Genomic DNA, 67,163 nt, shown 5'->3' with positions numbered 1-67,163 from the left:
GTCCTCCCCCCCCCTCGGGGTTGTTCTCAGAGACCCGGCTCCTCTGGGCACAGTGCACCCGCAAGCTGCGAGCAGACATAGCCTGTCTGGGGTGAGGAGGGCTTAGTACCTTCTGCCCCAAAGGGTGCCCCCTCTGGGGAACCACGAGACCCCCAGCCTCCCCCTGCGGCTCCTGAGGCCCCTGCCCTGGCTCTGGGCCCCAGAGGTCCCACCTCCTCACCCGCAGGCCTGCATTGCTGAGCTCACGCCATGGCATGTGGACGCTGCGGTCCGCCAGCCTGTGCACAGTTCAAGTCCTTGGGGGAGGGCACCGTGGGGGTGGGCGAACCAGCGGGAAAGCCGGCACCCAGAGACCAGAAGGCCTCGCCGTCACATACGCCGCCTCCCACTTCCCAGCCGAGCAGAACTGGGGGAGCCGGCGCAGCTGCTGGAGGGGACAGGGTGGCCACGGGCTGCTGCTCTCGGGGCTGGATCTCAGGGCCTGGGGAGCACGCCCCAGGGGGGACCCCTGCCAGCGGGGGTCTCCCAGAAACCCCCTCGGGGCCAGAGACTCTGGGACGGCCCCCCCGGGCGGCTGAGCCAAAGGGCACGGACCAACGGGCCCTGCATCTCATGGCCCCAGGTCGGACCGTGTCCCAGCTCCGCACAGGGTCTGCGGGGTCCTGGGAGCCCAGCCCGCGGGCGGGTGGGTGAGGCCGGGTCCCGTGGGGGCTACAGGCAGCCTCCCACTGCCGTGTGCACCCAGGACCCCACGAGTGTGGCCGTCCCGGGCCCGCCGTGACAGACGACCACCATGGGCAGCTTCGGACCACACGGATTTATTCCGTCTCAGTTTGGAGTGTGGATGCAGCCGGGGCGGCAGCAGGCGCGGGGGCGCAGCTGGGGGGGGGCGCGGGAGGCCACGATGAGCCGGTGCGCGGCGCGTGCACCTCGGCGTCTCCTGAGGCAGGGGCAGCGCTCAGCCAGGTCCACACCCCCTTCGGCACGCTCGGCACAGGGGCAGTGGTCACTTCCTTATTGCCCCGAAAGCTGACCTTCTGGGGCCACGCAAGAAACGCCCCCGTCAGGGCGAGGGCAAGTCTAAGGGAAAGCGCACAGCAGAGGGGAGCAGAGACCCCCGGCCGCCCCATCTCCTCGGGAGCGCGCTCAGTGGCCTGGGCTCCGAGGGGCACGCGCGTATCTCTGGAGCCACGGGACCGCCGGCCAGTTCTGCGCCGGCCTCTGTCTCGGACCCCAGGGGCCAGGAGAGGCATCTCCGCAGCCGTTCTGCTCCAAGAAGGAGGTCCCTGCCTGCGGACACGGAGCCGGGGGCGCGGTCTCGCCTGGGTGGAGCCTGGCTCACAGCTGGGGAACGGAGGTTCCGCGTCCTGCGGCGGCGGCGTCGTCGGAGGCGTCGGAGCGAACGCGGTCCACGCCAGGCGCCGACGACCCGCTCCCCCGGCAGCGCTCCGCGTCCACCGCTGCCTTCCGCGGTCGCTGCCATCCTCAAGGCTGAGGGGCTGTCTGCAGGCCACAGGCGCCCGTTCATTGTGGGAAGAGCTTCCGGAACCTGCCGTAGGCGGAGCTGCTGATGATGGCCGTGACGTCGGCCACGCCGGCCTCGGGAAGCACACGCACGTCCTGCACCGTGGCCTCCTGGTGCAGCCAGCTGGGGGGAGGGGCGGCTTAGGTGGGCAGCGGGGCGCGAACGGCGAGCTCAGGGCGGCCTTACCCCGGCGGGTCCCCGGCCACCCCATGGGCGGTGACTGGCCTGGACGCAGCCGTCTCGGCCCCTCCCCCGCCCCTGTCCTGCCCGACCCACCTCAGCTGTGGGCCCGCCAGGCGGATGCGCAGGGTCACGACCCGTCTGCCCGTGGCTCGCAACACGGTGCCTTCCAGCTCAGCCTTCAGCTCCTCCAGCCCCAGCCCCAGGAGGGCGGACACGGCCAGGGCGTGTGGCTCCGGCGGCTGGTACCTGCGCGGGGACGGCCGGGGAGCAGGTTCAACGGGACCCTGGAGTGCGGGGCCCAGCTGGGACCAGCTCAGGCCGTCCCAGGAGGGGACACAGCCTGTCCAACGGGCCAATGCGGGGAGCACGGCCTGCAGCATAAGGGGCCCAGGGTGCGCGAGGCGCAGGCTCCGCACCTGCCCCAGGGGCCGCTGGCTGTTGCACACACTGGGCGGCTGGGCCGAGGGCCCCCTCCCCCTCCCTTCCCAAGCTGGCCTGGCCGCCACGCACGCGGCAGGGGTAGTGCACGCGCTGTCCCCCGCTGGGCGCTGAGCCCCCCGGGGCCCGGGGACGGGGCGGGCGGCTCACCCAGGCACCAGGTCCACCTTGTTGTGCACCTCCAGCATGGAGTCCAGCAGCGGGGCGGGCAGGCGCAGGCCGCGCAGGGCCGAGAGCACGCTGGCCTTCTGCAGGTCCGCCTCGGGGTGGCTCACGTCCCTCACGTGCACGATGACGTCCTGGGGACCAGATGGCCGCGCAGCAGGACAAACGAAAACCCCCGTCAGCCCCACATGAAGACCTGCCAGGGCCAGTATGGGGGGGGGTGCCCCACGCTGCCCCCGCGGGACCGCGTGCAAAGCTCTGGGCTTTCTCACGGCCTGGCTGCGACCCCCGCACGCACCGAGTGGGCCACGTCCTCCAGGGTGGCGGAGAAGGACTCGATGAGGCTGTGGGGCAGCTGGGACAGGAAGCCGATGGTGTCCATGTAGAGGACGGCCATGCGGGAGGGCAGCGACCCAGCGTGAGCCGTGACATCCAGCGTCGCGAACAGCTGGTCCCGCGGCTGCGCAGCAGCGTCTCCCGTGAGCGCCTTGATCAGCGTGGTCTTTCCTGCGCGTTGGGCACGGGACACGCGCTGCGTCACAATCCCTCCCGCGCCTCCCGCGCCCCGGCAGAGGGCCACCCATCCGTCTGACACGGCACCGTATCTGCGCTTCCTGGGAGGTGGGAATTTACACGTATCCACTTATGGCGCTTCTAGGCCTGGAGGCACCCCAGCCTGGCTGCAGGTGTGAGGGGGTGCCCGCCGCTGCTGGGCGCAGACAACAAGGTCCGGGAGGACAGAGAGCGGCCGCTGCTCCGAGAGGCCGCGCTTCCTGAGTGAATTGTGCCGCGGGGACTTCGCTGGTGCTCCTCCCCCGCCGGAGTGCCTGTGACCCGGCACCAGGGGCGCAACAGGAGACCCCGCCCAGACGCCCCACGAGCTCTTCACAGGGGCTGGGCTCCGCCCCTCACCCGCCCCTCACCCGGCCACCGCTCACCGCTGTTGGTGTAGCCCACCACGGAGACCACCGGGAACTCCCGCCGCCTCCGCTGCCTGCCCAGCAGCTGCCTCTTGCTGCGCAGCCTCTCCAGGGCCTTCCGAATCTTCGCCTCCTTCTCTCTCAGGAGGCGCTGCTGCAGCTGCATGAAGGACTCCCCTGGAAGCCCCACGGAGGCGCGTCAGGGAGCAGGCTCGGGAGGGCAGGGCGCGCGCCGGCTGCGCTGACGGCCTCGAGGGACGCCCGGCAGCCGCCACCCGGACGCCTCACGCTTGGACAGGCACCCCCGCCTCCAGCTTCTGTCGTGCAAGGACAGCTGGGCTGCCCTCCACTTGGCATGAGGTCAGAGCCTGGGAAGAAGCGCGCGCGATATCCCCAGTGGGCCGAGTGGCAGCGCCAAGATGTGGCACATTCTGACCACTAGACTCTGGGAACGGAACCTGACTGGGAAGCAGGGACCTCGCAGACGCGATGGCGGGAAGGGTCTGAGAGGAGGTCGTGCTGGGTCCGGGCGGCTCTACGTCCCGTGACAGTGTCCGTAGAAGAGACGGGCGACGCGGAGCCAGAGAAGCCCCGCGGAGTCACGGGCAGAGACGGGAGGGGCAGGAGCTGAGAGCGGTGGGAAGGGCCCTCCCCGGGCCTCAAATGCCTGGTCTGCGCAGCGGGGGCGGGGGAGATGTTTTTCTGGCTCATATTTTAAATGGCATTTTGTACCACAATCTTTTTTTTTTTCTTTACTTATTTTTTAGAGACACGGGAAGGGAGGGAGAAAGAGGGAAACATCCATGTGTGGCTGCCTCTCGCACGCCCCCTCCTGGGGACCTGGCCCCCAGCCCAGGCCTGTGCCCTGACCAGGAGTTGAACTGAGGACCCTTAGGTTCGCAGGCGGGCGCTCCGTCCACGGAGCCGCACCCTCCCGGGCTGGTTCCGTTGTGTTAACCCCGGGTGTGCGGTCCTCGCTGGAACTGCCCCCAGACCACCTGGATCCCTGGCTTGTGATGAGGCCACGGACCAGCGCTGTAGGCAGCTCCCGCCACGGCGGGGTTGGGTCGGGACGCGGGCCCCTCCCCAGAGGCGGCGGCCGTGACTCCCCCGCTTCCCAGCAGCGGGTGCGCGGACCCTGGACACGCTACCTGACCCCATGATGTAGCGAGAGCTCCCTCCACGTCCATCCGGGTGGGCGACGACGTCTTTCAGGTGGGACCTGTCGTGAAAACGGGGCGAGGAGGCGGACGGGAGGAGACGCACAGGCCCGTCCAGGGAGACGGGCGGGCGCCGCAGGCACGCGTGAGGGCCAGGATGCAGCGCTGGGCGCCGCCCCTGAGGGAGAGGGACAAGGCGCGGGGTCTCCCTCCTGCGCGGGAACTGCCTTGTGGGGGCCTTTGCTGTCCAGGGCACAGGGCCCCCCGCTGCGGGGCAATGCCCTGCGGAGGGACGCGCCCCAGCCGTGTCCCGCGGGTGCCATGGCCCAGGAGGGTGCGGCCGGCCACGCTCTGTCCGCTCTGCACCCGAGCGGCAGTCGCACGCGGGGAAACGAGGCGGCGGCTCTGCCGTCTCCGGGGACACCGGAGCCCGCACCTGAGGACGGGGAGCTCGGCCAGGGCCACCTGCAGCCGCGCCTCCTTGGTCCGGGCGTTGCAGCGGAAGATGTGCAGGACCACGGTGAACCGGTCAAACACCTGCACGCCCCAGGCGGCCTCCAGCTCTTTCTGGGAAAGGACCGCGTGTGAGGGGCCTGCACAGGGAGCCCGCCCGTCACTGCCCATCAGGTGCCCTGGGTCCCGAGTCCCTGCTGCGCGGCTTGACCCGGGGCCCCGTGCCGAGGGTGGACGGCCCACGGCAGGGCCCCGTACCTTGGCGGGCGCAGACAGGCGCTCCACGTTCAGGAAGACGGCGGTGACTTGTGGCAACCCTCGGATCTTCTCTGAGGAGAGAAGGCCGCGTCAGGGGTCCCTCCTGCCCATCTGCGCGCGGCAGGCCCTGCACGTCGGTGGGCCGCGTCCGCGGACCCTCTGAGCAAGGTGTGCAGCTGAGGCTCTGGGGCAGCGGAGGTGTGGACTGGGGTCGAGGGGACGCCTGGGTTCCGAGTCCCCATGGGAAGTGAATGACCTCAAGGCTCAGAGAGACAGGCAGTGCGCCCCCCTTCCAGCGCGCGGCTCTGGACCGCGAGCCCCGGACGGTGGGACAGGGTGGAGGGCGGCGAACTGTCAGCGTCCCAGGAGAGCGGGGTTCATAGGCAGGGCCCCCATCGGACACTGACGATGGGCAGCTGGAAGGAGGGAGGGAGGGCAGGGCTGGGGTCGCGCGCGCTCTGAACTGCCTGCCGCAGAGGCTCGCTCAACTTCCTTCGCCGCCGGAGGCTCTTTGACATCGGATGCGAGTCCAAGCGGCAGCCTGTGCTTGCTGTTCTGCTGGGAGGAAGGGAGAAGGGCAGGGACGCGCGCCCGGGGCCCACCTGTCAGATGCTCCAAGGTCCCTTTGCCGAAGATGAGCTTCCTGTCGGGCGTTTTCGTGGGCACGATCATCGTCTCCACCACCGACCACTGGTCCAGCGTGTGGACCAGCGCCCTCGCCTCCGCCACCTGCCACTCGGCTTCGGGAGAGACGCGTTCTTGGCGACGGCTGCTTGCAGCCAGTCAGGGCCGCTTGGGAGGGGTTCCCTTAGACCCCTAAGTCCAGCCGCCCCAAAGGCAGCCCCCTTCTCAGAAGCCCTGTCCTACGAGTTCCCGCCCTTGCAGTCCTTTCACCGTAGCAGCCTCGGCGCAGGCCGGACCGCCCCCCGCCCCCCGCCCCCGCCCCACAAGGTCCGGCCATGAAGCCCCGCCCCGGGCGTCCGGCCCTCGGCGCCCCGCCCGCGCCGGCTCACCTCGCGTCAGCTGCGGCTTCCCGGGTCCCCACTTGACCTCAGGGTGAACCACGCACACGCGCTGGGCCCCCGCCGGCAGCAAGGGCTCGCTCCGCAGCAGCTCCTCCTCCTCCTCCTCCGCCTCCGCATCTTCTGGCTCCTCCTCCTCGCCCGCCCGTCCGGCCCCGCCGCCCCGGCCATCTGCACAGGGATCCCGGCCACCGCCACGCCGCCCCTGCTGGCCCCTCGGACCTCCGGGACTGCGCGCCGCAACCGCGCGCTCAGGGCAGGCCGCCGCCGGCGGCGGCGCGACCCTGAGTACCGGGCGGCCGCGAACCACGCGCGAGAGCGCGGCCCCCGGGCGGACGGCGGCCCGCAGGGTCCACATCCCGCGGCCGCACGAACGCCACGGGGCGGGGACTCGGGGGCGAGCGTCCCTGCGGAAAGCCCATTGGACGTGCGTGTCACGTGTTCGCCGCCGCCTGTAGGACGTGAAGTCGCGGCCCGCAAGGAACGGGTCCGCGGGGCTGGCGCCCTAGTAGGAGGTGCGCCTCCGCGCGGGCGGCTCGCGAAGGACCCTGCGACTGGAAACACTGCGAGCCCCTCGGCGGGCTCTCCTGCCACCCGGCGGATTCCCGCGCCCCTCCCGGGCGTGGGCCCCTGGTCCCAGATCCTGCCCTGGGGTCACAGCGCGGCCCGGGTCCCAGATTTTGCCTGGGGGCTCCAGCCGGTCCCGTTGGCCCCAGGCGCGGCTCGCGGTCCCCGGGATGTTTGGGATGGGTTCCGGGGCCGCGCGGGGATTCGAAATGCAGCCGAGAGGGTCCCGGGTGCACGTTGGCAGCCCCAGCGTCCTTTTCCATCCCTGGGGTCCCCACGTTCTGCTTCGGCGGTCTCCAGGTGCGCCCGGGGGTCTGCAGCCCCGAGAAGGACTTGGGCGTGAGTTCACGGCTGGCTGTGTCGCGCCTTCCATGGTTGACAGCCTCAAGGGCCCCTAGAAATTGGACTTTTCTTGGGTCTGCGTGGACGGTCTGGCCCCGCCTGTCCCCAAATTCACTGTCCGCGAGAGTGTGTGTAATGCTCGTTCTCAGAGGGTCGGTGATCCTGCGAGTCTGGGCAGGGGTGCCCGATTCCAGCAGAGTGATTACGAGGTGCCGAAAGGAAGACAGCAGGAAATGAAAATTGCGCACCATGTGGCCACACAGAGATACCTGGAGATTTTGTGTGTGTTCTTCCAGTCCTTTATACCCACGCGCGCGCATGCAGTCATGCCCCTGCATCCACGGGGAGGGGTTCCAGGGCCCCCCTCGGACACCAAAATCCGCGGGCGCTCAAGTCCCTTATGTGAAATGGAATATTGGGGCACATGCCCACGCACATCCTCCCTGGTACACTTTAAAGTCGTGGCTACATTACTTACAACACCGGATAATGTTAATGCTGTGTAAGAGCATCACTATCGTTTCAGAGATAGTAACGAGAAACACGTCTGCCTCTGTTCAGTACAGATGCAACCACCTGAGACCTGCCAACACAGCAACAATGTAACATTCGCTCAGTCAGAAACACCCTGCCTTTCCCCCAACCTGAGTATTTTCCATCTCTGCTTGGGTGAGGCTGCCAATGCAGAACCCATAAATATGGAGGGCCCATGCGTATGTGTGAGTGTACACATATTTTAAATTTTCATCCAAAACAATTTCTATCATAAAGGATCGTATACAGGGAGGACCAAGAGGTTTACAGTTCATATGGAGAATAATACAATAATTAGTAAATGATACAAAACCAAGTTTTCACATACAACTATAGACTGACTTTTGCCCCACGCTGTATATTGTTTTGAACACTTCTTTAACTTAAAATGTATCCATCCCCTGTCTGGTGTGGTTCAGTGGATTGAGCGCTGGCCTGGGCACCAAAGAGTCTGGTTTGATTCCCAGTCAGGGCGCAGGCCTGGGTTGTGGGCCAGGTCCCCAGTAGGGGGCGCGCGAGAGGCAACCGCACAGGGATGTTTTCCTTTTTCTCCCCCCTCTTTAAAAATAAATAAAATCTTTTTAAAAATTGTATCCTGAATATACACTTTCAAAAAGTATGTAGCACTGTGTATTCGTTGCCTAGAATGTGATCTAATGGATATTTTATAATTAATACCTTATGTTAATTGGGCTTACACGTTAATTGGACACAGGGATTGACTGCAAAGTAGCGAGGTCACTATTTCGTGGGCAGGGCACATGCATTTGATAATGAACAGCAGCCCCTCTATAATTTGTGTTGTAATTGTACTGGACCAATCACTAAAAGCAGAGGAGTTGCTAATGTCGGTTTTTAACGTCAACAAGACCTGTTAAGTGACGCTGAGGGCGCGCACCAGGGGCGGGGCGGGGCGGTGGCGCAAAAACCCGTGGCGCGTGGCGTGGGGCGGGGCGGTGGTGTGAGCGCTGCGCGCTGATTCGGCGGGCGGGGCGGGAGAACTGGGCGCCCTCGATCAGGAGGGCCAGGTGCGGCGGGGTGCGCGCAGGCGACCTGTCCCACCGACACCCGCTGTGCGTCCTGGGACTGCGCTCTCCTGGACGCGCCGGCTGGATTCCCGCCTGGGTCCTGGGCCTCCTCCGTGCCTGCTCGACGTCCCTTGGGGTCTCGTGGTCTGGGGGGCGGTTGTCTCGAGGAGACTGCACGTGGGGCTGAGACCAATTCGCGCAGCAGGAACAGCGAGTCAGGCGCAGGTTGTGCTCATGAACTGATTGCTGGGCGTGTGCACAGGGGGCGGCGGGGGGTTCCGTGGGCGCGGTGATTCTCCCCTCCCGCCTGGGCTTTCATCGTGGGTCGACGGTAGACGCCTGCGCGGGGGTGGGGGCGAGTCCGGAGCTGTGCCCCCGCCGCCACGAGGCCGCAGTCTCAGGAACCAGTGCGCTTTCCAGAGCCTGGGTCGTTTTCACTTTATCAAGGGACCCACAAAATCACACCGCATCAGAGAGAAAATAACCAGGGAGTACCTGCCCTGAGCCCGAGAGGGGCCTGCCCTGCAGACTTCCTTCCAGGGCCCCCTGAGACCCCAAGGACACAGCTATCCCACCGAACACCGCCAGTGTCCTGGCCAGGGGGACGTGGTCCCAGGCGCGGGGTCTGGTCTGCAGCGACTCCACTTAGGCCTGACCGCGTCACATCCCCGGGCCGCTGGCCTCGGGCCTCAGCAGCTGCAGGTGGTCACGGGGCTGGAGCCGCACCAGCTGATGCGCATAGTGCTCAGAAATGTCTCATGTGTCCTTGGAGATGAGGTATTATTAGTGCGTTTTTTACTGGTCTCCCAGAGAGCACTGCGGTCTGCGCAGGATGGAGGCCGGGCCCCTCGCACACTGGGAGCTGCGGAGAGCCCGTCAGGGGGCTTGGGAGGGTTGGCGAGCGGAGCTCTGAGGTCTCCCTGTGAGGAGGACTTGCGTGCGCGAAGGGCGCGTGCACCCGAGTGTGGTTACCTGGCTTCTGCAGGGGGGCCAGAGCGTGAGCCGGGGCGCAGAACGCTGCACTCGGGTCAGAGGGTGGTGGTGTGGAGTGCGGCAAGGCGGCGTGGGGGCGGAGCAAGGCGCTGGCGGGGGTGCAGCTTCTGGGGGGGGGGGGGGGGGGGGGGGGGGGGGAGGGGGGGGGGAGGGGAGGGGGCAGGAGACAAACAGCAGGCGCTGTGCTGGGGCGCAGAGGGGCCAGAGGCACGGGGGCGCGGCGTGGGTATGCGGCAGGTGAGCAAGGGGCCAGAGCGTGCAGGGCGGTGCTGGGCACGGGATGGCAGGGGGCAAGGGCAACAAGCTGCCAGTGGGCGTGGGCGCCCCCTAAGCCGGGGACTGTCCCAGCCTGGGCAGACCTCCGGTTCCCACCTCAGTCCCCGGCGGGGCTCGCCTTCGGGGGACGGGGGTTGTCTCGTGGATGCTGTAGGTGAGGCTGCTGGGCAACTGTGAGCAATTCCTGCGGCCCGTTGTCCTGATGGACTAATCGCCGGCCCGGCCTGGAGTCTGCTCCGCTGAAGAGGCGAGTCAGGGGGTCGTGAGCTCCACCCCCACAGAGCCCGGGAGGCGGGGTCCCCTGGGGAGAGGGCCCTGTGGCCCTGTGGCCCTAGGGCCTGGAGCATGCGTCACGCCCGGGACAGACCCCCGATCTGCGGCCTGACGGGTCCAGAATGGGAGCGTGCGGCCTTGTCCTCGTGGTTCGGGAACCGGGGCCACTACGGGGGTGTGGCAGTCTGCTGTTACCCAAGGGCGCGGGACGGTCCCAAGGGTCCGTGCACCTCTGTGGCACAGGGGGGCCGCCATGGAAGCTCCATTCCTGAGCAAGACGGCGTTTCCGAGACGCCTGGGTCTGGGCTGTGGTGACCGGCCCGTGGCCTGCCGCCGCCTGCACCGGCCCAGGGCAGCGCGGCCTGGTGACCCAGACGCCACCCGCTGTGCAGCCCTGGCACCTGCGTGCCTGCGCTCCTGAAATTTGCGGTGGTTTCTCATGGAGCCGAGCGGGGACAGGATGGGGGAGGGGCGGTTTATGGCTCCGAACACGGAGGCGTTGTTGGCCGTGCCTTGCACTGTCTGGACCAGGGATGGAACCCGCCACCTTGGGCTCGGGGACAGTGCTCCGAGCCACGGACCAGCCCGGCCGGGCCACGTGTCTCTCTGCCTCTGCAGCTGCGGGGCCGGGGACGGGGCACCGAAGACCAGAGCCTGGAGCCCGCGGGGGGTCGTGGTCTCAGGCCCTGACCAGCACTCCCAGACGCCGAGGGCCGGGTGTCCCGTGGGCCGTGCGGAAGGCCTGGGGTGGTCCCTGGACCCCACGGCCAAGCCCTTCCCAGCGGATCTGGGCTGCACCGGCCCCCCGTCACCCCCGCTCTTTGCTCGGCGCGCACACGGGAACGCGATGTTCGCCCATCGGTCCTGGGAGCCTCCTTGGAGAGGGTGAGGACCAGGTCTGTGCGTCCACGGGGCGGCTGGGCCGGACGGCCGTCCCTGTGTCGTTGCCGGCACCTCGCGGGCACGGGACCCCCTGCTGCTGCCGCCGAGCACCGGGCGAGAAGGCCGAGGTGACTCCTAGCAACTTGTCCCGTCACCGCTCGGGGGGCGGGGGCGGAGCACAGCGGGCGGGGAGGGGAGGCAGGACCCCACCAACTGGCCCGCGAGGGGTCCCAGGGCTTGCAGTTCAGGGTTGTCCCAGAAGAGGGGGCGCCCCCGAGTGTGGCACACACACAGAGCCTTAGGAGGGACAGTGCGGGAGAAGCGGGCGGCTGCAGGCGTCTCCCGGGGACCAGTCGTCCCCCCCCCCCCCCCCCACACGCCCTGGACCCAGGGCGGAGGCGCCAGGCCGTGGGCGGGGCCCCGGGCGGCTGGCGCACGAGCACAGCCTGGGGGTGGAAACCCTTAAATATTTATTTGAAAATACAAATGTGATCTCGTAGAACGTTGTAGGGTCGCGCTACACAGCAAAGGAAAGTTCCAGTGACACGTGTTGTACATCCAGGAGGACACGTTCACAGGAGCACCACGCGGGGCACCCAGTGCCCGGCACGCGCGGGCGAACGGGGCGCCGGGCCAGGACGCTCGCAGCCCAAGACGCAGGCCGTCCGCGCAGGTGCGGGTTGCGCGGCGGGGCAGGTGCGCCCAGGACAGACCCTGGCTCCTGCGGCGTGAACCGTCCGCGGGGCCCCGTCCGCCCCCAAACACCTCCACTCGGAGCCCCACGGCGGCCCGAGGCCGGCCCCGCGACTGGGCGTCGCAACCGTCCCCGGGATCCGGGTCTGCTCTGGCCACCAGGCCGGGGGGCGGCCACCTGGCCACCAGCCTCGGCGCCGAGTGACTAAATAGACTTCTTCGTTCCGTACAAATGCACCTCGTTTTCTGTGAAGAGCTCAACTTCCAAAGCCTCCGCACGCAGGCCCCTGTTCCCACGCAGAAGCCGCTGCGTCAGCCGGCCGCGCCCACGGCCCCGGGGGCGGTCAGGAGGGCGGCAGGTCGTCGTCGCTCCCGTCCTCGTCCTCGTCCTCCTCGTCGTACAGGTTGGCGGCGCCCAGGGCCAACGGGGTCTCAAAGAAGGGCCTCTGGGCGAGCGGCGTCCGAAGGGCGCTCAACTTCTGCTCCACGGGGCTCAGCTCCGCCTCGTACCTGCGGGGGCCGTGTGAGGGCTCGGGGGACTGTTGCTCGACGGGCAGGGACCTGAGCGGGTGGCCCCGGGGCCCCGGACCTGGCCCGGGAGGGAGACTCCTCCGCCCAGACACCAGCGGGAGCGCACAACGCGGTCCCTGGATGCGAATTCTCTGCCGCAGTGAGTCGAGCCCCGCCCCCCCACGCCCCAGTCCCCGCGCTCCACCCCGGCCCCGCCCCCCCCCGCCCCCGCCCCGGGCCGCCCAGTCCCCGCCCCCGCCCCCGCGCTCCACCCGGCCCCGCCCCCGCCCGCCCCAGTCCCGCGCCCCGCCCAGCACTGCAGGCTGCTCACCCGTCCTCCCAGGGCTCGCCCGCAGCCTCCTCGGCCACCAGGATGTCGTATTCCTCGGCCGCGTACCTCTCCCAGTCCGACAGCTCAGGGCCTTCCGCCTCCGCCTCCTGCGAGGACACGCGTGTCACGCGGGTGGGTGGACAGACAGGCGTTGGGACGCAGGGCCCCCGGCCACACTCACCCTGAGCAGGGACACCTGCTCTTTCTGCTCGTGGTCCAGGTACTTCTCGACGTTGAAGAAGGTGTCGAAGAACACGTTGGCGAGCTTGCACCGCTTGAGGTCACGCAGCGTGATGCTCCCTGCGGGGACCGGGGCGCTCAGGCCTGGGAGCACGCTGAGGAGCGCGTGCACCGGCCCCGCATGTCCCCCATGGCTGTGCGACCGGAGCCGTGGACATGGGAGGGCCTCCCGAGCAAGGTCGGAGCAGGGACATGGGTTGAACGGAGGGTGCGGGGGGGGGGTAGGGGGGGGGTCGGATAGAGGTCAGAGCCCAGGGTCAGGCAGCCAGGAGGCAGCGAAGTGCACGGAAGACGTGAGCAGACAGCACGGCCACCACAGGGCACTGTGCACACGCGTGGTCGGCTGGGGACAAGGGACAGCAGGGTCCCAGGGTGATCCTGTTCAAATGCCCAAACTCAACAGCAGGCACACTGGAGGAGAGGGGCTGAGTCCCTGCGTGTCTGCCCCCAGGGGTCCCGCGTCCCTCCCAGAGCACTGCCGGCCGCCTGCTGGACGGGCGTTTGTGGTGGGGGGCGGGTGGAGCCCCGGCTGCCCTGAGGGTCCCTGCACCGGGCCGGGACCCCAGCTGCTCGGGGAGGGAGGGAGGGGAGGCAGAGCCCGGCACCGGGGGGCCCAGGCAGTGCCCCCAGCCAGTGTGACCGGAAAGCGAGGGCTCAGGCAGAGGCGTGGGCGAGCCGGCGGGGACAGCCAGCCTCCCGACGCTGCGCACACAGGACCTCGTCCCGGGGCAGGGCTGGGGGATGGGAAGGGCGGACCCAGCCTGATGTGGGTCGGAACGTAGGGACCAGCCACACCACCAGGCCCCCGACATCCCGCCGCTGCCCGGGCGCGCTCGCGGGAGCAGGGCCGGGGCCGGCGTCTCCACGTGGGCCCCCCACCAGGCGGGGCGCCCCCGCGCCCCCAGGCGCACCTGGGCAGGCGGGCTTCACCAGGTCCAGCATCTGGCACAGGCAGTCCTGGAAGGGCAGGGCCTCGATGCCCATGCAGTCCAGCCGGCGGCTCTGCTCCTCGTAGAAGTGCTCCAGCTCGAACATGGACAGCGCCCCGTCCCCGTCCAGGTCCATGCAGCGGAACCAGTACTCGATGCTGCCGGGCGGCTGCCGTCAGCCTGGCCCCCGGCCCGCCCCCCCCCCGCCCCCGGGACACACCCCCTGGGACAAGCACAAGTCCCCAGGCATGGCCCCACGCGTCCCCGGGCGCTCCCCCGGCGGGGCGGGGCGGGGGACCCCCCAGCCACCTGGTCGGGGTTTTCTTGTCCTCTTCGGAGATGAGAAACCAGACGAAGTCAGCATAGCTTATCTTTCCTTCCTTCTGCACTTTCCTGCCTCTGGGTTCCAGGAATCGAGAAACAGGACCATGTCCGGGAGCCGTGCCTGTGTGCGCCCCAGGAGGGCCCTCCGGGGGGGGGGCTCCCGGCCCAGGTTGGGGGCGCAGCTGCTGCAGCCTCCCCCCTGCACCTCACAGACTGGAGGCCCAGGGCCCCCCTTATGTGCCCCTTTTATGACCTCGTGGGACCATAGAGCAGACCCGCCCTTACTGATGACCTTGGGTGACATGACGTGACATGACAGGCTTGTCACGTGGCTGTCACTCGTGACCCAATGAGTCCTGTGTGCCGGAGCACGTGTCCCCTCCCGACCTCCGGTCCCAGCAGCGCCCACGGCCGGGCAGTGAGTGACCCGGAGCTGGACGTGCACCCAGGACCGCGGCCGCACCGTCAGCAGAACGCATGGCCCGGCTGACACACGTACCGCGTCACAGCTCCGGAGAAGATCCGCTCGATCATCCGCGTGGAGATGGCTGCAGGGAGACAGCTGTGAGCCCGGGGCAGCGTGGGGCGTGTGGGCGTGGCGTGGGGCGGGGCGGGGCGGGGCGTGCGCTGAACTGCCGGCCGGGCAGCGGACCCTGACCCAGAACGGCCCGCGCACGCCCGAGGGCCGGGCAGAGCCTGGCAGAGCCTGGCTCGGAGGCACAGGCGCCCCGGGGCCCCACAATGGAGTTGGGGGGGGAGCGAGGGGGGAAATAGGGACAGGCTTGTCGTCACACCTCAGGGCTCACGGCACCCTGACTGGGGTTAGACTGCACATGCGTCCCAGGGAAACGTGACGTCCGCAGACGTGAAAAGAGACCTGTCCTGGGGGCCGGAGGCTGAGCCCTGGGCGGGGGCAGGGCCGGCTCCCCCGAGGCTCCTCTCCTGGGCGCGGGGACGGCCGTCTTCCCCTGGGCCCTCCCACGGGCGTCCCTCTGGGTGGGTCTGTGTCCCCGTCTCCTCTTTGTGTAAGGCCCCCAAGTCCTTTTGGCTCAGGACCCGCCCTGGGGACCTCACCTCAGCTTAGCCGCCTGCCTTGGGACGGGTGCCCACACGCCACCCCGTCCTGAGGTCCTGCGGGCGAGGACTCAGTGGGGACGTGGTCAGAGACACGGCTCAGTCCACAGACAGCACTGGGCTCAGCACTCGGGACGAAGGCCATCCCTCCGCAGCCCCCGCCCGCCTGGCCTCAGCGCTGGTCACTGCACCGGGAGTGACCTGACAACATTCGAGGCTGGAATCCACGTTCCGAAAACGTATACATCCGCGTCCTGACCCTCAAAGCCTATAAACGACCTATTTGTAAAGAGTTCACAGGTGGAATCAGTGAAGGATGTAAAAGGTGGTCGCCCTGGGGCAGGGGGGCCCTGCATCCCAGGACAATGTCCTGAGAAGACACAGAAGAGGAGACGCAGACCCCGAGGAGAGGCCACCCGCCCACGGACGCCGGGGCCCCCAGAGCTGGGAGAGGTGGAAGGCCCCTCCCTGGAGCCTGGGGAGGGAGCGCGAGGACCTCAGAGGCCGGGTCCCCAGGACGGGGGAGGGTGAGGGCTACGCGCCAGGACACGGTCCTGTGCCCGCACGTTCTCCCCCACAGCCTCACGGGGGAGGATCGTTCAACCGCTTGCATTTGGAGGTCTGGCCTCCAGAAGAGAGAACAGTTTGCTGTTGCTTTGGTCCCCCATTTGCTGTGCCGCCCCCAGGAGGTAGGTCAACTAAGACCGCAGAGCAGGTAAGAAACCGCACCTGGGCCTCGCACGGGGGGCCCCTCCGAACGGCCGGCTGGGCCCGTCCCAGGACACCCCTTAGACGCTGCAGGAGGCAACAAGCAGAAGGGACACGTCCGGGCCCCCGCGCTCAGCCGGTGAGGACGCCCCTGGAAGCTCTGGCCTGAACCGACAGGCGGCGGGTCCTGATCCCCAGGGACACACCGAGGCGGCGGGATGCGGGGTGCAAAGCGCCCTAGAGGCTCTGGGGGAGCGACGCACTGGCCGAGGCCCCCTCCGCGGGCTTGGCCCCAGCGGGCTCACCGTGGTCGTTGTGCCGCGCCAGGTCCTGCTGGTCGATGAGCAGGTCGTGGTCCGTGTCCAGCTCCCAGAACTTACAGTAGATTACGTAGAAATGCTCGTAGGAGAAGAACTCCGTCAACTGATTGATGTCCGCCTCCTCCTCCAGCAGCGCCACGTTCTGCCGAGCAAGCCCAGGATGCCGCCGCGCTTCCCGGGCACCAGCCGCGGGGGGCGCAGGGCCGGCCCGAGGGTCAGAGCGCAGCGTCTGTGTTGGACCGCCCGCTGCCTCTCCCCGGGGCCCCATCCCACGGTCTCCAGGGCCGGGCCTCCTGCGCAGGCGGCAGGACGGACAGGCGGCCGAACACACGGGTGTAAGGACGCAAGGAGTGGGTGCCCCGCCACGACCGCCCACCTGCAGGAAGGTGCTCCTCCGCAGCTCGGCACAGGTGATCCTTCCGGACCAGGACCGGTTGACGGCGTAGAAGATCCTCTGGATGACCTGGGGGGGGGCGGGGAGAAGGGGCGGCGTGAACGCAGCCGGGCGCGCGGCTGCAGGACTGCCCGCCGCCAGCAGAGGGCGCGCGCCGCTCGCGGAGGACGCGAGGGGCGGGGCTCGGCCTGGGCGTGGGGGCCGGGCCTGTGCCTGGGACGGACGCGCCTGGTTAAAACGGGCTCCGCAGCCGCGGAGGGGTGGGCGGTGGGGCTGGAAGGCCGGGCTGGGTCACGCCGCAGCCCACACGGAGGCCAGCCCTGCGCGCGAGCTCAGCGCTGGTCCCCGACCTGCGCCCTCCCCCCTTCCGCACCCCCCACCCCCCACCCACCCACCCCACCCCACCCCACCCCACCCCCCGTGCGGTGTGGGACAATGCGCGTGCACGAAGTGCGTGCACCCCACGGGTGACTCCATGGCCTCTTTACACTGTGGTCGACATTCCAGGCGCGCGACGCCCCCACGGGCAGTGATAGGCGCAGGCTGGGTCTGAAATCAATGCCCAGCCATTCCCCCCCGCCCCGCCCCGCCCCGCCCCGCCCCGCCCCGCCCGTGGGTGCACCCGCGTGTTCTGGGGCGTCCGCTTCCAGCCAGAGCCCCAGGCAGCCGCTGGGATGCCAGCGCCACCGTCGCTCAGCCCAGGCTGCGTGGAGATAGGACCCCTTGGTCTCGGTATATGGCCAAGAGGGACACCAACCTCGACAGGGGTGGCCCCCAGGGGCGCGCTGCCAGAGACGGCTGGGGAGGTGGGGCCCGGCTGTGTCCCCGGGGCCACGAGTGCCCAGGGCGGCAGACACTCAGGGCCCAGAGAACACCCCACTTGGAGGACGCAGCAGGTGCGCTCCCCGAACGCTGACACGTCCCGTCCTCCCAGCAGAGCGGCCCAAGGCGGCCTGTGTCCGTGCAGCAGCGGACGGCAGGGGCCCAGGCGGCACCGCTGAGCCCCCGCGCGCGCCCTGCCCTCCCAACACCAGGGAGCTCCTCTAGGGCGAGGGGCGGGGGCGGCTGGAACCCAGTCCCCAGGCGCCCATCCCGCCAGGCGGGCCGCGGGCACTCACAGTGGTGATGTAGCGCGAGTGGAACTCCGCCGCCTCCTTCAGGAAGGCCAGGCCGGGGTGGCTGTTCACCACATCCTGCGTGGGAGACGGGGCCCAGCTGGGCGCGCGAGGGGCCACGGGAGGACCTCCACGTGCTCCACCCTGCCCAGCACCGTGCCTCCCCATCCCAGGGGCTGCGGCGCGCCACGCCACACGGCGCCTGGGCACAGTCGCAGGCACCTGCTGACGTAAAACCACACGTCCCCATGCCAGGGCGCGTGTGCCGGGCACGGCCTGGAGGGACAGGCCCGTGTGCCGTCCGCACTCCGAGCGGAGGCCGCTCGCTGAGCCAGCTCTGGGGCTGGCAGCACCCAAAGGCGGGGCCGCAGGGCCGGCCTGTGGGCGGCGTCCCCGCTGCACTGCACCGGGACGGGGCAGGGGCGGGGAGGGGTGTGCGGGGCTGCGGTGGGCGCACCTGCAGGAAGGGCACGAAGTCCTCCTGCACCAGGTAGTTGCAACCGGGGCTCATGAGCAGGTGGACGAAGCGGGCCGCGTCGTCGTGGCAGTTCTGCAGGATCCTGGGGGCACAAGGCGCCACCACCCGCTGCTCAGGCCGGACCGTCCACACCGCCCGCCCGCCCGCCCACACCCAGGGCGGGGCTCCACCATGTGGGGCGTAAAGGGGGGCCCCGCAGGACGAGCTGTGACTGCGGGGTCACCCGGGATCCCTGCCCCCGCCCCCGCCTGGCCCAGAACTCACTTTCTCCACATGGCGACGAACTTGTGGACAGAGACAGAGCCGGTGCGCTCCCCGCCGGCGCAGCAGAAGAGGGGCCCCTTCCAGTACAGCGGGCAGCCGCAGGCCTGCACACAGGGCGCTGCGTGTGAGCCTGTGGCCCCTGTGCCCCCGCCGGGCGCCGGAGCAGGACACGGGCCAGCAGCACGCCCGCGACTCTGGACACGGAGCAGCGGCTGATAACCCGCCAGGGAGACGAGGGCCGTGCACGTTGCAGAATACCGCGGCCGTGACCGCCACGTCACACCGTGCACCGCGCAGGTGGCCAGGGCGGGCGCCCAGGCGTTCGGACCTGCGCTAGGAAGGAAGGCTGACCCACTGTGCAGCTTCTACCCTCAGCCCGGCAAGTCGGGGACCCTCTCCGGCGCGCGCACACCGCCGAGAACCGCAGCGAACCTCTGCAGACGCCCCCGGGAGTCGGGCACACCTGCCCGCCTCGGGCGCGCACACCGAGCTGGACCGTCCTCCGCTCCTGACACACGCTGAACTGAGCCCTTGTTGAACTGAGCGTTCGGTCCCACAACGAACGGCCAGGCTGCGAGCTCTGAGCGCCCTTCCCGCGCCTGCGCGCACCGGAGACCCAACAGGACCTGCAGGACCGTGGGGCTGCGGAAGGACGTGAGGAGGCACCAGGGCCGCGTGCACTGCACGCGCGCGGAGGGGACACGGATGGCGGGCGCAGCTGCCCGGGGTGGGGGGGCTGGAGGGAGAGGGCGCGAACCCCGTGTCCGCGGGAAAGAGCAGCTGACCCAGAAAAGCTTCGGAATCAGCATAACAGACAATCAGTAGGGAAAAGCCACTGAAACTGAACACTGCTGCTTGGAAAAGAAAAACAAAACCTTGTGGACAGAGTGGGTGAGAATAAAGGAAGGAGACCAGAGTGGGAGAAGGGGCAGTGCCACGGAGAGACCCTGAGGCCGGGCCTCTCACGAAAACTGGACGCGGCTCCAGAGCCAGGCCAGAGGCTCCGGGCTCCCTCCCCCAGGACTGTAAACAACTTGTCATCGGGAGGCGCTGAGCAGGTGACAGGCCCCCCGCCCCCCCCCCCAAGCCCCAAATAGCTTCCCTGCTGAGCTCAGCAGCCCGTGAGAGGCGGCAGCCAGCGGGAAGGTGCGGCTGCGAGACACGCAGGCCTCGCCACGGACCACGGAGGAGTCGCTGACACGCGCTCGTCCGCCCGAGCGCGGGGTCCAGCCCCGGAGGCCGGCGCGCTCGGAAGACATGCCGTCGGGCGCCGCGGGCAGCAGCAGCAGCAGTGGGCGCCCTGCAGGGAGTGCTGCCGACTTCGGGTAAAGCCACGTCGCCGCCAGCATCTCCAACGCCGCGGGGACGCACGGCCTGGGACGCGGGGACGAGGCCTGCCGGGGGAGCCGAGCGCAGCGCTGAGGACGCGGTGACAACTCCAACCAGGGGCCCGATGCTGCGCCGTCGGCTGGATGACCTGTCCTGGGAGGGGCCGCTTCCCCGCGTGCACCTGCGCCCCGGGCCAACACCCAGGCTGCGGCGCGGGGGTTGGAGTCGAGTCCCCGATGGGCCTGGGGATGCGGAGGCACGGGGCGCGGGAGGGCGGGCGCCCGAGGAGGGGCCGCGCCGTGTGCGATGGACACCGCTGAGCGCGGCCCCGCACGCGCGGGCGCCCACGACCCTCCAGACTGCAGGAGCGAGCCGCACGCGTGGCGTCAGCTGCGTGAGGCCCTCCACAGGAAGACACGCTGTTCCACACCCACACCCACGCCCACACCCACACCCACACCCACACCCCGCAGCCCTACAGCACCCTGACGCCTAAGTCCACCCGGAAACACAGCCCGGCCCGCACAATGGGACCCCGGGCGTCCACCTCGCTGCACAGGACACGTGGCACTGGGACCGTGTCCCACGCACGGGAACTCCCTGGGACGGGGACAGCGCTGTGGTCATGCCACGTGGACGGGAGCAGGCCGGGACGGCAGGCGCGTGGCAAGCAGGGACCAGGACCCGCGGGGGGTCGGCACCAACCCAGAGAGGGCCGTGCAGTCCCGCGCCCAGCAGGTGAGGGCGGCCGCCGCCCCCACCCCTGCCCTCTGCCTGCTCACCGCTCACGGCCGCGGCGCGGTGTCCAGAGGGCAGGGCGGGCGCTGCCAGGACCTGAGCGGGCGCTGACGGTGCCAGACAGCAGCGTCGCCTCCTGCGCCCGCGGCTGCGGCGACGCACAGAGACGTGGCCCCGGGAAAACGGTCCCACGTGCAGATGGCAGCAAGGCTTTACAACTGCGTACGTGGAGGTCGAATCAACACTTTCCAGGGGAAGCATCGTCAGGACTGACGGGGGGCCGAAGGGTGGGCCGCGTCCCCGGCGCAGGGAGGGGAGGGGCCGAGCACCCGCAGCTCAGAGGCCGTTGGGCCGGTGGAGGGGGCTCGGGGGGCACCTTCCGCAGCCTGTGCCCCATCGTCCCACCATCACGCCCCTCGTGGGCACGGGGCCTGCGAAGGCCGTCCCTCGAGAACGAGGAAAGGGAAGGAGCCGCGCAGGGCGGCACCGGAAAGCGCGCGCGGAGGGGAGCCCGTGGGGCTGCTGGCCCCGGGGCGGGCGGGCGGCCGCGGGCACGGAGAGGCGTCCTCGGGGAGGGGCGGACGGGGAAGCCGGGGGACAGGGCACGGAGGCAGCGCCGGGGCCACAGGGGCCGGGGCGGGCGCAGCCGTCGCGCGGGACGGGGGGGTCCACCGGGGTGGGCGTTGGGGCCCCCGGACAACACGCCCCGCTGAAGGGACCGTGCTGCGCCTGGACATGTCCACAGGGGTCACCGTGACGCCCAGCCGAGGAGGAAGCAGCCCCTCGCGAGTTGAAGTCCCAGCTGCACACGCGGTCCTGACTCACCGGCCACAAGCGCCAGGCGGGCAGGGAGGCGCGTGGGCCCTGGGGGCACGGAGGGGCCGGCGGGACGCCCCAGGGCTCCCCGGGGACGCGGGGGCCCGCACACGCCGACCTGGGAGGCGGCCGCGGCGCGCCTGTCCCCCGACACGCGGCACAGGACTGAACAAGAGGCCCCGCGTGCGCGCGCGGGACTCTCGGGCACGGATGCACGCAATGCGCACGCCCGGCCGGGCCGCGCACGCCCACCTTGGCCACGGCGCCCATGTCCTCCATGGTGGCCCTCTCGTGCGGGAACTGGGCGAAGGCCCGCTCGATCCGGGCGATGACGGCGTCGGTGTCCCCCGCGCCCTGCGGCCGGCCGCGGGGGAAGTAGAAGGCTGGAATGCTTTGGCTGGAGGCCGGCGGCCGGGGCTCCTCCTTCCGGGCCTGGACCTGGGGAGCAGCACAGGAGACGGCTTGGTTAGGCCCCGGACGCGAGCGTGTTGTGCATGAGCACGTGTGCTGGGCGCACGGCCGTGTGCGGAGCCGCCGGCCCCGGGGTGGACGGGACTCCTCGCGGCCGGCGCTCCGGGGTGGCGGGGGGGCGCGTCCAGCTGCGGGGACTGCACAGCCCTGTGCAGACCTGCCCCGGGGCCCCCGCGAGGTCAGGCCGCCCGGCTGTGGCTGCTCTGGTCGGGGCCGGTCCCCCCTGCGGTGTGGACGGGTCACAGCTCGCTCTCGCCCCCACGCATCTGTTGCGAAGACACCGGCAGGCGCTCTGGGAGGCCGGGGGCGGAGGCCACAGCGGACAAGGCGGGAGCTGCCCGCATCCTGGCGGGAAGTGCCGGCCCCAGGGCTGAAGTCCGATGGCGGCGGAGGCGGGCCGCGCGTGCGGGAGGTGGCGTGGGGGAGGCTCACCCCCCGGCAGGGGTGCGAAGCTCGCCGCACACGGGCTCTGCGGGCCGGGGCCAGGCACGGCCAGGCCTCGGGAGACGGTCCCACGGGCGAGACAGGGTGGACGGGACCTGGCAGGGGACGCATGCGGGCCACAGCCGAGGGACACAGCACCGCGGACGCGCACGGTGTGTCTGCACGGAGGGGCGCCCACGCCCCTGGGCTCTCACGGCCCACACGGGTCCCCGGGCAGCGCCCACCGAAGGCCAGGACCGCCCGCCGCCCGACCCCCCCAGCACCACGGTGCCCAGGAGACCAAATGCGCACACCCAGCCTCTGGAGCTGCGAGGGCCCGCGCTGCCCCGTCCAGCCCGGCCGGGCGGGACACCAGCAGCAGCGTGCAGAGGGCGGGGCGGGGGCGGGGCGGGGGAGGACAGGGACTCCGCACGCCGAGGGAGTGCATGGCTCCCACGCCAGGGGTGCGCAGAAGCTGGGAGAAAGGGTGCCCTGCAGACTCGAGGAGGAGACCAGAGAAAGGAGACGAGGAAGCCGAGGGGAAAATAAACAGGAGATGAGACTGAAAATCAATCCCAACGGCTGAAGAGCGATACTGAATGTAAATGGGTAAAGATCCTTGGGTGAAAAACAAAGACCAGACTGAAAAATGTCAGGTTTATTTGTCAGACACACATGAGGAGGTGGGCACGGACGTTTTCTTAACACAGACAGAGACAGAGCCGCTGAACGGCAGCGAGGACGAGGCCAGGGCGGCCGGACACAGGGCCCTCCCCGCGGGCACCGCCGGTCCCGGGGGCTCAGGACACCTGCACGCGGTGTGTCCAGCCTCCCCACGCGACGGGAGCCCCCCCGTGTTCCGCAGCCGCGGGCCAGGCGACAGTGCCAGGCACGTGAAGTACGGTTTTAATTCACGGGATTTCCCAGTACGGAAGGGCGTGCGACCCCCCCCAAGCTGGGGAGGGAGTTACTGTGTCCACGGGGCAGCCGCAGGGCGCGAGCCCCGGGAGCAGGCACAGGTGGACACGCCGAAGCCGGGCACGCGTGGCGGCCGAGCCCAGCGTCCCCCGCAGCCCCCGCAGAGCGGCCGGGACGAGAAAGAACGCAGGCCGGTGCGGACACGGGGGATTTGCAGGCCTGATCTCCGGGACATAAATAGACCCGTCCGGGCACAGCTGCGGAACACGTTCTTCCCCCGGTCGGGGCTGGCCGCCTGCCGGGCTGGGCCGCGGGCTCGGGGCGCGGCATCCTCCACAAACGGCGTTTCCTGACCGCGAGTGGCCGGGGGATGTCGGCGACGGCCACGCAACCGGCAAGCTCGTGTGCGAGCCGGACTCGGGCCCTGCGAGGGACAGCAGAGCAGGTGCCGGGCGCCACGGCTCGGCCCTCCTCCGGGCCAGGCTGGCTCCCTGACGCGTCGCCAGGGCGACGACCCCGCTGCCGCCCTCCCTGACCCCCCTCCCCGACAGAGAGCTATTTCTGGCCCATCCCCATTCCAGGAATCGCAGGGATGCCTGTGGGCCGCCCAGAACACGCAGTGCTGCTGGCACACGTGCCCAAGCCGGTGGAAAACACGCCTCCGCACAAAGCCAGCTCCGTGCGTGCGCGGGCGGCCGCCCAGGAGCGCAGGTAGGTTCCGCGGGAGAGCGGCCGAGGCGGTGCCTTCGGACACGCTGCTCCGGACCCGAGCCTGGGAGGGCCCGGCTCCGAGTGCTCGGGGGCCCGTGCGGGACTTGGGGTGACCCGGGCCCACCCAACTGCACAGGCCAGGCCGCGGCGGCCGCCACGGCACAGGCAGGGCCCCGTGGCCAGCACACCTGCGCCGGCGCGGGCCGGGAAACGCGGGGGCCCCGGGCGGACGCCCCCCGAGACGAGGACCCGCGGCGCCGTGGGGCCCAGCCGTGCCGCACGGCCCCAGGGCACGAGGGCTGCGGGCGAGCCTGCTCCCGGGCTCTGCCCTGGGCTCCCGGGGCCCCGCACGCCCCGGGCCGACCCGTCCCTGGACGACCCTGTGGCGTGAACGGCCCACGTCTCTCGGGGGCCGGGAATGAGGACGGGAAAGCAGGCCCCGGCAAAGGCTTCTCTGCAGGCCCTCGGCCCGCGCCCTGGCCAAGCGGCGCAGTGGGTGGGAGCCCCCGTGCTGACGCCACAAGGCCGTGGGTTCCATGCCCGGTCACGGCGCGTACGAGAGGCCACAGGTCGCCACTTCTCTCTCTCAGCGATGTCCCGCCCTCCCGCCCCCGCTCTCCCCAGAACCCTCCAGCGTGTCCTTGGGCGAGGCGCCCCCTTGCTGCGTGTGTGCGGGGAGCCGGCGGGGCCAGGGGCCAGGAGGCGGGCGGTGCCACTGACGGGCCGTGCCCAGGGCGCCCCGGGCCCCGCACGGCAACCCGCCGAGCCCGCGACCTCGGACAGGACAATCCCGAGCGAGCGGCCGTGGCCCAAGGCCCCACTGGACCTCCCGCCCTGCGGTCGCCTGCCACCCGCGCCCATGACCCGCCCCGTGGGCCCTGCCGGACCCACGCGCCCTCCGGGCACCTCACCGAGGCCGGGCCAGCCACGCGCGGACACACCGCCGGGGGACACACTGAGGCAGGGCTCCCGCCTCCCGGACAGAAACCCCCTCGTTCGGGCCCGGCCTGAGGGTGCCCTCACGTCACACAACACACACGCCGCGTCCTGAAAGTGCCGGGCACCCGCGGGCTCTGTGGGGACGAGGACGTCCCGCCGCAGGGACGCACGGGCTCCACGTCCCCGGGGCGAACGTGCTGGCTGGACGGCCGTCCCGCCGCCGAGCACACTCGGGGGCCGGGCCACACGCGGCGGCGGAGGCGAACGGGAAGGACGCGACACAGCCCCCCACGACCACGGCACCCCGCAGGGCGGCCGCCCCTCCCGTCCCCCTCCGCTGGGGACGGGCACGCACGTCGAAGGTCCCCGACGCGGGCGCGCGTGAGCACACGCTCCCTCGAGAGCAGGGGCGTCGCACAGCCCGGACCCGCCAGCAGCCAGCGCCGCAAGGATGCGGCCGGGACGGACGAGCGAACCCAGAAGCTGCGCCGACGCTGAAAGGCAGTGCAGGAAAAACGCCCACGCACGCGCCGGCAGGGGGGAAGCGTCTGTTTCCCCCAAGCAGGACGGTCAGGTCTGGCGTCACGTTGTGTCCAGGCCACAACGTGATGTTACCACGCAGAGAAAAACCAGGCGTGGCGCGCGTCCGAGCCCGGAAAGCAGCAGGCAGGGCCTTCGGAAGGGCGGGGGCCGTGTCGTGCGCCCGCCCCTGCCCCAGCCCGAGCACAGACGGGGTCGGGGGGAGCGGTGGGGGGGACGTGGCCTCAGGGAGAACCGCCCTGAAGGGCTCTCAGATGTCACGCGAAGCCCCACACGCACGCTGTCTGCGGTCGTGCCCAACGAACCCGAGACACACACGACGCGCAGACGGGGAGACTGCGTCACCTGCCCGAGCACGTCGGGGGGTCGCCGGGCCCTCAAGCGCCGAGCGGTCCCTGAGAGGCACCCCTGGGTCGCACAGGGTGTGACTGTCCCGACAGGTCCCCGTAAAAACCACACGGCGGCCGCGGGGCACCGCCCGCCGCAGCAACTGGGCTCTATCTCACACACGTGCGTGCACGCCAATGTCCCAGGGAGGGCTGCCCGGGGCGCCCACAAACGCCGAGCCCCGCGGTGCACGGGCAGCTCACGCCCCCGGGAACGGGCAAAGCGGCCGCCCGCAGCCGCGGGGCGCGCCCGGCGTAGGACCCGTCGCCGCACCACGGGACAGCGGGCGCCGCTCTTTTCAGAGGGAACTCGCCCCGGCCAACCTCCCCAGCCCGCGCCACCCCAGACCCGAGCTGCTGCCGGGCGGGGAGGCCCGAGGAGTGACAACAGCCCCCTCCCGCGGGCGCGACCTCACCGGGGACGGGCGAGGGACCAGGGGGGGACCCGCCACAGACACGCGGCGGGCGCGGGGGAAGGACGCGCAGACGTGCACCTGCTGGAAGGCCTTCAGCCGCTTCTTGAACCGGGAGGGCAGCACGAAGTCACAGCCGCGGGCCAGCGAGGCCAGCTCCTGCCGCAGGTCGGGGTCCTGGCGCAGGGACAGCTCCCTGAGCCGCATGTCCGCGCGCATGGGCCACCGGGGCCCGGGCTCGCGGGGCCGGGCCGGGCCGGGGGGCTCGAGGCGACCGCGGTGCCGGGCGGGACCGTGAGGGTGGCCGGGCTCAGCGCGCTCCATGCGCGGCCGGGCGGGCGCTGTGGGGGCCGGCCCGGGGCCGCTCGCAGGCCACAGGCTGAGGCGGGCACATGGCTGGAGGGTGGGGGAGGCAGGGCCCGCGGGGCGGCGGCAGCAGCAGCGGAGCGGGGAGCTCGGCGGGCGGGCGCCCGAGGCCGCGGCTCCTGAAGCTGGTGTCCCGGCCCCACTCTGCGCTGCCGGCGGCAGGGGCGCAGGGCGGCGCTGGGCTCGGGGCAGGCGACCGTCGGCGGCTCAGCCCGCCCAGGGCACGAGGGGACTGAGAGAGCAGGGCGGCCGGACGGAGGACCTGGGGACACCGCCTGCGAGCTGTCCGGAGGGAGGGGACAAAGGCGCGCTCCAGAGGAGGGAAGGCCGTCCAGCAGCAGGCAGGCCTCCCGGCGCGCGCGCCCTGCCCTGTGTGTCTGCCCTGGCCCAGGACGGGAGCAGCTGCTCCCTCCCCGCAGGCTCGGCAGAGGGTCAGCCAGCCCCGCCCCGCCCGCCGCCGGGCGGACCACGTGGGGCTCGGCCCCCAGGGCAGGCTCCGGCTGTCTGCCCAGCCCCGGGAGGTGCGCAGGCAGGGTCGCAGGGCGGGGGGTGCTGCAGCCCACCCCACCGGCCCCCGCAGGGGATGCGGATGCCGTGGAAAGGGATCTACCGACTGTGAGGCAGGTGGGGGGCGGCAGGGGTCAGGCCCAGGTGCCAGTTCGCAGCCCAGGCGCCCCCAGAGCCCCAGGAGGTCCCACCTGGGGGTTTCGAGGGGCACGTCTCCCAGCACTGACGCGGTTCTCCCAGAGCACAACCCCGGGCCACAGCCCACACCCGTGACAAGGACCCCGAACACCAAAGGGCGTGGGACAGAGGAGAGGACACAGGGCACCGATGGGACTTCCAGTCCCGTCCACAGAGACGCTGGGAGGGGCCCTGCCTGAGACGCACCGCGGGCCCTGCTGGGGCGGCAGGCCTCCCGGACGCTGGGTGCGGGCGCGCGGGCGCCGGCGGGGCGTGGGCACAGGCCAGGGACCACGGGCCAGCCGGACGACGTCCTCCAGGACGGGAGGGACAGCCGTGCGGTGGCCGACTCCTGGGAACGCGTGGGGCCGGCGCCCACCAGGCAGCGCCTCACCACGTGCTCCTGATGCCCCCAGGGCCCCGTCTGGGGTCCCCACCCCGAAACCGTCATGACCTGTGCAACTCAGGGCCCCAGCCGTGGCGGCGCCCCCCCGCCCCCTCCGCCCCACCCCGGGGAGCACCCCGCCCGCCCCCCGTGACGCTCCCCCGAGGGCGGGCTCTCCTCGTCCCTGCGCCTCCCCAGGCCCCGGTTTATCACCCAGCGTCCAGGGCCTGCCGGGCACAGCGCCACACGCAGAGGGATCGCCAGCTCCTGTGGCCCCCCCGCCCCGGGACTCAAGGACGTCGGTGCCCTCAGCTCGGCGCCGGCCTCACAAGGACACGGCCCCGAGAGCCAGTGTCTCCCCGCCCTTGCTGTCCCACCGGTCGAGGCCTTTTCCTCTGCGGGAGCTTCAGGGTTGCAGGCAGCACCGGTCCGTGGCCTCCCCGGCCGCGCCCCCTGTTCCCGTGCTGGGGGGGCGAGGCCAGGGCACCCGCACAGACACTGCTCTGGTGGACCTACAGCGCAGCCCGCACCCCACGGAGCCCCCAGCGGTACCCGTGCCCGGCTGTGGGCTGCGAGCAGGGACGGTCCCCGCCGTGCCGGTGCGGAGTCCTCCCAGCAGCTCCACGGCAGGCGGCCCCCTTCGTCCCCGCCCGCCCGCCCGTCCCCGAGATGGGGGCGAAGAGGACAGGCTGAGGCGGGAGTCCCTCTCCCTTGGGTGCCTCAGGGCCCCGCACCACCTGACCGCACTCCTTCCTCAGGCTCTTGTCAGGGCTGCGCCCTCGGGGCTCCCGCTGCTGCCCCGTCTCTGCCCAGGTCCACCCTCCTCGGACCCCCGGCGTGCCGCCCAGGACGCAGGGGGCAACCCCTGGAACTTCTCCCCAGACAGGGGTGGGGGGCGCGGTCCGTAGCCAGGAGCGGGGCGGAGGAGGGGTGCTGGGTGACCCGGGAGCGGGGGCGGGGGCGGTGAGGGTGCCGGAGCGGCCCCTCCCGCGGGCTCCCAGGCACCGCAGGCAGGCGGCCACCCGGCTCCGCGGGGGGGCGGGCGGCATTCAGGCGACCCTGGGCGCAGGGCTGGAGCCACACAAGCAGCGGGAAGGCCAGGCACTCGCCTCGGACGGGCCCCGTCCTGCCCACGACGGGCCCCTCTGCGAAGGGGCCCTCCTCCTCCCTCCTCCCCTGCATCCCCGGAGGAGGGATGCTGGTCCGGAGCTTGGACGGCCAGCCACGCGTCCCCTACCGGCCCACCTCCCTCTCGGCACAGGCACGGAGGTGTTGCCCCACCAAAGCCCGGGACTCAGACCCCAGCCAACGCGGCGTCGGCCGGCTCCTGCTCCCCTGCTCTGCCTCCAGCCTGAGCACCGCGATCCCCCTCTGAACCCCCTTCCCGGGGGCACCCCCTGCACCCCCTTCCGTCTCCCCTGCGCGAGCACCTCCCTTCCCCTGGTGCCTGGCTGCTGGAGGCAGGAGCACCCCGGGCCGCCCTCCCGGTCCTGGGGGGCCTGTCGGCCGCTCCACCGAAGCCCAGGCAGCCCGGACAGACTGCGCCTCACAGCACGTGCTGCGCCACCCCCAGGCGGGAGGCCCGTCCCTGCGCCGGCCCGGGACCCCTGGCCGGACCGTGGACTCGCAGACCGGGACCCGGGCCTGCGGCGCCCGCTGCCTCCTCGCGCAGAGCTGACCTGTGCCTGGCCCGCGTCTCCGCTGCTACGCGGACTCGGCCACGGAGCACGAAACGCAAGAACCGACCCTGGAGGCTGCGGGGCTTTGTCACAGGAGCCCCGCGAGGGGCCCCGTGGGGGGGTCAGTCCAGAAGACGTGAGCGGTTCAGCTCGGTGCCGCGAGCCGGCAGGGGTCGGCGCGGGGGGGACGATGCTGCCGGCACCAGAGGAAGCCTGCTGACCCGGCCGGGTCACACAGCCTGGCACGACGGGGCTCCTAGGCCGTCCGGGGGGACGCGGCCCCCGGTCACAGCTCCGCGACGGTCCCGTGGAACGGGCATGACCAGGGCTGGGGCCGCGACAGGCCTCCTTCTGGGCTTCTCAGGGGCTACGCCTGGGGGCCTGCGAAGCTGCCTCCAGCTCCACGGTCTGTTCTCCGGGGGCACCTCCTTTCCAGAGAAGGTTCAGAGCCACAGAAGACCGTGGGTAACTCCGAGGCAAGCGGCCTGCCTTTGATGGACCACCTGCCGCTCTCCCCCGAGTGACGGCTGCATTTTGGGGTGGACCCTGGGAGGCTGAGGGGAATCCGTTCATGACACGCTCAAGGCTGCGCACAGACACCTGCCCCCTGAGAATTAAAGGAGTAACAGCAACTTCCCCGGCAGTGCTGCAGGTAGAGGACGGGGTCCAACCGCACGTTTTCCTATGACACCTGGAGGCCACGTCTTGCTAGGCGGACCCTGCACCAAATGGCAGAAGGCGCCTTGTTGGCCACCCTCTGTCCAAATGTGGACAAATGACAGCTGAAACCGCCACGCTCAGGTGCTCATGGGATCCCAGCGTCGTCCCAACAGGCCACGTTGTGAGTTTCTCCCGATCAGGATGCATACAAGAAGCAATCCAGGAACGCACGAACGAGAGGAACCACACACACATCTCTGAAACTAAAGAAAACCCTCAAACCACTGGAAACAAACTCAAATTTACGGCCCGAGTGGACTCCACCAGTGGTTAATTTTTTTTCAGCAGGCAGAACCGTCTTTCTGGGGCGGGGTGAGGGGAATTGACAGACAACATGCGCCAGCGCTTCGCGCTTGGCGTGGCCACCACCGGCCTCCTCCGCGCCTGCCACGCGCCCGCGCCCCGAGTTACCTGGCCCTGGGCAGCCGTTAGCGGAAGGAAGAGCAACTTACTCCTCTCGGCCCCGCCGACCTGCGAGTCCCGCGGACGTTCGGCCCGTGCCTGGGGCTGCAGGCGGCTCCCAGGGGCAGCGCGGGCGTCGCGGGGGCCGGGGCAGGGGCCGCGGGCGGGGGCCCGGGCCGCCCCGCGTCGCCACCGCCGCCGTCGGCGCGCCCGGGCGCCCGGATGCGCTGGAGACAGTCCCGCAGCATGGCCTGCGTGCCGGCCTCGCTGAGCCAGCGCAGGAACAGCTCGTCCACCTTCATCTTCAGCACGGGCTGCAGCGCTTTGCCGGGTGGCATCTCCGAAGCTCCGCCCCGCCTCCCGGGGCGCCCCGTTCCTCACGCCGGGGACCGCGCGGATGCAGGGCACAGCCGCCGCGGGGCGGCGAGCCCGGGTGCAGGCGGCGCCGGCCGGGCTGGGTCGCGGATCCCGGATCCCGGGTGCAGGCGGCGCCGGCCGGGCTCAGGTGGCGGGTCTCGGGTGCAGGCGGCGCCGGCCGGGCTCAGGTGGGGACCCGCAGCCCCGAGTCCGGCAGGAGGCGGCGGCCGGCCTGACGGGGGTCAGCGGTCGGGACGAGGCGGCACTGGCGCCTCGGGGATCGCACAGACGCGGTGGTACGGGCTGAGGCGGCCCCGGGAGAGCGCGCGCAACGCAAAGCAGCTTCAAAACGGCCGCGCCAGCCGCGCGCCCACAGAAGGGCGCCTACGTCGCGCGTCACCGCGACGCGTGACGTCATCGCGGCGGCGCAGGTCGCTGCACGCCGGCACGCACGCCTCCGCTCCGGCGGAGACAGCAGGCCGCGGGGATTCTGCCGGGAGCCTTCGGTGGGGCCAGCGGGTGTGTTCGACCTGGTGTGGGGGCGGGGACAGGGTGTGGGGGCCGCCCCGCGCCAGGTTTTTGTACCCTGGGGCTTCTTTGGGCTGCGGCTCGGGCGGAGGAGGCAACCCTGGGGCCTAGGAGGTGCGAACAAGCACGGTGCGTGCTCCCTGGGGTCTGGTTGGGTGGGGGGTAGGTCGGAGGGTCAAGCATGCGCACTGAGTGCCCAGCGAGAGAGACCTGGAGGCCCGGCTGTGAGCGAGGAGCGGGACGAGGAAGAAGGGCATGCGCACTGCGTGCTCACCGAGAGCGGCCGGGCACGCGCATCGCGCCACCCGCCCTCACCACGGGAGCGAGCGTGCGCGATGCGGGGACCGGGGGCGAGCGCGAGTTCGAGTTCGGGGCGTCAATCAAACGGGTAACTGAGCGCAGGCGCCTTGTTTACAGTAAACTTAGTTTATCAACCAGAAGCGATGCGTTGGAGGCGTGCAGCTACTTTACACACGGACTTATTGGGATGACAGGAAACTGCTTTTTTTTTTTTAACTGCTTTTATAATTGCAAGAATAATACATCTGTTCTGATGGAGGTGGAATTAAATGACTTTTTTCCCCATAACCATTTTAAGATTATACTTCTAACGGGGTCGCTAAATCTCCATTGCACACACCCAACTTTTTCTTTTATTCTTTATCTGTTTTTATTTTCTAAGATTTCTTTTTAAATAAAGTTTTGTGACGTTTGTGCTGGGTCCTGGTCTCCTTTCGGGGTCATTTCCAGTCCAGAGGGCTGGGTTATGCCAAGCGCGTCTCCCCGGGGTGAATCCAGCCGGACGCACGCCGTCGCTCGGTGTGAAGGCGAGGACTTCAGGCCCGGCGGCGTGTGTCCCGGCTGCAGACGCTCGTCCCTGCGCCCTGAGGTTGGGCGGCAGCGCCGCAGGCCGCGAGGCTGAGAGTCGCTCCCGCGCACCGACCGGGCGGTGGATGCCCGCGTGCGCCACGCTGCCCCTTCTGGGGAGAAGGAAACAGGCGCGCAGCTGTACGCTCGCCTTTATCGCATACAGGCCTCTTGTCCCAGAACAAGTGTGCCTTTCACTCCGGCTCTTGAATGAGCTGCCTGTCTGTCCTCCATTCATCCGTGGTTTTCGGGGGGGGGGGGGGGGGGGTTTTGGGAGCTGCTGCACAAGACGGCTTTATGCGCCTCGGCGCAGCGGGGAGGCGGAGGGGAGAGCCTGTGCGGCTGCCAAGGGGACAAAAGTAAACGGTAGGACGGACACAGACTGCACCTTCAGCCGGTGCGGGCTCAACAGGCTGCCCCAGGAGGACAAGGAGGGGCTGTGGGCCCCCAGGCCTGCGGGGATGGGCACCGTCCACCCCAGCAGGAGCAGGGGTCTGAGGCTTCGCTGGTTCCCCCTGTCTCCCAGGGGTGGCGAGAGGCCCTGGGGACAGAAGAGCAGGGTAGGGACAGGGCACGTGCAAGGAGAGTTCCAGAGTGGGCTTCCTTCCGTGCTGTGTTATCTGGGCAGGTGGGAGGGCGGGCCGCGCCTTTCTCGGGCCGCCTGAGCCGCGGTTCACGCGTGGTGACACGCCTGGACCTCACTCCATCTCTTCGCTGTGAGCCACACACAGCTCCCCCCAGAGCCGCAGGTGGCTCGTGGCAGCACGGCCGGAGCAGGGAAGCGCCCCAGAGGCAGGGTGTGGGCCGGGCGGTGGATCTCACCGGTCCCGGCGCGGACCTGGCGCCCCAGGGAGCCTGTGTGGCCGGAGATAAGGGGCCGCTCCACTTTGTATCGGCCACCTGAGTGAGCCGAAGTGCGTGTCTTCTGTGTAAGTCTTTGCCCCGCTCACTGCAGCGGGCTCTGGAATGGCCACCAAGGTCCACATGTTTGATTTTAAGTCATTTCCTCTCCAAGCCGCTAACGAGGCGTTCAGTGAAATCTCTGTCCAGGTCCTTTTCTGATTGGCAGGTCGTGGTACCGCTTATGAATTCCGTCTCCGTCTTTCCCTTTCCCATTTCTCCTCGCTTTATTGCCCACTGATCCCCTTTTCAACATTTGGTTTCGTTTTTGGCTCCATCAGCCTGCCTTTCGTACAGCTTTAAAGCGCAGGGATTTGCTCCTTTCAGGTCCGTTCCCGTCTGCTTCCTAACGGGGCACGCGCGGCTGATGGGCAGACACATTCCATTATGGGCATATTGCGTGTTTCATTATTGCCGCCGAAACGTTTCCTTCCTGTGAAGCCGGCACCCCCTTCCCGCCGCACGCGGACGACCCAGCGCCCAGCGCCTCGCTCTCCTGATTAAAGACAGAGTGGCTTTGCGTGATGGGTTTCGCTGAGAGACAGGACGATGAATCAAGTAGCCTTTGAAGGTTTTTACAGCCAAGACGGTTTTATGGCCATTCCTTATGGGCTATCATTGCACTGCAACCAGAATAGAGAGGGAGGGGGAGCCCATTAAAATTTCTACCTAAGCAGGGTCGTTTCAGATAAAATGCTCGGTGGACCGCGGCACTGAGAAAACTAGTTTTATTTTGTTGGCGCCCATTTATTTTGATAAGCTTTAGGATCAGAGGGGCGAACAAACCGGGAGAAGAGTAACTAATTGATAGCAGTTCTCACCAAACAAAAGAGAACTGAAAAAAAAAAAATCCAGAAGCTTGAGGAACACTCACATTTGCCCTTCTATTCACGAGGCAGACTTGTACAGAGGCGACGTGTGCATTTTTTCTACGTATTTGTGATGCACCTTTTCTGACGTTGCCTCGCTTTCCGCGTTCACCATCACAGTGGAAACAGCGGCTGGAGTCCAGACGGGTGGGTCCTGGTGGCTTCGGGGTGGTTCTGCAAAGCGCCAGGTCGCTGGTTTGATCCCCGGTCTGGGCACGTACAGGAGGCAGCCGGTCGGTGTTTCTCTTCCTCTCTTGCTCCCTCCATGCCCCTCTCTCTAAAGAGAAATATAAATAAAACCGTTGAAAGAAGCAGCAGTGAATGGCGGGGGCTGGGACTGTTTGGACCGTTGAGTGCCTGGCTGTGTTGTGTCCGTTTGTGTTTTGTTTGTTTTTATCCGGCTACTGTGCCAATGCGTGTTATTCACTGTCAGTGCTCCCGTCGGCTTGCCTGCCTCTGCCCGTCTTTTCTTTCTTAATTTACTTACAAGATGTTTATTATGCGGCAACACAGCCTAATTAAACTGGTTAGAATTGGGTCTTCTGCACGTGTGCTGCAGCCGGAGGACAGAGATGAATAAAACAGGCGATGATCTCACAGATTCGGGGTCGAACGAGGAGGGAGACGGAATTATGTGATGAGAGGGTTCTGTGGGCAATTATACAGCACAACGTGGGGTGACGGTAGGAAACTCACGGGGGGAGGGCGCGTGGGAGACACGGTGCCACTTAGGTGGCATTTTCCAGGGCGGTTTACACCGGAAGCCAGAACGCACTGGGAGAGCCCCGAAGAAACAAAGGTAGAAAGAGCATTTCAGGGGGTCCCGTGAGCGGCTTCTGCGCCTGGCAAAGGCGCCTGGGCTTTCGTGGGCGCAGCCCACTCCATGGGGAAACGGCTGAGGCAGTGACCCGTGGCAGCTTGTGCCGAACGCTAGGTACGCCTGTTGCCTGAGGTCACCTGGGAGGCGGCACATGTGCCCAGCACACCTGCCGCTTCGCAGGAGGGTCAGCAGCCACAGCTGTGGGCCGGGCGTCACGAGCCGCCTTGGGTAAGGGAGCCCAGAAAGACAAACGTCTCATTTGCAAGCGGAATTCAGGGACCTTACAGGCAGCCAGGAAATTACAGGCTTATTTCGTTCAATGAGAAGTCTGTCCATCACTACGCAGCGTTGGGGATGAGATCCAGTGCAGCTTTAACGCTTTTTGGGAAGCCGTTTGAAAGGACGAAATGGGTACACAGGGTCCTGATGAGATAAGAAGCCCCATGGGACCCGATCCCCCGTAAGTGGCTTTAGAGAGAAGGACCGGCCTGGATCGGCCACGTGCGGAGTTTGGGGTGGCTGTTACGCACTGTTCGCTGACGGATACACCAGACGCAGAGCCGCAGAAGGTTTACAAGCCGGGCATTGAAACCACGCAATATAGTGAGGCACCGGCATCTGACGTTGAGGACAAAGCCCACCGCAGGCGTGAGACTCTAGATCTCGATGACGAGGCGGCTGCGATTTTAGACGGTGTGTTCGTGGCCTCTTCCCCTGTAACAAATTGCCACCAGCTCGGTCTCTTCACACAACACAACCGTGTGCTGTCACGGTCCTGGGGCTCAGGAGGCCAAGGTCACCGTTCCGGGGTCAGACCCCTCTGTGGGCCCCAGGGGAGGGTGGGGGCCTTGTCTACTGTGTCTTCTATCGGCAAAAGGACTGAAAGAGTTGGGAGGGAGCGGGGTGAAAGGCTGCCCCCCAATCCCTCGGAGACGCAGGGCCATTTACAGCAGCAATTGCCGGAGCAAAGGTGAGGCACGTGCCTCCTGCAGACGCGGGGCGGGGGCGGGAGTGGGGGGTCAGGGTCGCAACCCCGGAATTGCAAACCTGCGCTCCTGTGTGTGTCCCCCACGGCGCCCGTCCCGTCCCTGCGGGTGTCGCCGGCCGGCCGGCCCCCTTTAAGCCGCGCGGCTGCTCCCTGATCCGACGGAAGTCAGTCAAAGACCTTGACAAATACCCCTTTGTCCCCCGCTGCTTCTTGCTGCCACTTGTTTGGGGAAATAAAAGGTAAGTTGAAAAATGCCCCCTTTCCATTTTCCTCTCTAATTGAATTCTCTCCTGACCCCTTGGCTCCCCACGGCCGCGTTTCGGGCTTTGATGATAAGGAAAAGCATTTTGTATTTGGATAATAAAATTTCCTTACTTGCCTTCAGCCACCTTCAAGTCAATTTCCTGTCCCTGGAGACAGTGTATATTATAGAAGAGAATCAAATTCCTTATTCATAGGGAAAAAGTTCCAATTTAATCTGAATATTCAGCGCTCTGCCCTGGCCAGGGTGATGGATGGCGTGTGGAAACACTTCTGGTTCTCGTAATCAAATGGCAGGATGCACTCCGGGATGGGAAGAAATAATGAAGTCTATTCAATATTCTCAGGAAGTGCAGAGATGCACATTATGGCACGAGACCTCGCGTTCTCTTATTACCTTACCCGCAGCAGCTCGGAGGCCCCCGCTCCGAAAGGTGGTCGCAAATTAAGAATTAATGCAGGTGACAGTATGTAAAATGCGACAGCTACCCAGAGCCAAGGTGGCGGCCGCCTGCCGCTATTTACGCGGACAGATGGGGCCGGCCGCGGAGCGGGGCTCCCGGTGAGAAATGAGGAGAGGCTGGGAGAGTGCCTGCGTTTCCTACGAAGGATTTAGGAAAGGGCGTAGATTAATCCTTTCGGGGCGATGGAGAATTAGAAGCAGATTATTCTCGGTAAGTCCTGCTGCCTGACGGAGAAACGCGGAAAAGGCTTCTGGCCGATCCCGACAGAGGAGCGGGGGGGAGGGGCGTGCAGGACTCGGGGTGTTGGGTGAGCACGTGCGTCGGACCCAGACTTAGTGGCCGGAAATGAATTTGGAGGCAGGAACCAGCAGACCCGGGTTCAGGCAGGGGTACTGGGTTGTTTAATTATTTTAACAGGCGTTAGGGATGAAACAAAAAAACAAATGAAGCCACTTTGAAATGCAGCAGGAGCTGCCGGCCCCAAGGAGCCGCCGGCCCCCAGGAGCTGCCTTGCACGTCGGCTGCGGATGCGTGCAACCTGTGGATGGGAAACCAGGACACAGTCACCCCTGCCCGGGGCCAGAAGCCGCCTTGTGTCCCCCGGAGCCGCCTGCAGAGAGGACAGGAAGCCGGCGTGGGGACGACGCGACGGGGCAGCCCAGGACGGAGGGCGAAACACGCTGTTTGATGAGAGTCGGCGTCACGACGCCACGTTCTCTGCCCCCACGGCCACGCCTGCCCGCCGCGGGGGCCACGGTCCCCTCCCCTTTCTCCCAAGGGCCGTCCCTGGGCCTCCTCCCTGGGACCCCGTGTGGCTCCTGCCTGACTCGGCGCCTCCCCAATAGCTGTTCTCCCGGATTTGAAATGAACGTGGGTGGCTGCTCCGTGTGAAAGGGTGTTCACTTCAGGTGAACCGGGCGCAGCCAGGGAGGCACAAGGAGCTGCGTCCGCTTTGGCCGCCGTGTTGCTCAGGGTCCCTCCGGCTCTTCAGGAAGAATAACGACCGTCGCCCACACACCTCATCGCCGAGCCCAGCAGGGCGGCTGGGGCAGGCGCTGCCCGAGAACCGCCTCTGATCTCCGCCGAGATGCTGCGTGTCATCTTCGTCCTGTGCCCACGGAATGCGAGACCTTCCCGAGGGCAGAGAAGGGCCCAGGCAGGCAGCCTGGGCGGCAGCGGGGCTTTCTGAGGGCCCTTTGAGAAGGGAGATGAGTTTCCTGCCCGAGCTCCCCTGGAAAAGGGGAGGGTTCCAGGGTCCCAGATGTAAAGTGGGGTGGCGGGGAGCCTGCCTGTCTAGGAACTGGACGCGGACGCGGGAGGTTGGCCTCCCAGACGCGGGCCCGGCTGTCAGGGCACAGCGACCTTGGTCTGAGTGCCCATCTATGACCCCCAAGCCACCCCCTGGGTGGCCCCTGAGACCCCTCCACCCCTTCAGTCCCACCCCCGCCTGCCCTTAGAGGCGACCTCAAAGGGACCCCGATGTGGACGTGCTCCCGGTGACCTCCTTGACCCTGAGATGGGACTCCGCTGGTTTGTCTCCCGTTCCCAGCGCGGTGACACTGCCTTGATCAGAGCAGGTTGGCGACGGGCGTCGGGGGCGCCGCCTTGCGGGAGCCTCAGACCCGGCGTGGGACCGCAAAGTGGCTGTGCCGGGACACAGGAACGAGTGAGGGGTCTGAGAGGAGGTCATGCTGGGGCGGGCGGTCCTCCAGCCCGTGGCGGTGCCCTTAGAAGGAACAGAGGAGGAGACACAGACCCCGAGGAGACGCCCCGCGGAGACGGAGGCAGAGAGGGAGGGACGCGGCCCCCCGCCCAGGGACGCCGGGGCCCAACACCTGGGAGAGGCGGGAAGGGCCAGCCCTGGAGCCTGAGGAGACCGCGCGGCCCCGGAGCACCTGGGCCTCAGACGCCAGGTCTCCAGGGCCGGGCGGGGGGCGGGGAAGGTGAGTTTCTGGGATTTAAGCCCCTGGTATGTGGTCACGTGTTACAGGAACCCCAGGATCATCACCGCGCAGGACGTGGGCGGTGAACACAACACGCCCCCCACTGCTGGGTGGGAGCCTAAGTCCCAGGTGACGCCCCGAAACGGCACAGCGTGCGCCTGGGGACAAGCTGGTCAGACACAGCTGCGTGGTCACCTCGCTGGGGCCCAGAGGCCAAGAGGACGCCCACCCGCCGCCCGTGGGCCGCGCGCGTTCTCCTGGGGCGGGCCACGGCCGCCGAGCAGGGCAGCCGACCCGAGGAGCCAAGTGCACAGCTCCCACCTGGGGCCTTCCGGGCCGGGTTCCCCCCGAGCTTCTGCGCCAGCGCCGTCAGCAAGCGCGGGCCACGCGGCGCGAGGGCGGCGTTGCCGAGGGCGCCCGAGTCTGGGGTGTGCCGTTCCCACGGAGCCCTCAGCGCGGGAGCCGCCGGGCCTCTGGCGCGGGCCTTTTGGTGACCCCGGGCAGGAGGCTGCTGGGAGGGGCCGGGGGCGCCCTCGGCGGGAGGGGCTCTGGAGAGGCCCGCGCCCGGGCGTCCCCAGCTCCCGCGGCCCCCGCCCCCCGCGGCGCGTCCCTGGGACCCGCACCTCTCTCTGCAGGGCTTGCACCTGGTCCCCGGGGCCATGGCCGCCTGGGGCTGGAATTGTGCGTCCGCCTGTTGTTCGGAGCTGGACTCGGTCGCCGACGGTGGCCGTCCTTCTCCCACGCGTGCAGCAGGCTGCGCCCCCAAGCCCTGGAGGACCGCACGTCGCTCGCTCTGCGTGTCCAGGCGACGCTGTCCCCTCGCCAGGCGGGGGCGCGGCACGGCTGCCGGCGCGGTCGTCGGGCCGACACCGAGGCCCGGAGCCAGCGAGGCTGCGGCTCCGAGCTCTCGCCTCTGGGTGCTGCGCCCGCGGACACGGGGCGGGGACCCCGTGGGCTCACTCCCCGCCCGGTCGGTGTCCTCGGAGCCCAGGTGACGGGCCACCACGGATGCCCAGCTGCGAGGAGCCGGGGAGCCCTGGGCTGCAGCTTTCGCTCCCACACAAAGGGTGGTTTCCAGACCCTGGTTGTGGTGAAGGACACGGCAAACAGTGTACAATATAAAGCAAAACTGTTGCCGATGAGACCACAGAACAGGCTCGTAGACACGGAGAATGAGCAGTGGGTGGGGGTGGGGTGGAGAAAGGCACACCTGGGCAAAGAGGGTGAAATCTACGGGAACTGGAGGTTGGCAACGGAGCACACGGACGCGGAACGCGGGGTGATCCTGCACCCCGGCAACCGGTGCGATGCCCCGGACCCGTTACCACAATCGATTTAGTTTTAGAAGAAGGTGGTGGGGCAGACGGAGATGCCTTACGCCGCTGGGACGCGGCAGACAGGGGAGTATTTTTAGCGCAAAAAGGGAAACCAGCTGCCGCCAGGCCCGGCCGGGGCCTCGTGGGACAAGGTGACTCCTCCGGGCTCCGGCCCATCTGCGCAGGGCGGCCGCCGCGCCCACGGCCGCCGGGGGCCTCAGATCCCGGCAGGACAGTTTATTTGCGGCCACAGCAGAAGTGGACCGCATTTCAACACCCTAAAAACGTCCCTCGGCGCGCAGGGACGGCATCTGTCGGACACACCTCTGAGCCGTCACTTGATATGGGCGTGCGGAGCGGCTCTATTTCGGGAGGGCAGCTGCTGGGAGGAGGAGCCTGGCAGCGTGGCAAGGACGGCTGCAGACGCGGACGGCTTCGGGCCCTGGTTGCCGCTTCCTGCTCCCTGCCTCCCCTGGCCCAGCTGAGGAAGCCTCTGGGTTCGGGCTGTGCAAGCCAGGAGAGGCTCGGCCCGTAACGGTCTCTGTTGTGGCGGAAGAGACGTCTCGTCCCGGCGAACGGCTGGTTACGTCTTCCCGCTGGGCCTGGCCGTGGCTGCCCCCGGACGTGTGCTGCTGCCGTGCCAGCTCCCGCGGGGGCCCTCCGTGGCGTTCGGCCAGTTTCAGGGCTCCTGGGGCAGTGTTCAGGGTCATATGTGCCCCCTGTGCCATGGTTCTCCCGGGGGCACGCCCTGCCGCACCCCAGGGCCTGCGGGAACCTCAGGCTCCACGGAGCTGGGTTCTTGCTTGGGCCCCAGAAAGCCTGTTGCAGCGGAAGCTGGCCCCCCCTCCCAAGCCCCACACCCACAGACAGCGGGGAGCATGTGCTCTCTGCTCTTCGCTTTTCCTGAAATAGTACAGTTTTATATGAAATCCTGCGCATACTGGTCCTTCACACTTCGTCCTTCCTCCCGTGGGGAATCGGTTTCCCGCAGGAGCCGCCTCCCGGGCGGCCGGAGACGCGGGTGCGTTGGGAGCCAGGCCGAGTCCGGGCCGCGGGGCCGCCAGCCCCCACCAGGGCTGTTTGCGCCGCACCCAACAGGCCCCCCCGCCCCCAGTATGCTGTGCATTGATCCCGCACAGACCCGGGGGAGACCTGTCGCAGAAAGAGACGTTTGTGCACAAAAAAAGATGCGGCGTCTTCCCACCGTCTCCGCACCCGTGGGTATGAGGGACGCTCTTATCATAGGCAGAAGTTGCCCGAATTCTGGAACATTCTGGGGGGCGAGGCTGCCACAAGGAGCCCTGCCTGGGTGGGGCGGGGGGAGGGAGCAGGAGCGTGTCCGCGCCCAAGTCCTGGTGCTCTGCGTTTTCCCGATGGGGACAAGGTCACCCCGGAACGTCACCGTGGGCGGCTGCGCTCGGCCTGCCCCCTGATGTGGGAGGGCGATACGTGTGGACAGAGAGGGACGTGTGTGTGCGCGTGTCTCTGTGTCGGTGCCCGTGCCCAGGTGCGCGGGCGGGGTGGCCGCGGGCCCCAGGGGAAGGTGCTGTCTACCCGCGTGTCCGTCCGCACCCAGGAGAGGGGGGTGGTGGCCGGCCTGGTGGCCGGCGGGCGCAGCGGTGTGTGCCCGGTGGGCGCCCGGCACCTGGTGGACGGCGTGTTTCTGCAGGAGCGCCAGCCTTCGGGCGGCACAGGCGGGGGTCCACGAAGCCCGGTGGCTGGGACGGAGCCGCCGCCGAAGGCGGTCGCTGTTCCGCGTGCCCTGTGTCCAGGGGCCGCCGCGTCGCGTTGGGGCCGAGGCCCGGCTCCGGCCGTGCAGGGAGGGAGGCCGCAGGGCCGGCGGAGGCTTCCCGCACACCCGGGCGCCCTCCGCAGGCCACGCCCTCCCCCAAAGGGACAGGGGTCTCCAGCCACATCCCAAAGTGCCAGATGGGCGTCCTCCATTGGGGAACGAGGGCCCAGGGTGCACGGCGCAGCCCGGAGGCTCCCAGCGCGGACACTGCGTCCCCGTTATGAAAGCCCTTTGTCATCTTCCCAGAGTCGGTCCAGAGCGTGTCCTAAATCACAGCCACGCGCCCGCACCCCGCGGACGGCGCGCCTCGGGGAGCGCAGGGTGCCGAGTCCCGGCACCGGCCGTCCCCTGTTGCTTTGGGGAAGTCGGTCCCCGTGGACGTGGGCCGTCCCCGGGATCGGCTGGGTTTGCTCCGGACTTTAAAGCCGCCGTCCGGGGAGGACACACGGGAACGCAGGTCACGCAGAACGCGGGCTGCTCGCCGAGGAAAAATGACCTGTGATCCACCACAGCTGTTTCATTACCTCTCTGAACGATGTGGACTTATGTAATAAATGGAAGAATTTTTTAATCAAATCATAAAACAGGATGTATAAACTTTGTTATTGATTGCACGTTCGTAAAAGCTTTCTCAATAAAGCCAACCGGCCTCCCTGTCTCAGGTTTCTATTAGGTAATTTAATCTGTCTAACTCTTACTTTATATTGTTTTTTTCTTTTTTATTACTTCATATTACAGTACATCTTTGTAGCCAAAAATTGAAGAGCATAATTGTTTTTTCTTCCTGAGACCCAAAAAAAAAAAAAATGTGCTTTTTGTTCAAGGAGGTAATAATTCCAGACAAAACTAAACGATTTTAATGAGAAAAAGTTCTCCCAAGAAGAAAAAGGAAAAAAAGCTCTCCCTGACCTTTATGTCCTCTTTTGATCTGAAACTTTGTAGCTGTGTTTGTAAAATCTGTTCCTCAAAGTAACACAAAAAGGGCTTGCTGGTAAACAGCCCGCTGTAGCATTCTCTTTGTTGTATGTTTTAAATGAAACGGACTTCATTTCCTCCCTCCAGGTTGTTACTTTGCTCTCAGTGAGGAAGGTGTGTTTTTCCCAGACCCGGGTGCGCTGGGCTCCGCAGAGGCAGGAAATCCCTGCAGCGGGTGCGGGGTTTACTTTCCAGGCGGACGGACGAGGCTTCCCCTCCCCCCGCCCCTGCCCCAGCCCCGGCCCCACCCTCTGCTCTCTGCCTCTACAATATCGACCCCTTGGGGGCGGCGTGGAAGTAGAATCACCCCGTGTCTGTCCCTTTGTGCCCAGCTTATGTCACTGAGCATCACGTCCTTGTGCTTCATCCACGTGGCAGCAGGTGCCGGACCCTCCTTCCTTCCCACGCGGAATGTTCTTCCACCGCATTCCGCTTGTTCACCCATCGGGGGGGCACCTGGGACGCACCTGCGTCTCGGCTTCCGTGAGTGATGCTGCCGTCGACGGGAGCGTGCAAATCTGCCTTTGGGTTTCTGCGTCCCGTTCCGGAACACGGGGCTGGAAGTCGGGCTTCTGGGTCCCATGGTAATTCTGTTCCATGTCCGAGGACCTGCCCAAAGCCTCTCCAAAGCGAACGCCGTGTTTCCCGGTCCCACCAACAGCGCAGGGTTAACCTCACCCACTTGCCGAAAGCGCAGGTAGGAACTGGGGGAACCTGAGTTCTCTCTCCGCCGCCAGCTGCAGCGGCATTTGTTTCTCTCGGTGTTTTACTTGGAAGGGATCGCGCTTGACGTGCCCGATGAGGGTGAGCGGGGCTGGAACGACGCCACCAGGCCCCACGATGGAGCCTGGGAAGGTGGCGTCAAAGGCGGCGGCGGCGGCGGCTGTGGGGGCGATGGAGGGGAGCCGCGGCTGAGACCTTCCCCGCCCCGCTCAGTGGGTGTCCCCGTCTTTGGGGTCCCTCACAGAATCCGTCGGAGCCCTGGCACAGGGCCCTCCTGACGGGACCTCGCCGTGACCCCGCCGTGACCGGCACGGGAGTGTCCCCACCGCCACGCCCGTGACGCTGCGGCGGGTCCCGTCCTGTCCGCCAGGGCGAGCCCGGGCCGGGGCGAGCCCGGGACGAGGCCCACGCAGCGGTGTCCGCCCGCTGTCTCCTGGGCACGCCTCCCCTGGGGTCGAGGCCCCGGGAGCAGGGACGGCCGTGGTGGGGACAGGCAGCTGCCGGCAGGACAGCTGCGGCCGCGGGGGCCTCGTGGGCTCCTTCCTGCCCGCGGCGGCGGGTCTGTTTACCGGTCGCTAAGGCCGCCCAGGGTGACAGTTCCTGCCCCATCCACCCTTCCATCCTGCAAGGGAGACGCGGACCCACCCCTGAGCCAGGAAGCCCGCCCACGCCTGACCTGCGGGCGGCGGCGCCGTGGGGCCCGGCGTGGGGTCGCACGGGCCTGATCGAGGGCTCTTGGGGCTGCGGGGCTCCCGCAGCGGCCCAGCCACGTGTCTGTCTGCCCGTTATGCACATGTCTGTTACTAGCGCGTACATCTTTTATCCCTCCACCCTTGCACCCACTTATGCATCTTTCCACCTATTATCTGTGCGCCCACCTATCTAGCCATCGATTTATCAACAGCCGGTGTGTCGCTCTATCCACTCCTCCACCCGCTCACCCCTTCATCTCTGTGTCTCGGCGGCGATGCCTCGTGTGCGCGCCGGCCGCAGCGGGCGTGGGCGTCTGTGTGCTCCGGCGGCCTTTGAGCCGAGCTTTGTCCCGGGTGCATGTCGGAGGCCAGCAGGTCCCCGGACAGGGCGCGGCAGCAGCTCAGACCCTTCCCGTGGGGAGGGGCCGCGGCCCGAGGTGCGCAGGGCGTGTGGGGGGCAGGCCCTGCGGGTTTTCCGGGGCGGCTGCCGACGCGCCGGTTTCTCTGACACAGATGCACGGCCTTGGAGTTTTGTGTCGGATGTTGTATTTTGAACATTTATTTTTTTTGAGGTGGAATTGCCTTAGTCGAAAATTAATCTTTTTAAAGCGAATAGTTCTCTGGCGTTTGGCACATTCACACTATTGTGCAACTGCCTTTAATATCGAATTCCAAAACATCCTCTCCCCCGCAAAACCAACACTTCCTCTTGCTGGCAACCGTGCATCGGCCTCCGCGCCTGTGGACGGGCCTGTTCCGCACGTTTCGCACACGCGGAACCCACCCCACGGGACCGTGCGTGTCCGGCGTCTCCCAGGGAGCAGCGTCCACGCCGCAGCCTGAGCCAGAGCCTCCTCCTGTTCGGGGGAGCACCGCACTCCACTGTGTGCGTGGACCTCCCCCCGCCCCATTCTGTGTACCCATTTCATAGCCATGGATGGACAGGGGGCTGCTTCCACCTCCCGGCTTGCGTGACGGGGGAGGATTTCGGCAGCAGGCGGGCTGGCTCGGCCTCTGTCCCGGGACCGGCCTGCCCGACGGGACCCCCACACGGGAGACAGAGGCAGGAACCCGCTCCCTCGCGTTGGCAGGGAGACCCTTTCTTGTCGGGCGAGACAGAGTCCGTGCGCTCTGTGTGGCCGGGAGTGCGGGTGGGTGACCCCGGGGCCTCCAGGGGCCCGGGGGAACGATGCACATAAAAATGGAAACGCGGCGGCTGGGGACAGCTGGGCGCCTGCTGCTCTCCCGGGCGGGTGCCCGCGGCCGCGCCCGACATTCCGCAAGGGCTGCCTCCCTGCGGCCCCAGGGCGGGCGGCGCCTGCGGGGGGGAGAAGCCTCCGAGAGCCGGGCTATGAATAGCGGAGGGCGCGGGGGGCGGCGGCTCACCTGGTCACAGCGTGTCCCTCACACGTGCCCAGCAGCCAAGGCTGCGCCCGGGGCGGGCTGAGCCCGTGGGATTATCAGCAGGAACGCGAGGGTCCGAATTTAGACGCCGCGTTCGCCTTTTAAAGGCACGCGGAGCTGTCCTTGCCGGGTGCCCCCGGGGTCCTGCGCGTCCACCCGGCCCCTCGCCGCCCGCAGCTCGCCTGCTGACCCCCGGCCAGGACGCCGGGCAGCACGACCCCGGGACCTGTCACCGGCGCCCGGCGTCGACCGCAGCCTGGGGACGGTGGCAGCCCCCAGTCTGGGAGGCGCCGGCCCCTCCCCCTGGGTGGGGGGCAACAGAAAACCGGGCCTTCCTCCCCTGCGCCCGCTCCTGGACTCGGCAGGACTGCTGCCCCCGGGGGACACGCCGGACGCCCTGGGGCTCAGCCCTTCTGCGGGTCTGCCTGAGGAGGCCCGTGCACCCCGGCCTGCACCCCCGCGGCCGCCCAGCTGCCTCTGTTTGTGCGGTTGCTGGGCGCTGCCGGGGTTATAAATAGCCGGGTCAGCCGGGGCCACCCCGGGCGGACGCCAGGACGGCTGCCGCAAGCACTGACGTCGCGCCGGCCCCCCAGGGCCTCCCCGGGCTGCGGGCTTCAGGGCGGCTGCTTCCTGAGCGGTTGGGGGCAGGGGACGGCCTCCCCCATAGAGGGCCGGCTTCAGGGGGCCCCGCGCAGCCTCTCGGTTTTCAGAGGCCCGATGAGGGCCTAAGGGCCCGGGAGCCATCGATTGGCGTTAGCTTCATGGTGGTGTCTTTTGAGCACGATGGTTTGGGGTCCGTTTGCTCGAGCGACCGAGAGGCCCCCGGGCCGGGCACCGGCCTCCGCTCCCTGGTCCTGGGCTCAGTCCGGGCTCCCGGGGCTGTGCCTGCGTCGCCAGCGTGGCTTCCACCTCGACGGATGCAGCGGCGCCGAGCACAGCGGGGTTCGAACGAGGCAGGGCCACGTGCGTGGTATTTCCTCTCCATAAACGCTGTCAATGTGTTTTCCTTTCCTCATGAGGTTTCTACACAGCACTTTCTTCTCTCTCCTTCACGCTCTTGGGAGAACACAGGATGGAACGCGTGTAGCATGGAAAATACGTGTCACCCGTTGTTTCTGTGGCCGGCAAAGCTTCCCGACCACCAGCTGCGAGGCGTTACCATTTTGGGGGAGTCCAGGCTCCACGTGGATTTCCGACGGCGGGGGGCCGGCCCCGACTTCCCCGAGTCCACAGTCCGGGACAGGCGGGCTGTCTCTTGGCTGGGGACGCGGAGCGGGGAGCCTTCAGACACAGCGCGGAAAGCCCTGGGGGGACTTCTCGGACGTGGGGCGCGTGGCGGGACCTTGTGTCATGATGGCGCCCGTGGGTGTGGGGAGGGGCCGGAACCCTCCATAACGCCGCTCTGGGGGTCCCTTCTGGCAGGACAGCGGGCGGGACGGGTCCCCCCGCAGAGCTGGCTGGGCCTGGACAGCAGACGCGGGCGCATGGCCGGTGCTCCCACCAGGACCTGGTTTTCTCTTGTTTGCAGAAAACGGGGGGACGGCGGTGAGGCGAGCGGGGGTGGGGGGGGCGGAGCGGGCGACCCTGACCACGCCCCTCGGGCGGCCGAGTTCCTCCGGAAGCTTCCGGCCAGGCCGGAGTTCTGGGCTGTCCCGGCAAAGGGGGGCGGCAACAGCGGGGAGGTACGGGGCTGGTTCCTGTTGGTCAGCATTAAATGGGGGGAATGAGACTCCCCAACTTTCGCAGCAGAAGACCACCAGCTGGGCCTTAGAGCACAGACCTTCACTCTCCCCTGCCCTGCAGACCCGGCGTCTGAGGCCCAGGTGTCCCTGGGCCGCGCGCCCTCCCCAGGCTCCGGGGGGGTCCCTTCCGCCTCTCCCAGCTCCGGGGGCCCTGCCGTGTCCCTGGGCGAGTGGCCGCGTCCCCCCCCCTCTGCGTCCATCTCCCCGGGGCGTCTCCTTGGGGTCTGCATCTCCTCTTCTGCCTCTTCTCAGGGTGCTGTCCTGGGACACAGGGCCCCCTGACCCAGGACGACCTCCTCTCAGGTCCTTCCCTCCGTCCAAGGTCAAGGGAGGAGCCGATTCTGGGTCTCATGGGAGATGTGAGCCTGGGTCACACAGTGTCCCCTCCATGCGCCCGCTCGTGGGGGCGGGGCTGCGGGCTCTCTGGGGCCCTGTTTTAGAAGCCACAAGCCTCACGACTCTGTCCTGGGTCACTTTAATTTGCAGGCCCCGGGCCCGGAACCTAACAGGGTTCACGGTGGCCCCAGTGACGCGCTGGCTCCCAGAGGTCCCCGCCATGACAGACACGCCGCCCGCAGCAGCCCCGTCCTCGCTTTCCTCGACTGCAAGTGTCAGCAGGGGGCGGCCGCGTCTGCCCGGGCGACTCAGGGTCTTCGGCCGCCGGGGCGCTTCCTGCTCCGGAACGCGGGTGGCCTCCTCAGGCGACTCCAAGAGGCCACGCAAACCACCCTTCCCCCGCATCAGGCCGGGCAACAGCCGCTCAGCGGGACAGGGCCTCTCCCTCCGCCACCCAGACCTGCCGGGCTGCGCCCCGTGGGCCAGCTCCCCACCTCCTTCCTCTCCCGGGGCTCATAAACCCTCCGCAGGGAGCTGTCCTGGGCCAATAAATGTCTGCAGGTCCCCGCGCCCGGGAGCGTGGTGCACCGTCGGAAACACACTCTTCATTTATTAGCTCGTAAAAGCGTGTTTAAGAGGCCGGCGTGGGGGGCCCCGGACGCCCCTGGCACCCGGGCCACGGTGGGAGCAAGACGGTGCCCTGGCTGGGCTGGGGCAGGCGGGGCCTGCTGACCTGCCGGCCGGCGGGGAGGGGGTCCTGGCTGCTGGTGGGAGAAGCCGGCGGGGGCTTGCCACCCGCTCATTGTCTCCCTGGGCGGGCGCTGAGGGCCACCGTGTCGGTCGTCCGCGGCCAGCCAGCCCGGGTGCTGCCCACAGCGCTCTGCTGGCCTCGGGACATGAAATCGCCGCCCTTCAGGCGGATGGGCCGCTGGTCCGCAGACCCGGAGCCTGCGGCTCACGCTGAGCCCACGCCCTCTGGACCCCGCGGGGGTCCCCTCTTCTCCGCCGCAGGACAGTGTGGCCGCGAGCTCTGCACGAAGCACCAGGGGCCGACTTATGAAGGGAGGCACCGCGGCGCGGGGAAGGCCGCTCCCTCGCAGGCGGCCACGGGCTGGTCCTGCCCACACAAGCCGGCTGCCCTGCGGCAGCCTCAGGCCGGCGGGGTCCCCCCTCACCGCCCCCTGCTGCTCTGGTGTTTCGGGTAAGAACGCGCCTGTGTTCCGTGGCCTGAGGCCCTGAGGGGCCGTGTGACAAACGGGGGCCAGGACTCGCGGGGATGCGTCCGCCCTGTGCGGCGCTCCGTGTGCAGCGTGAGTGGCTCGCCAGGGACTCGAGGTGGTAACTCGGGACTTCGACGGTCTCAGTGCGCCCCACGTCGCCGTACGTATTCTTTAATCAATGCAACATCACCACCCTATGTTTTAAATAAACGCAACGCGGTCACCATCCTCGAAACGACTCCTGCGTGGAACGCGCGCACGCAGTCTGGCGGGGGCCGTCGGAGTGGGGAACGCACCGTGAGCGACGTGGCCGGCCCTGCCCGGGAGCCTTTGATCCACGGTCCACGTGCCGCCTCTGTGGACAGAGCCTCGCGTCCCGCTCTGGGCGGCGCCGGGGTGCGGGTGCTGGCCCCACCGCGCGGCCGGGAGTCTCCATGAGGCGTCTCCAGAATCCGTGAGCACCGTCTTTGACAGAAGATCAATAATGGAGAAAATGGAAAGCCCAAAGCATTGGTTGCTGCAACCAAGCAGCACAGGGGGGACTTAAAACAACACAAGCTTGTGCTGTGATAGCCCTGAGGGGCCCAGCGTCAGAGGCCCAGGTGCCCGGGGGCCGCGCTCCCTGCACAGGCTCCAGGGGGTGCCTCCCCACCTCTCCCCGCTCCGGGGGCCCCCCGCGGCCCTGGGCTGGAGGCCGCGTCCCTCCCGTGTGGCTTCCCCTCCGGGTCTGCGTCACCTCTTCTGTCTCTTCTCAGGACCCTGTCCTTGGCTGTAGGGCCGCCCTGACCCCGGATGACCCCTGCAAAGACCGTCCCCAGATACGGTCACATTCTAAGTGTCTGGGGGTCAGGACTCCAACGTTCCTGCTTCAGGCCACACCATTCAACCCGCCCCAACTTTCTTTTGGTGGCGCGTGGAAGACAATGGCGTAAAGAGGCGGAGTGGGTGTTCGATGACACCCCCATGGTTGGAGACACGCCCTCCCAGGGCTTTCTGCTTCCCCTCCTGGGGGCGGGGAGCACTTTGTGCTACTTCTTAATGGAATCCCCCCCCCCAGGGGAGACCCGCTGCCTTGTTGGCCAAGGAAACTTTTATTGCATTTTTTCTTGGGAACGCCACAAGATAGCTACACTAAAAAAACTCCCTTCCGCCACTTAACTTTACGGCAGTGGTTACAGCTGCTTCGGGGTTTCCTCCAATATCACATGAGCTGATGCTGTGTATTTAACGGAAGCAGCAAAGGGAACATCTAGAAACATCAATTTACACATCACTCAAAAATACACTTTTCCCCTACAGCCTTTTTCCTGTGTTTTTGCTGCCCTGCCATTCTACACGCAGCAGTGTGTTTTTCTTGCGCGTATCTAGCTCCGGAGTCCTGTATGGGCCCTCTCAGTTTTGTGGTTTGCTTTCCTTCGTGGAGTTTATTGGAGGTAAAACTAAAATCCCTACTCAATGGTGCCGACTTCCCTATAAATGGCCCAGTAGTGGAATAAACGGGCTTTTTAAAAGCCTCGAATGGAAAGAAACATACATTTCCCTTTGTAAGTTAGAAAAATCCAAACGTCACCAAACACTCTGCCCACTTTATTGACGGGACCTCAGCGGATACACCCGGTGTCCTTAGGACAGGAGCCAGGGGTCGCGGTTTTAACTGAGTGGCTCAGGCCTGCACGCGTCTGCTGAGAGTGGAGAGGCGGGAGGGCAGCCTCCGGGGTCCTGTAGTCGCGTTGCGGCTCAGTCTCTGAACCGCTGTCCGGGCAGCCCGAACCCTCTCACGCCCAGGGCGGGGGGCGCGGCTGATGCATGGTGTTCGGGCAGCCGTGTTAAAGAAAGGACATCCATGAATCCCGCGGGGTGTAGCCGTTGGGGTCTGGCGTCCTCCCTTTTTCATGGCCGAGTAATATTCCACAGCGTGCAACTACCGCAGTGTGTTCATTCTTTCCTCCACGGAGGGACAGGAGGGATTTCTCCCTTTCAGGTACGGGGACCAGCACTCCAGGAGTTTGGGATGGATTTCCAGAGAATTTCTGGTCCCTTGCCACTTTCATGTTTCCTTTTTGCGGAACCTCCTGACCATTTGCCACGAAACGTTCCCGTTTGTGCCCAGGGGACCCCGTCCTGGGAAGAGCCCGCAGCTGCCCTCGCTGTGCTGTGCCCTCAGACCGCAGGGCTGCGCCCGCTGGGGGCGGTGCTTCTGTCTGGTGGACACAGCAATGCACACAAATGCCCTGTAGAAAATTCTGGAAGACAATAAAGGGAAAAAAGGAGAAAATGCAGAAAAACAGAGACAATGATCACCCGCCACCTAGAGAGACTTGCTCATCCTCCTTGCTCCCCGCGTTTAGCCGACATCGCGCAGTCGGGTCCCCGCGGACATGCTCCCTGAGGGCGCAGGGCGGCTCCGGCCTGACCGAGGCCCGAGGTACCACGGCCGGGCGTGCGGGGGCGGTGGGAGGTGGGGACGCGAGCGCAGGGGAGGGGCCAGGCTGAGGACGGACGTTTGGCTTTTCCTTCCTTCTTCCCTCCCTCCCTCCCTCTTGGCCTTGCATCTGTTTCTACGATACGTGGATCGACCATTCACGCGTCTGCCTGGATCCACGCGTCTGCACCTGCCATGGACGCGCGCACACGCATGCGCGCACACGCATGCACGCACGTGTTATGTGGGTGCATGTGTGCCTAGGTGCATGCGCATATGTGTTCAGGTGTGTATTTTTGGTACATCATTTCCACAGCTGGAACAGGCCAGGGGCACTGCCAGACAGTGCAACGCCCCTTAACTGCAGAACACGCTCCTTCTCCTGAGCGCAGAGCACCCCGCGTGTATTCCGGTGCCCGCCGTGCCTCCCGAAAGGCGCGGCCGCTTGTTTCCCCGCCCCAAGCTGCCGTGGGGGGCGGGGGCGTTTGCTGGTTGCCGCTTCCTGGCCGGTAGGAAGCCCGCAGCCTCTGCTCACACTCGGGGCAGAACTTGGCGCCGGGCAGAGCGCAGGACTCGGTCCCCCGGGTTGCCATTTCCCGCGTGGCCACACGGTGGCAGCGTGACCCACGGAAAGGCCTGACCGCCGCATCGAAACCCTCCTGTTCTTGCCCCGTTTCCCCTTTCGGGGCTGCCCGGCGGGCGCCTGCCCCCTCCCTGTTTAACGAGGCCGGGGCCTGTTTTGTGGGGCCTGTTTTGTTCGGGCCGGTCGTTACACACCAGCGTGGGCCCCGTTCCCCAGCCCCTGACTCGGGCCGGCCTGGGCCGCTGGCCGCCAACTCAGAGCGCGTGGCTGGGGGCCCGCGGCCTGTCCCCAACGCACTGCGTGGCTTCGGCTGCGTTGCTGGCCTCGCCCTGCAGCCCAGAGGTGGGGGGGAATAGCTGTCCCCTCGCAGGCTCATGGGGAGCCTGGGGGGCGGTGCCCCGGGTTCCCAGGACCCCCCGCCCCCCCCCCCCCCCCGCCCTCTGCGCCCACCGACGACTCGGGGACTTTGCCCACACAGGCTCCGCTCGTCACCAACAGGCGAGGGACCTGTCTTCCTGGGGTGACCCGATCTCTCCCGGTCCCCAGGGCTGAAGTCGGGGGGGCGCTGATGGGCACTCCACGCAGATCAGCGCGGCCCCGGGGACCCCGCTCGCTGCCGGGGTCCTGAGCCAGAGCTTGCCGGTGTTTCCCCGAGAGTTTTTTTGTGTTTTGCAGAAATTCTCTGAATGGCTGCGAACGTACAAGGAGAGCGGCGGGTCATCCTTCCCGGAGGTTGGCGCCTGGAGGTCATGCGGTCCCAGGGCCGCGGGTCCCCGCGCGGGGAGGGACCCCGGCACGGCCTGGCCTTTGCTGGGAACGGCGGGTGGACGCCCACGTGCTGGGCGCCAGGAGTGTCACCGGAGCTGAGCAAATGCACAGCAGCCAGCACGGCGGTCACGGCAGAGCCCCTCCCGTCCTGGCCGGTTCTGGGGCCGGGAGCCTGGTGTCCGTGCTGACGCCTGCTCCGGTTCCCACGGCGGCGGCGGCACGCGGGCAAACGCGAAGTGGATCAGACGCCGACCCGCTTCCTGAACTGTCGTAACAATGACCTCATCCGTGGCAACACGCGCGACCGGCTTCTGAAGGAGACAACTGTGTTTTCAAAACCAGAATTTGAGGAAGGAGACTGGTGTCGTTTCGACCTTTCTGGCAATGCCCCGAAAACGCTTTCGCGTCGGACAGAAAAGGGGGTTCCCACGTGGGCTTCTGCTGCCGACCTGTGTGGTCTGTTGTTTTCGGGGCCGAAAGGGAGTGGGGAAAGGGACACATGTCTTAAGGGCTTTTCCACGTCCCGTTGGTCCTAATTCGGAATCGGAAACCGGACAAGTGGGTGTTGCTAAAGGTGCGGAGCCACGTGGAGTCTGGAATCCCACCCGTGAACTCTTCCGACTTTGGGACCTGCAGATTCATCGGGCTGCCGTGGAAGGCATCGTCCACAGAGTGGGGTGACGGGTGTCCCCCCAAATTCATGTTTATTTGGAACCTGGGAACGGGACTCCAGTTGGAAACAGGGCCTTTGCTGGTGGGATGAGGGAAGGATCTGAGAGGAGGCCGTCCTGGGTCGGGGGGCCCTGCGTCCAAGGACAGCGTCCTGAGAAGAGACGGAGGAGGAGACGCAGACCCCGAGGAGACGCCCCGTGGAGACGGAGGCAGAGAGGGAGGGACGCCGGGGGGGCCCCCGGAGCTGGGAGAGGCAGGAAGGACCCTCCCTGGAGCCTGGGGAGGGAGCGTGGCCCCGGACACCTGGGTCCCAACCAGCTCCGGGTCCTTCTTGCCATCCGCTGGCCTGGGGGTGGACACGCTCCCCTCTTCCAACAGAGAAGGAAGATGGCAGGGTCCATGTGTTGTGCATCCGGCCCTTGCGGGTGGGTTGTGCAGACGTGGGTGTGAACCTGGTCGGGCTTCTCCCGGGGGGGCGGGGCGTGCTGGGCCCGCAGCCTGGATCACAGACACACCCCCACGGTGGGGGGGGGGTGGCGTCTCTCGCTGCCCCCAGACCTGCGTGCCCATGACGGGAACCTGCGGACTTGAGCGGGCGCAGCGCTTTGATCTGCGGCTGACGCTGGGAGACAGGAGGAGGAAAATAACTTTAAAAATGGTCCGAAACCTTAATTGAAGTTAACATAAAAGAAGCCACGCGGTGTTAATTGGTCTGTTTTAGCAGTAATTTGGGCCCTGGAGACACAGTCCCTTACCCCCTGCCAAAGTGCCGCCCGCACATCTTCCCTTCTGCGTGCGCTAATTACCTCCACGGAAGGTGCGCTTTGATGGGGCCTTTGTGAGTCCGCCAGCCGGGCCTGCCCTCAGATACGGGCCTCAGGGCTGGGCGGTGGGAAGGGAGATGGTGTGTGTAGGGCTTCTGCGCCCGAGCACCGGATAGAAGCGGCTTTATCAGCAACCCCACCCGCCCCTCCCCGTTGGCCGGAAAGGCAGGTGCCCGCGTCCCTCACTCTGAGCAGGGTGTCTGCTGCTGGGGGGGGGGGGCGTCTTCATGAGGCCGCCCTGGGGTATCTCTGTGCCAGGGCTGGAAATCAGGCTTTAGGGGGGCCAACGGAGGGGGGCGGAGGGGCCGGCCGGTGCCTCCCGGAGCGGAGGGAGCAGGAAGGGAAGTCTGCGTCCGGGTGGAGGCCGTGGGGCGGGGCTGTCGGCAGACCCACCCGTGGGCGCCTTTGAGTTCAGGGTCCCTCAGGGCATAGGGGGAAGCCGAGCAGGGTCGTGGGCGGGGCGTCTGCCAGAGGCCCCTGGTCCCAGCTCCCTGGTGGGGCAGGGAGGCCATACCGGACACGTGCACCTGTGTGTTCAGAAGGAGGGGGCGCAGGTGTCCCGCGACGCAGCCCCTGCCCCGGTCGGGTGCGACCCCCGTGGGGCAGGGCGGGGCGCTGGGGTCTGCGCGGGGGCAGTTCAGGGTCCCCTGGGGCCACGGGCGCCCGGGCCGTTCCCACGGGTCCCCAGAGCGACCGCGCGATCACGGCTGATTAGGGTGCGCCGGCGAGGCCTGTCAGGCCTGGGCCGCGGGCATCAGCGGGGCCGCGGCCAAGTGACGGGGGGGCGGGGGGGGGGCGGACGGGCGGCCAGCGCGCGCAGGCCCTAATTAGGCTGGGATGTCAGGACTGATTCCCAGGGCGGGCGGGCGGGCGGGCAGCGCGGGCAGGCGGCCGGCGCCTCTGAGGGGAAGGCGGACGGACGTGCCTGGGAGGCCGGGCTGGCCCTGGAGTGGCGCGCCCTGGGCGCCGGAGGTGCCCCATGCCGCCGGCGCAGGCGGCGCGTTCCCCGTCTGTGCCGCCGGCGTCTCTCCCGGGCATCGTGGTGGGGAACCAGGGGTCCGTTCCGCCGCAGCTCCCAGACGCCATGGTGGCTGCCCAGGAGGGGGTGTCCGTCCACGCAGCGTCCGGAGCCGCCGCAGGCGGACCCGCAGGGCACAGGGGACGAGGGCCGTGCCCACGCCCAGGAGCGCGGCCGCGGCGGAGCCCGCCCTGCCCCCGCCGGGCCTGCAGCCTCCAGGACGGGCAGGGAGGCGGGACTGTTGTCCGAGCCGCCCGGCCTGTGATCCCGCACCGTGGCCGAAACGCGCAGTCGCGGGCCAACATGCGGGAACGTAGGAAGTGCAGCAGCGACGCCCGGCCGGTCTCGCCCCCACAGTCACCAGCGACCCCGGCCTCCCTCTCTCCCGCCCCAGTCCCAACACGCACACGCTCTTTTTTGGCTTTGCTGGTTTTCCTTCCATTTCTTTTGCATTTGGGGCACTTTTAAAACGAAGGAATGAGTGAATGAAGGAAGGAATGAAATCCTGCCCTGAGTACCTGTGCCGCAGGTGCATTTCGTTACTACCTCCGGGCTTGGCTGGGAAGTGGTGCGCAGGGCACAGCCTTCTCGCATTTGTTACTTTGTTGCCAGAAGGGGGTGGAATTGGGGGACCGCGGTGGCTCCTCGTTTTCTGATGAGGGAGGAAGACAGCTGTGATTTCTGGGGCCCCGGAGCTCCTCGCCGCTTTTCCTCGAACTCCTGGGGCAGTGCCGTCCGACGTCCCCGGGCCTACGGTGCCGGGGGCGACCCGCCGTCCGCCCCCATGGGTGCAGCTTCCCACGGCGGCTCGCAGTGGGCCCTCCATGCCCGGGAGGCCCTCGGGTCCCAGGACAGACCCCTGGGCGGCGGGGACTCCGCAAACCAGGGGCGTCGAACACGCACGCCGGCCCTGCGGAGGGGGCGGCTGAAACCCTGCTCTGCCGGTGGCCGTTTGCACGCATGTGGGGGTCTCCTCCGGTCTCCCCGTCCTCCTCCCTGGTCTGAGAGGGACCCCCGGCTTCCAGACAAACCTGTGCCCACAGGCGCCGAACCCAGGGCGCCAGCCTGACGCGGGCCTGCCAACCGCCGGGCGGTGTGCCTCGCGTGCCCGGCTGGGGGCCGGCGCGCTGCACTGAGCGAGGTTTTAGAAAAAGTTTACCGCCAGCCTTTTCAAGCGTTCTGTGTTTTTTTTTTTTTTTTTTTTTCCCTCTTCCAGGAAAAGGGAAGGAAAAAAACCCCGCGTTCCTGCAGCCTTCCTTAGTCTGCCACGGTTCTCCTTTAGAAGATCTCCCACTACAAGCGGGGACATGACATCCGCGCTCCCCGGCGTACACACGGGGCGTTTGATTCCTGACACGGCGGCCGCCGGACGGGCGGCTGACAGCTCTCAGATGGAAGCCGGGCGCGCCGGCTTTCAAGAGCGGCGGTGCGGGCCGCTCCAGCCGGCCGTCCCGGGAGCCCCGCTGCCTTTGTAGCGCCGCCGCGCGGGGCCCCCACGCTGCGCGCGCCCCGCGTGCTGACAGGCGGCCCACGCTTCCCCCTAATCACGAATAAAAGCCCGCTCCCTGTAGGTTACACATCTTCTCTGTTTTGACATTGACCTTAATACATAATTTAACCACAAAGCCTGAGCCACGTGGAACAAGATAAGACAAGACCACAGAACTGGCAAATACAGTGATGTTCCATCAGAAATCATATTTGTTCCCGAGCGCGGAGACGTGGGCGCGAAGGGAGAGGCGAGAGGGGGCAGGGAGGGGGGGCCCCCCACGCCGCCGCAGGGCCAGGGCCGGGAAGGGCGGCTCCGGTCTGGGCCTCGGACGCGGCGCCGCAGCCCACGGGCGGGCGTGACAGCCAGCGGCGCGCGGGGCGGGAGGGACCAGCTGCGCCGCGGCTGCACCTGCGTGCGCCCTGCGGAGCGGGGGCGGGGCGTGCAGACGCCCGCGGGCGGCGCCGCGGGCTGTCGGGGGCCAGACGCAGCCCAGGAGGCGGGCAGGCGTGCCCACCACCGTGGGGTGCTGTGCGTGGGAAGGTGGGCGTGACCGGCCAGGCAGGTCCCCCGGGACACACCTGCACATGGAGACACACGCACACGCACGCCCGTTGATGCACATACGTGCAGCGCCGCTCACCGCACGCATGGCGCGCGCGCGCACGCAGACGTGCCCACCGGCGTTGGGCTGGGCCTGCGGGCCCCACGTGGCGCATGCGGGCCACAGACGCGTCTCGGGCGACAGGACGTGGCCTGGGAAGGAAGAGGGGAGCGCTCCCGGGGGGGTTCCCCGCGGTCCTCCGGCTCTGGCTCCGCGGTGTAACTGCAGCGGGTTTTTTTCCTTCAGTATAAAAGGTCACGACGCTGTCAGCCGCTCGCGCTTCCCACGGTGCATGCGGTGGGTTCTCCTCGTTTCTTGCTGCTGTTCCCGTCTTGCTTTAGAAGGGCCCACGCGGCAAAACCTCGTGTTGACTTTTTCACGATGAAAATAAGAAATATATAAACCAAAAGTTTGAAAAGAGAAGACGTCGTAACACAAATGGTTGTTTGTGCATTTTGGGGATCCCCCTCCCACCAGGGTCTCGTGACTCGCCCGAGGGCGGGGGCGGGGTGCTGCTCGGGCCTCGCGGCAGCCGTGCGATCCCGGGGCCTCCGACACAGACACCCAGCCGCTGGCTGACCGTCCTCTCGCCTCCGCGGGCCTGTTTTCTTATTCGTCCTTCTGACCATCGTCCATCTTCCTACGCATCCGTCCACCGGCCCGTCACTCACCCACCCGCCGGTCACCATCGTCATTTGTCTATGTGTCATCCATCCCTCTGTCCCATCGTCTATTCTTTAACTATCCTTTCTCAGACTTGTAAAAACTAATTTGATGCTTTTGTTTTCTTTTAAAAAACATTTTATTTCTTTATTTTTAGAGAGAGGGGAAAGGAGGGAGAAAGAGGGAGAGAAACATCCACGTGCAGTTGCCTCTCGTGCGCCCCCTGCTGGGGACCTGGCCCCCAACCCAGGCCTGCGCCCGGACCGGGACTCGAACCCGCGACCCTTGGGTTCGCAGGCTGGCGCTCAGGCCATGGAGCCTCCCCAGCTGGGGCCGCCTTGTTTTGTGGATGGGCCTGTCTGTGTATTCTGCCCACCTTGTGTAGAATTTATCATCTTTCCCTTCTTAAACAGAAAGTTACTGCAGGAAGCACAGCAGCCATTTCTGTGTGAGGTCTGAGGCAAATGTTTTTTTCCTGCATTTGTCTTTTGCTTTTGGCTCAGTTTATGCTGTTTTTCCTTTTTGTCAACGAGACCAAAAATACGCTTCTGTGGCCAAAGGTGCTACTTTCCCTTTGGTTGCACGTAGATTTTCAGCCATGGGTACGCAGGCTTTGCCTGCACACAGATTGCGTGAGAATTCAATCACGTTTCCCACTATTACTTGTATATTTAAAAAAAAACAGCCAACAACCATGTGGGTCTCTGATGAGCCGACTTGTGTACGGCGTCAGGAATGGGGCTTATTTTGGCTTTTCCCGTCTCTCGGGAATGCCGGCGCGCGGTTGCAGACGGCAGCTCGCCCCGGAGCTGGCTCTGTGCTCCGCACCGTCTGTTACAGTGCACGGGGTACTGTCCGCACGTCCGTAATGCACGGTTCCCCGCGCAGAGCTCGGCCCTGCGTCCGCTGCCTGCGGGGCAGGCCCGCCCGCCCTGCCACGGCTTCCCGGGCAGCGTTTTCCTGCATATTTGCAGAGAGCGTCAGTATCCACTTGCTTACGCGGGGGGGGGGGGGGGAAGCATGTCATTGCTTTCATTGGAACGACATGAAATTTCCACGTGAACGTAGGGAGAGCGCAGATTTGATGATGTTGGGAAATCCTCAAGAAGAAGGCATGTCTATCTGCTCCTTTTACCTTCTGTTTGTCTAAGGGGTGTGTTCCAGTTTGATTCCGTTTTGGTTTGGATTCTTCCCCGCAGCATTTCTTCCTAAGCACTTGCCCGTCCTTGCTGTTACTGTAAAGGGCATGTCCTCCCCCACGGGATGTGCTCGCTGGTCCTTCTTTGTGTCTATAAATGCTACTCATTTTTCCATGTGACTGTGTTGAGTGCTTTTCTTGTGACAATTACGTTGATTATTTATTCTGCAGGATTTCCCAAGGATCCACCGTGTCCCTTGAAAATGAGTACGATTTTACTTTTTATCTTCCAGTTCCTATAAGCCCAGGATCTCCTTTTGTGTAATTGCATGAACTAATTTGTGCCGTACACTTCGGTAGCAGCTGGTTTCCCTGTCCTCGTATATACATTTTTTATCAAGTGCAGAAGTAACCATCTGTTTGTAGTTTTCTGGGGTCCTTTTAGGAGTCCTATCAAGGGAGTTTCCCAGCGTCTGTAGAGGGGCTTGCATGATATTTCTTCTTAGAACGACTTTTATGGGAACTACACCAGTATCTCCCCTCAGTCCCGAGCTCCCCCGCCTTCCTGCTGTGGCCTTACTGTGGTACTGAGGTCGGTTTGCAGATGTTTTATTTAGGATTTTTTACGTTAATATTCATCAGTGACGGTGAGATGTAATTTGCTTTCATTTGTGCTGATTTTATCCAGTGTGGGGACAACTGATCGCCTTGGTTCATAGGAAGACTTTGGGACAATTGTCCCCTTTTTAACGTCCTGTAACACCTGGCAGGACGTTGGGCTGTCTGCTTACTGTGGATCGGGGCGACTTTCTCTGTGAGACCGTTAAACCCCGCTGCTGTCGGTGTGGTGGTTTCTTGATCGTTTTCTCCATTTCCTCTGTGGAAATTGGCACGTGTACACATTTCACTGTCTCCTGGGGTTAATTTTGCAAACCAAGCTTTTCTAAGGCACTCAGCATTGGATCTAAACATTCCATTTCATTTTCACGGACACAGGTGAGGTGTTCAGTGTTCTGTATTCTTCTTCCCTGGCTCCCCGGGGGTGTATTTATTAGTGAGAGAGACAGAGAGAGGGGAAGAGAAACATCGATGTGCGAGGGAAGCATCGATCCGTTGTCCCCCTGACGTGGCCGGCCCGGGAATCGAACCTGCAACCTCTTGGTGCACAGGACGATTCACCCACGACGGAGCCCGCTGACCTGGGCCAGCGGCCTGAATTCTCGGCGGGAGACACGGCCAGAGGCCAGCGTGTCCGGGGCACGGCGCATGCCCGCAGGCCACGGGCCCCTGTGAGCGTCTGGGTTCTTGGGGGAGAACAAGCCGGCCCACCAGGCGGGGCCTGCCTCCGCAGAACAGGGGCTGCTCGGAAGGACGCCGAGGACTCGGCGCGCTTGCTGTGGGGCCGGGAGAACGGGCCGGAGCGAGCACAGCAGCCCCCTGGGGCAGCGGCCGAGGAGACCCCGAAAGGCCTCCCCGGACTCAGCGGCTGCGGTTGCCGCATCCAGGGATGCCTCGCGGCTCTTGACTCCTTGACTGGCATGGTCACCTCAGGATTCCCAGAGCAGGGCGGACGGCCGGGCGCTTCCTGTCGGCCAGGACCCAGGCACGTGCCCGGGGAGGGGCCCAAGGCAGGCGGGGCCCAAACTCGGAGAGGACCCCTGTGTGTTACTGCTGCAGCGGTACTTCGAGGGGTCGAAATCCTCCGCCCTGCCTGGACAGAAACCCGAATCTCCCAGACCTGCTGGCCGCGGCCGGCAAAGTCCCGATACACCGTAAGCCACACGAGACGGCGGAGCACCAACGCAGCGGCTCTCCTGCCTTCCAGAACCCAGGCAGCCGGCCGGCTCGACTCCCCGCGGTCCTCGACGTCTGCGCAGCGGCCCCTCCTCGCGCAAGGCCGCCCCCCCCGGCCACACGCCCGGGGAAGTCCGAGCTCTCCACCCTGACCCCTTTCCGAGTTCCGAGCAGAAGTTTGGACACTTTTCACAAAAGCCAGAAACATATTAATTTTTCAGAGACCTGTGAGTCAGAAATGGCTCGTCCAATTTGCTTCCAACGGCCCGGCGCGGGCCAGAGGCGGACAGCGTTTGGGCCGGGGGAGGCGTTTGTCAGAGTCGGAAGGGGGTTGGGCGCGGGCAGCGTCGGGCGGGCGGCCGGGGCCGCGCCGGGGGCGGGGGACCGGGGCCGCTCTTTCCCGAAGCACGGCTGGTCGAGGAGGAAACCTCGTTTCCAGGACGAAGCGGGGATGCCGGGCCGATGGAGGGGCAGATCAGCACCACTTAGATTCAGGAAAGCGGTGCTGGGTGGCCGGTGGGTGCCGGGGAGCGCCCCCCACCCCCGCCTCCCCCGGCCCCGTCGCCACCCCCCCGCTCTCCGCGCCTGGAGTCTGCCCAGCTTGGATCCCACACAGAAGGGGCAGCCCACGCTGCTGCCTTTCTCTGGGGGCTGCATCGCAGTGAGCGCCCCGCCTCCCTGGGCCGCGCGGGCCCTCCACGGGGGGCCCACAGCACGATGCCCTTCTGTCTCGTGGCCGAGGCGCCGCCCCCCTGCGGCAGACCCCCGACCCTCCCTCGGGCTTCCGGTGACCCCACTGCGCCACGTCCAGGCCCCGCGCCCTGGTCCGGAAGCTCGTGAGCTGCAGTCCTTGGCGTGAGAGGGACAGGCCCTGGTGTCCGGCGGGCCGACCGCTCCCTTCCCCGTCAGCGGCCGCCGACCGGGGGGAGCGGCTCCGCCCACCCAGTTCCTCTCTCCGTCATCCATCCATCATCCGTCTGTCCGTCTGTCCGTCTGTCCGTACATCCTATCACTCCTCCCCCCATCCATCCATCAACTTCCATCCCCCCGCCCGCCCATCCTCCCACTGATAAAACACCCAGTGACTCACTCAGTCGACGACGCGCCACGTGCCACCCTCCTCCTCCGCTCACGTTCCCTCCTCCTGACCGCCTCGCGGGGGCGGCATCGCCGGCGTCCACACCCCTCGGGCGGCGGAGGCCGAGGGGGGGTGGGGGGGGCCCCCGCGTCCCTCCACGTTTCCCATCGCCTTCGTCGCCCGCTCAGGGCTCCCGCGTCCTGCGGCCCCCGCGTCCGCGCGCTTGGCTCGCTCCTCCCTCGGCCTCGCAGCTCAGGGACCACCTCCTCTCGGCGGGGCAGCCGGGACGTCACCGGGACGTCCGCGCCGGGCTCCCCACCGGCGGTCGCGGTCCCGTCCCCCAGGGCTTGTGAGCGCTGCTCTACCAAGGGGCCCGCAGCCGGCGCTGGGAACCCCGGGAGCGTCCGCGCCCTCGCGGCGGCTTCCCAACCGATCCCAGCGGGAATGACCCGGTGTTCAAAACACTGAGTCCTGGGGGTTAGGACTTTGACACGCGGAGGGTGGGGCGGGGGACGCAGTTCAGTCGGGGACAGTCGCTCGAGTCCACGTGAATGTGCGCTCGGAAGTGCGTCGTGCCCCGCGGAGCAGAGCGCGAACATCACACCCGCGGGGTGTCCCGCAGAAGCCGCTCAGGGCGCACGCTCGCCGCTGCGGTGGGAAGAAATGGGCGCGGAAAGAGTGTCCATGCGGTGACCCCGCTCCCTGAAGGACGGAGGGTTTGGCGGGCAGGAGAAAAGGAGCAAAGGTCCCGTGTGGAGGTGGGAGGCAGAGGCAAGGGGCTGAGGGCACACGGGAGGCGTCAGAACGCAAGGGCCAAGACGGTCCTGCCTGGGTGCTGGGAGCTTTGTGGGACTCGCCCGGAGCGGGACTCACGCGCGGAACCCGGGATTTGCCTGGGAAACGTGGGCAGTTTCGTCTCCTTCAGATAATTTCACTTCAACGTGGACATAGGGCTCATCGAAGAGATCAGAATGCAGAGGTGTGTTCCACAGGAGCCCCCACGGCAGGGGAGCAGCAGAGATTAAAGGCTCCGCGCCCGCTCGTTCCCCGCGTCCGCGGAGCTGCGCTGGGCTCCTCTGATCTTAATTGTGGTCAGAGGTGACTGTCCCCAAGCGGGCAGCGGGGTCCCCGCGCCCTGCCCGCTGTGCAGGGAGGCGGCGGCTCCGGCTCTCATGGGGCCCGCGACACGCCGAGGCCATCCTGAAATTCCAGGGACGGCCTTTTGCATTCTGGCAATTAAAAGTCTTTTTTAAAAAAAAAAAACTCAGCAGAGCACAGTGTTTTCAAGGGCGTTCCCATTTGAAGGGGAAGCTCAGAACTGGGGGGTTAACGACCGGGGTCGCCCGCCCTCTGCGCTGCCCCAAGGAGAGACGCCTCACTTCTCCGTGACTCGGTTTCCCCACTGATCGGCAGGACGTGGCGTCTAAGGGATCTATGTTTTGGGGTTGCTGTGATGACCGTCAGTGCCCTGTTCTTGCCATGCGAGCCTCAGACGTTCCTCCCCACGCCGCTCACCCGTCTGTCTAGCAGCTGCGCGTCCCTCCACGGATCCGTCCACCCGACGCCGCCTGCCTCCCTCTATGGACCGTCCGCGCCACGCCCACGTCCGATCCCTTCTGCCTGGTGACGCCCTGCCCGCGTCGTCTGTGAAACACGCTGTGCTTGCGTGGAGGGCCCCCCGCGTGACCTGGGGTCCGCAGGCATCGCGCCGGCAAACCCCCTCTTGCCGTGTAAGACGACGCAGGGACCGCGTGCATGGGTTAGGGCGTGGGCAGGTTGGGGACCCCATGCCGCGCTCTCCAGGGTCCCGTTCGGCGGGTTGGGGTATGTGGCTGTTGGCAACATGGAGGCCATTATTCTGTCTACCTCTCAGGGACGAGGACCGGGTGTCTTTGGGGACACACCCGAGCCCATCACAGCATTAGTCACGTCTTTCTTGTTTTGATACTCTCGTTCGGTTTCTGTCCGTTTGACTTCAAATGATACCGAAGGGCATTGCTCGCGTTTCCTGAGGGGCCTGAGAAAAACCCATACAGCACGTTTCGAGGTCCAAGTCCTGGCCCCAGGCCTCTCTGCGGCTTCCGTGTGGCATAGCCCCGCGAGATTAAAAAGAAGTACAAGGCCTCGCTTTGAAAGGAGTGCGTACGTGGTTTCCGCACGCCGGCCATTCAGTGAACGAACACACGCTATCCGCGCGTCGGCTCCCCGTGCATCCCGTCGGACGCTCGGACCGCGGGGACAGCAAGGCAGACCCCAGGCGACCTTCGGGGGGACAAAGCACCATCTCGGGGCTCCAGGGCCTCCCCCGTCAGACACCCGAGTGACGGTGACTTATCCGTGGACGTGGTGTGAGGGCTGTCGGAAGCCACGCGTGTCCGGGACCTTCACGTGACGAGCACGTTTCCACAAACGCTTTACAGCCGAGGGAACTGCCGGTGCCAAGCCGCGCGTCGGCCGGCGCCGGGACAGCCTTAAGTGTCTCCCTGTGCGTCAACGCCGTTCGCAGGCGCCCGCCCGCCGCCGGTGCGGGCTGTCCTCACGGGCTGTCCTCACGGCCTCTCCCGGGGACGCTGCTCCTGGGCACCGAGCCCCGGGCCCGCGGCGGCGCAGCGTCCTGCGTGTGGCCAGCGAGTCCCTGGCGTGTGTTCTGCATGTTCTGCAGCATCGCTGGGAGGCGATGTCCGAAGTTCACAGCGGTGGCCGTTCGGGGCCGGCAGGGCTGGGCCAGAGGCATCCCGGCTGCTGCCCCCGCCCCGGGGCGGGTCTCACGGCGGAGCGGACTCTCGGGGGTCTCGGTGTGGCCCGGTCCATCCGGGCCGCACAGCCGCGGGGCCCCTCCCCCATGGCGACGGGAGAGGAAGGCACTGGGTGGGCGTGCGCAGGGAGTCCCGCTGTGTCCCGGGCCGCAGGGCAAGGCCGGCGCGTTCACACGCGGGCGCGGTCAACAGTGAGCCGGCGGAGAGTTGGTCACCACGCGCTGCCCAGCCTGCGGCCTGTGAGGCCGCTCCCTGCCCAGCCTCATGGCCCGCACAGAACGTGGGGCCCCGGGAGCCGACCGGGCATCACCCTTGCTCCCGGGGGTGTTCCCGGGGCGCTTCCGCGGGGACGGGAACGGTGAGGCGGAGGAGGTGACACCTGGCATGTGCGGCTTGGAGCGTCGTCACCAAATGCGGGTCCCGGGGATTTGGAAACTTGTTTATCCTTTATTGTTACACATTTTATTTTTGGAGAGGGGAAGGGAGGGAGAGAGGGAGACCCATGTCCTTGTGCGGTTGCCTCTCGCGCGCCCCCTGCTGGGGACCTGGCCTGCAGCCTCGGCATGTACCCCGATTGGGAATCGAGCCGGCGACAGTTCGCTGCACAAGCTGGTGCTCAGGGCACTGAGCCGCGCCAGCCGGGGGATCACGGAGGCTTCTTCAGCCCATTTCCCAGACGAGGACGTGCAGGCGGTGGATGGCGAGCGGCCTGGACGGACATTCTCGGGGGCCGGCCCGAGTCCCTCCGGCTTTGGCTTGAGCCTGCCCTTGCGAATTCCGCCTTGGGGCGCCCTCAGGGAGGGGGCGCCGCTGCCTGTCCGTCTCTGCACGTGCCCCCAAGGCCCGTCCTGTGGCTCCCGCGCCGTGGTGCTCCGGGTCCCTGGGAGCCCAGTGGGGCCGCGCTCTGCGGCCCCTGAGCAGGGCGGGTGCGGCCGGGGGGCTCGGGGGACACTCTAGTGTCGGCGCCAGGATTCCCAGGAAAGGGCCTCCGTGTGCAGGGCTTCGCCCAGACACCAGCCAGCAGAGGACTCTGTGGGCACAGCTATCGGCTGAGAAACGCCTCCGCGCACGGCAGCCTGGGAGCCCCGCGTTCCCGGCGAGTCGGAGACAGGAAGGCCCGGACGCCGTGCAGAACGCAGGGTGAGCCTCCGCCCGGGGCCACTGGGCGCTGGTGCCTGTCACCACGGAGGGGGCGGGGCGGGCGGGCGCCCGGCGGGAGGCTGCCGGGCACCCCCAGGGCTCAGGACACCCCCCATTTGCGCGTCACCAGCCCCAGGTGTGGGCGTGAGGGGCTGAGGATCCCCGTCTCAGGACAAGGGGCCACCTGTCCCCCTGCCTCCGGCCACCTGTTTGTCTGTCTGTGAGGTCCGCGTGCACGTACGTACCTCTCTGTGCGTCGGTCCATCACGGGTCTATGTATCTTCCATCCTTCCTGTGTGTCTATCCGCGTCGATCACGAATATCGCTGTCCACGCATCTATCCGTCATGATCTGTGACTCTGCCATCGGCCTGCCTCTCCGTCTGCCTGCCTCTCCCTGCATCTGTGTGTCTGTGTGTCCCTCTGTCCACCCACACCTCTGTCGGTCTGTCTCTGCACCCCTCCATCCAGCGCCCTGTCTCTGGATCTAGCTATCGTCTCTCAGCAACTTCGCCAGCCTCTCTGAGAGGAGCGGCGTCCATCTTGGGACCACCAGCCGGCACCCCAACCTCGGCCTCCGTCCCCCCGGGTTTTCTGCGCCGTGTCTCTGCGCCCAAACGTCCTTCCTCCGAGAACCACGCCGGCCCCCCCACCCCGGGCGCCGCCCTGAGCCCGTGAGCCACCGTCTTACGCCACAGCGCCTGCGGAGACCTATTTCCAAACCAGATTGCTCTGCGTGGTCAAGCGGACATACGTTTGGGGACCCGTGTTCCTCCCACTCAATACTGAGGTGGTGGCAGCAACGGCGCTTTTGCGGGGCCCCTCCATTGGACGGATGAGCGGGGGGCGGGGGGCGTGCAGGCCACTGGCTGCAGAGCACGCGAGAAGGCAGGGAGCCCAGGCACAGTTGCCGGAAGGTGTCGCGTCTCAGCGCCCGGCCGCGCTCCGTGGCTCACTGCGCTTTTGGCCGCGCCAACGGCGCTTGTCATCCTGAGCCCAGGCGGCAGGGCCGTTGCTCCCTGCGCCCCCACGGGGACCCCTTCACCCTCCGCAATTTCTGTGTCCCTCCCGGGAAGGCAGCGCGGCCGTGGCGGTTGTTTGGCTTCGGCGAAGGCCGTGGCTCTGGGAGACGGAGGAAGAAGCCCTCGCGAGTGTGGGAAAGAAATGCGTGCCGGGTGCGACTCCTTCACTGTCGAGATAGATAAATGGATGTGATGGATAACCGATCGATCGATCGACCGATGATGAATTAGGTAGATGGCAGACAGAGAGAGATAACTCACAGACCCACAGCCTAGCTTCAGAGGAATTCCAGTGTTTTTAACCTCAAAAGCGAAGCGCGTGAGGCTGATTTAGACAGAGCGTAAGGGTCCTTACACTGCTGAGATGCTTCTGGTGTTTTCCGGGCTGTGGTTTCCGGCTTCATAACACAGTGCACCCAGGACGTAAAACACAACGCTTGTCACGACCTCTGTGACAGGCGCCGGGTTCGCACTGACAGGCACAGGCACCCTGGGCTGCCCCTTGGGGTCTGGAAGAAAAGAGGGGTTTTACTCACCAGGTTAAAGACCCCGCCGTGTGGTAACACAGGCGGCATGAAGGCGGGGGGCCCTGAGCACGGAGGGAAGAGGGACAAGTGTGGGCTCATGATGGAGAAGCTGGCTGCACGCCCGCGTGGGTGCTGGCTGGGCTTCCGGAA

At 67.0% G+C, this 67,163-nt stretch overlaps 2 protein-coding genes across 3 annotated transcripts; both read right to left on the bottom strand.

Moving 5' to 3' along the window:
- Positions 1-1,394: 1,394 nt before the first annotated feature.
- Positions 1,395-6,521, bottom strand: GTPBP6 (GTP binding protein 6 (putative)). Its single transcript, XM_054585042.1, has 10 exons — positions 6,116-6,521; positions 5,705-5,842; positions 5,103-5,173; positions 4,828-4,958; positions 4,383-4,453; positions 3,250-3,408; positions 2,610-2,818; positions 2,297-2,445; positions 1,802-1,954; positions 1,395-1,648 (listed from the first exon to the last, which is right to left on the bottom strand). The coding sequence occupies exons 1-10, from the start codon at positions 6,480-6,482 to the stop codon at positions 1,525-1,527; spliced, it is 1,572 nt and encodes a 523-aa protein (XP_054441017.1). The 5' UTR covers positions 6,483-6,521; the 3' UTR covers positions 1,395-1,524.
- A 4,938-nt stretch (positions 6,522-11,459) lies between these two features.
- On the bottom strand, positions 11,460-30,693 carry PPP2R3B (protein phosphatase 2 regulatory subunit B''beta). 2 transcript variants are annotated; one of them, XM_054585025.1, is made up of 13 exons: positions 30,370-30,693; positions 21,535-21,720; positions 18,400-18,503; positions 18,115-18,217; positions 17,661-17,735; positions 16,525-16,611; positions 16,134-16,290; positions 14,546-14,594; positions 14,032-14,121; positions 13,705-13,880; positions 12,735-12,853; positions 12,554-12,660; positions 11,460-12,222 (listed from the first exon to the last, which is right to left on the bottom strand). In XM_054585025.1, exons 1-13 carry the CDS (start codon positions 30,655-30,657, stop codon positions 12,057-12,059), a joined length of 1,707 nt encoding a protein of 568 aa, XP_054441000.1. In that variant the 5' UTR covers positions 30,658-30,693; the 3' UTR covers positions 11,460-12,056. The 2 variants fall into 2 exon arrangements, with proteins under 2 accessions (XP_054441000.1, XP_054440999.1); XM_054585024.1 differs by lacking the exon at positions 30,370-30,693 and adding an exon at positions 26,165-26,498 and having other exon boundaries at positions 11,461-12,222.
- Positions 30,694-67,163: the final 36,470 nt, after the last annotated feature.

This window comes from Pteronotus mesoamericanus, unplaced genomic scaffold, assembly GCF_021234165.1.
Source record: "Pteronotus mesoamericanus isolate MK-2021 breed Mesoamerican mustached bat unplaced genomic scaffold, CSHL_Meso_final contig_80, whole genome shotgun sequence".
Classification (NCBI taxonomy): domain Eukaryota; kingdom Metazoa; phylum Chordata; class Mammalia; order Chiroptera; family Mormoopidae; genus Pteronotus; species Pteronotus mesoamericanus.
The sequence above is the reverse complement of the archived record's forward strand: the minus strand, read 5'-3'. Positions and strand labels throughout refer to the sequence as shown.

Excerpts from the sequence above, each read along its gene's own strand:
- GTPBP6 (XM_054585042.1), bottom strand. The coding sequence starts at position 6,482 with ATGTGGACCCTGCGGGCCGCCGTCCGCCCGGGGGCCGCGCTCTCGCGC. Across the intron at positions 5,843-6,115 it reads GAAGCCGCAGCTGACGCGAG|CCGAGTGGCAGGTGGCGGAG; the intron begins GTGAGCCGGCGC and ends TCTCTCCCGAAG. Across the intron at positions 5,174-5,704 it reads GACCTTGGAGCATCTGACAG|AGAAGATCCGAGGGTTGCCA; the intron begins GTGGGCCCCGGG and ends TTCTCTCCTCAG.
- PPP2R3B (XM_054585025.1), bottom strand. The coding sequence starts at position 30,657 with ATGCCACCCGGCAAAGCGCTGCAGCCCGTGCTGAAGATGAAGGTGGAC. Across the intron at positions 14,122-14,545 it reads TTCTCCGGAGCTGTGACGCG|AGGCAGGAAAGTGCAGAAGG; the intron begins GTACGTGTGTCA and ends CCTGGAACCCAG. Across the intron at positions 12,854-13,704 it reads GGTGAAGCCCGCCTGCCCAG|GGAGCATCACGCTGCGTGAC; the intron begins GTGCGCCTGGGG and ends CGGTCCCCGCAG.